The sequence below is a fragment of the Trachinotus anak genome, unplaced genomic scaffold, assembly GCF_046630095.1.
Source record: "Trachinotus anak isolate AG129_WGS33_773 ecotype Australia unplaced genomic scaffold, CSIRO_AGI_Tana_v1 ptg000004l, whole genome shotgun sequence".
In the NCBI taxonomy this organism is placed as follows: domain Eukaryota; kingdom Metazoa; phylum Chordata; class Actinopteri; order Carangiformes; family Carangidae; genus Trachinotus; species Trachinotus anak.
The window spans coordinates 13670301-13726481 of NW_027273855.1; the positions used below are offsets into that span (position 1 = coordinate 13670301).

The following is a 56181-nucleotide window of genomic DNA, read 5'->3' on the forward strand; positions in this document are numbered from 1 at the left end:
TTTATAAGTGGTGGAAATTACCTGAAGGATCTTGGATTACACTGAACTAATACTGTGAGTGTGTGTTTGAAATAGTGACAGAGAGAGAAAGAATGAGAAGGAAGGACTCTGGAAATCGTCAGGAGCAAGTTAGAGCAGAATTATGACCAATAAAAAAAGCTGTTTTCATATCAGTGTCATATCTTGGGCTTAGAGCTAAACCTTTCAGATAAGCATTAGTCTTAGAAAAGATGGATGAAAAATATTAAAGGTGGGGTTTCCAAAAGACATGAGTAGGAGACAGGAAAAAAGGAGGCGATGCAGGTGGGGTGAGCAACAGAACAAAAAAATAAATAAATAAATAAAAAAAAACCACCAGTCTGGCATTTGGATGACAAAATATCTGGAGAGATAATAAATACTGTCACAGAATTTCCCTTCAACTTGATCAGTCAAGTGTGTTTGTTGGCTATATTTTACAAATCAGTTATATCTAGTGGTATCTTATCATGCAGAGGGTTTGAGTTCAATATGTCCAGCAAAGGATTGAGGTCTGCGTGTCAGCCTCCACCCCAACACAACTGAGATGAGTGAAATCGAATTTGTGACGCTTGCATTATTAAACAATTACATTATGTTTGACGGCGACATCTCTTTTCAGAGACAGAATCCATATTTACTCTGGATAATCACAGCATGTTGTAAACAGTTTTCATGGGAGCTATTTCTATAGTGGAACATATCTATAATGAAAACTGATAACAGACAGGTCTGTGGATTACTTAGTATATAATATCAGACAAATTGGATTACTGGAATGACAAGCACGTGATGAATTTTCCAAATGTAGTTTTTCACTGCCGAGAGAACCTCAAACATAACTCACCTACTTTGTACTGGGGATGGCAGCACAAATCTCAGAGATGAAGAGCCCTAAAACTGGACACATGAAGCCCGAACTATCTGCACAGTGAGAAATTTTTTTTTTTTTTTGTAATTTGGGTGAACAGATCCTTTAAAGGCAGCAATTGCAGTAAAAATTGCAAAGCAGGCTGGGCCCCTTCACAGGTTTATACAGGGAGTGAATGGTGGCCTATAAAGGTCAAGTGGTTTGTTGCAACATCGCCCTCTCTCTCCACAAACGTCTGACCATCTGCCTCATGGCATAGCTCCAGCAGAGGCTCAGGGGGAACAGAGCAGCTCAGGAGGGAGAGAACGGGCGAGAGGTGAGGGAGTGTTTTTTTTTTGGGGGGGGGGGGGGGGGGGGGTTATAGCTCCATCTACAGTGACGTGAGGTAAACAGCCCAAATGGAGTTAGATGATGAGAAAAAGCTGGCCCGGGGTGAGGAACCTCTTACAGAAAGTATAACAAAAAAGACTGATTCTAAATGAAATGGAGAGAAGACATTCACGAGCCAGCTCTCTGTCTCTGCAGCGTGAAATACTGACATGAATGGAGAGGGGGGTAGAACGGTTCAAAACAGCCAATTGGCAGAGGCCAAGATACACATGTAGTAATTCCCTGCACATTTCACACACTGAAGACTGTATGATTGTTGATTTCCTAGGACAACTAAATCTAAAAAAGGAAGAAGTCTGTTTACAGAGGATTTCTCTGCTCAATATGCAAATATTCAAACAGATGGAACAGTCTGTAACTTTCCCACAGAACTGGACACATGATAAATTGGCCAGTGCCATGACAATTTCCCTATCGGTCCCTACCGCAGACCCTATTGGAGAAAGAAGCAGCCTGGGATTGTTTGTACAATATATGTGAACAAGAGGTTACTGCGGAATGATTTGCCATTATAGCATCTATCTGCTGCTCCTCCTCCTGCATCTGCACTTTTTGTCAATATGGCCGTATTGTCAGAGTATCCTGAAACAAATAGAACACCAAATGGTTTGGTTTGATGCTAAATGGGGATAATTTCAACAGAGTGCAGAGCCAGAATCCTTCACAGTTGTCTTAGAAACACACACCGAGGCCAAGAGCCTGATTCCTAGAAATCGCATGAAAAGAACAGGAATTTTCTTAATGTTCCCAGTAATGAGGAACAATATAGCTGCCACAGATTCTAACATCCCCAATTTATCTGCAGCGTTTTCACAGTGCAGTCAGCGCAGTATGAACATGCACACACAGTGATATATGTAACCACTCTGGTTACATACATTCTGCATTTTGTCCTTGTCAGACTGTGTATGTAAAGGAGCACACATGCAAGCAGCTGTGCACTTTTTGCTCTAAGTTAGCTGTCCGGAGCTCTAGAAAGTGGTGTTGCCACCTAGTGATGAAATGTGAAACAGCAACTTATCATCCAACCTTGTAAGATGTTGATGAGGCGTGAAATTGTAAAACAAACAGAAGGATCAGTGAGCTTTTTCTTATTTGGAGCAAAAATAATCCTTATCCCAAGCAGGGGGCCAGAGAAAAGCTTCTTTTTTTTTTTTTTGTAAGAAGCAGAGGCAAAGAATCAAGATATATTTAAAATGATCTTAGCAATAAGAAGTTCCCGTTCTACAAAGGACATAGACAGTCAGTTGGCACTTTATTAGGTACATCTAGCTAAAGCAAATTAAGTCTGTAGAGTCCCATAGTAAATAAATACCTAACGCTAGTTTTTGTTGAGACCGTTTTAAAAAGATGTTGATTCAACTTCATGATCATTTTGTAAGATGTAGTGGAGTGGACAAAATAATAGAGCAAAAATAATAGAACACCTGTCAGTGTAACACAGTACAATTCAACAACATCACAAACTGCAGCTTCCAAAATAACCATACAGTTGATTCAACACCTCTCTGAAACTGTTTCAATAAAAAACTGAACACAAGAATTTATTGCAGGACTCTTGGATTAGACTGCATTAGTTTTAGATAGGTACACTCGGGAATTTATAGGGAGAAAACGTATTGACTTTAGCTTTAAATCTCATTTGAGAAATGTTTCAAATCTAAACCTCTGTCCAAAAAGATCAACTTCAGATTATTTCTTTATTGATAATATTTAAGTTATACAGTATATAGTGACCACCTCCAGACATGATAAACCAGTCTTTTCATATCATTAAGAGCTCTTGCCTGGTTAGCATTTAACACAACAGGGATAGACCCTGTGACATGATCCACACATAGGTATTATGGCACGAGCATAAAAGTTCAACTTTGACAGTAATTACTTGATGTACACCTCCTCTGATGATACAGTATAAATGAAAAAGCTACATCACCATTTTTAAAGTACAGTTAATATGATGTGAATATACAGGACAGTACACTATGTAATATGCAATTTGACAAAATGACAAAAACAATGTTAAGGCATGAAATGAAGACATTTTGGTTGACTGAGAGATGCTGTAACATTATCTTAGGTTTTTAAATAAATAATGGTCCACATTGAAGGGAATTTCAAAAGATGTGTGTAGACAATGTGTGCTCATCTTAAGATATTTCTGACCCCATCACGTGTTTGGTGATTTATACTTCATGTTTCATTACAATTTGTTAGAATACAGATTTTCAACTGAATGAACCTGATGAACTCAGGAAATATAATCTATCCTTACTGTAGGATTTATCATCTAATAGGAGTGATAATTACATTTTATCCAAGGTAAACCATTTTAACAACAGTCCAATGAAGGTCATTATTATACGTGAAACACACAGGTGTTGATAAAAGGTCGTTTGTACAGTGAACTGGTCAGTAAGTTGGGTGAACCATTGGAACCAATGTGATGTCAGTGATAAAGATCTGCAGCTATGGAAACAAACATGCATGGACATCCTTCTCTCATACTGTACACCTGTTCCACATACAGACACCTGTTCAAACTCGCACCTCTGATGAGTGTGTGTGTGTACGAGGCGGCCTCAGCGGTGGTTTAGAGCTCTGATGTGAGCTGCCCTTTACTCTGGATGATTCTCATTATGGACTGGACCACCTCTAATGTGGTGCCCTGGCCACCAATGTCAGCCGTATGCAACTGCAAGAAAGAAACAAGTAGATTAACACATTACAATATGCCATTAAAATGTAGCACGGTGGAGTCTCCTGACACAGATGAGGGACAGGACCAACCAGTGATGAAAAACTTACCCTGGTTTCATTCATAGTGGTGAGGACTGCATTCCGGATCGAACTTGCATAATCATAAAGCCTGGAGACATACAGGAGCATTACTTACATTGCTGGTGTAGCACAGTCGAAACATTACGTCTCAGATGAAACCAGAGGAAGGTATGTACTGAAAGTATTTTATCTGGAAAAGCTTACTTGAGGTGATCCAGCATCATGCAGCTGGCTAGCAGCATGGCAGTGGGATTTGCAATGTTCCTGTCCGCAATACTCTTCCCTGTGTTCCTTGTGGCCTAAGAGAAGCAGAAAAATAGGGCAAGAAAGAGCTGAAACGCTGATTTACAATATATCAGAAAGGCAAGATTCATACATTTTTCATCCTTCAAAAACAGAGGAGACAGTGGCCTTCTAACTGAGAACTGCCAAACACTCACCGTTTCAAAGACAGCATAGTCACGACCATAATTGGCTCCAGGCACAAGGCCGGGCCCTCCCACCAGGCCCGCACACACATTGCTCACCACGTTCCCATACAGATTGGGCATCACCATCACATCAAACTGCTGGGGCTTGGACACCAGCTAAAAACACAAACAAACACAGCGGCAGATAAATAATTTAGATTTAGCCACACTGACAAACATTCCTTGAATGCATTAAAAATCGTATCAACTATCACCTGCATAGTGGTGTTGTCCACAATCATGCTGTCAAATGTGATGTCTGGGTAACCAGAGGCCACCTCTCTGCAGCACTGCAGGAACAAGCCATCACCGAGCTTCCTGTTGGGAGCAGAAAGGCCACACTCAACATCCCTGAGACTCAGGAGGCCAGACAGCTCTGGTAGGATGCATTTGCCACAGAGTTACTCACATGATGTTGGCCTTGTGTACGGCAGTGACCCTACGACGACCTTTCTCCCTGGCCAGTCGGAAGGCATAGTCAGCGATCCTGAGGGAATTGTTCCTGGTGATGATCTTAAGACTTTCTACTACCCCTGATACGCTCTAAAAGAAGACATTGAGGAGAATAACCAATGAATGATAGAAAGACTAGAAAGACCAGATTGAAGGCCATAGACTTTAGTTCTAAACACTACACATCGCTTCTTACCTATATACCAAGTGAATGTGTACACATTAGGACTGGTTTTAAAATCATTTAAAACGTGTATCTGCAGTAAATGTTATGTGTATGCAGTGTTAACTTTTAAGTGGTCCAGTTAGGGCTGCATGATGCGTAAAATGTCTACTTTTATTACAAAGTGCAAAATATGGTTATTTTAAGTTAAAAAGTAAAGTAGATGATTGCTGACAATATGAGCCGTCTTCAGTCATGACAGTTCTGTAAACTGTGCCATCGTCTATGCAGATCCTGCAGTTTCCACGACTGCCGTGACTCAGGATTGTGAGGTGAGCTTGGCTATCCCCGAGCAAATCTAGAGGTCACATCTATGAGGGGGATAGGCTGAAAAAAAGAGTCTGCATACTGATCTGAGCTCTGTTTGTGTTTGTTGAAGAAATATTACCTCCACTACTAGATTTGTGAAGCCGTGGAAGAAGAGTGAACAGTGTGTGGATTCTACTCTGCCCCTGTGCCTGAGTTAACACCGGCTAAAAGCTGTCTGCAGATATCAGGCTGACGTCTTGTGAACACAAACGGTACAGATGAATTCATGAGCAGACTTTCAGTAGCACTCAAAGTGATCATTAAAAGTGGACGTGCTGTACTTAGCTGAATCATCTGCTACTGACAGTCCATGCATAGCTATATGGGTCAGCATTTATATTTTAAAATATGCATTATGATGGCGCCCTTGTAAGTGATGCAGGTGTTTCATTATTCCTGCTCATCTTTGCACACCTACAGCTAACAAAAATGTACACAGCATGTTTTAATTCATGTTTATTTATCAGGGAAAATAAATCCTCTGCTGATAATGTGGGCTTTACACACAGTTTTATATTCAAGGAAACAACATTGTTGCTCACCATTTGAATGCAGTAGAAAGTATGGATAAATTATCAGAAGCACTTTACTCAACGGTCATATTTATCTGAAGTTACTGATTCATCAAAATTCAAATTGAATCAAATTGATTCTGGACTTGAAATTGAATCGGAACGAGAGACAGCGAGATCAGTGATATCCAGCCCTAGTCCACACAGCAACATTCAATTTAGGCTTGTTTTGTATTGTTCTAAAAGTTAATAAAATGTAGTCCTTGTTTCATGTTGCTGATAAGGTAAGCCTATCAGATCAGCACATTACTTTATTCTGCCCACTTTTTTTCGCTCGGTAAATAAATGCTGCATTTTTAATAGTGTGTGGATGCCATCTAACTCCTATTTCAAGAGGGAACTAGAAGCAGGACAAAAGAGGTCTTTAAAGAGGGAGTACAAGTGTGTGTGTGTGTGGCGGCAGACAGTAGAATTGATTGTGTTTCTGTTCTGACTGACCTCGTGTTCCAGACTGCTGTATTCTCCCTCTGTGTTCTCCCTGATGATCATGATGTCAATGTTCTTGTGGCGAGTCTGGACTCCGGGGAGGGACTGGCAGTGCATCACATTAGCATACAGGTCTAAGCTTGTGCTGTTGACACACATAGAACAAGCGAGGGGGAGAAAGAGGAAAAACTATGGGTCAACTAACACAACCAAAATATGGAAGAAACTTATCAAGGGAACTAAATGTTTCATTGTAACTCTTACCGCAGGAGATTATTTCTGGATTTCACAGATGGCGGCATGGTATGTTTGGTTTCTATGTTACCTATCAGGAGAGTTAAGCAATGTCACAATTAAATTATAGTGTCATGGTCATATTGTGAACAACATGCTTCTCACAGCTCTTGTCAGCTCACAGCTCCGTCTTTCGTGATTTCATGCTCCTACCTTTGAGGGCAACTCCATTACGGCGGATGGCAGTGATGGCATTATTGATATCATCCTCAGTTTCCACAGCAGAGTTGACATGCACCACCTCAAAGTCCACTGGCACACAGCTGAACCTACAGCATGGTTACAAACCACATGTTGAGGCAGTCCTCGCCTCTCTGTGGTCAACACTTTTGAACAAGATTTAGTTTTAGTCTAACCAACCTGAAAACTTCTCTGACATGATTGAGCAGCTCTGGACCGATTCCGTCTCCAGGTATGAGGGTCACAGTGTGTCTGCCTCCATACTTTGCAGGAGGGGGCTGTAACATTGGCATGTTACACATTATTAACCGTATTAATTGCAATGAACTTCAACAAAAGCACGGGTACTTTTGCAACTTTTAGCTCATAAACTGCAAATCACCTGTATACATATTGCTGATATATTACCATGTGTTTTCGGTCTCACCCACCTCTTCTAAATTAATGCCACAATATGAAAACCACCTTATGGAGACTTGTCACCGTCTTAAGATGGGTCATCCATCACAGTTAGAATTTTGTTGCTTTTCTTATCTATTTTTTTTGTCAGATCCATTTTTGTTGTATGATAAAGCAGCTGCCAGCAGGAATCTTGGTTTGTGGTGCTTTAACAGATACTCAGACATTTGAATTTTGATTGTTTTGCCAAAAAAAGTATTTTGTATTACAAAATAGCTGAAGGAGAAGATATCAAAATTGCCTCTGAATGTCACCACATTACAACTCAATAACAATGGAATTTGTAAAAAAAAAAAAAAAAAAAAAAAAAGATAAATAATCTGGAATAACTGGATGAATGACCATTTCAAGCGATTTTCAAATATGTGAAAGTCAGCTTTTATACTGTAGTTGCATAAAAAGAAAACACTGGCTGCCTGAAAAGTAGGGAATCATGATAGCAATAGTATTAGTTTTATTTAGGGCTGGACACGACATCATTATTGTCTATATTGCCATCATATTTTAGTTTTTTTTTGTATATATTTGAATCAATAAACATTTTACAACTAAAATTACAATGGAATAGGTCATTATTCCTAAATATACTCATTATTTGTGAAACAGTTGTGATGCACAGTACAGACAGTACAAAGGTTTTAAGCACTTTAAATGTTTAGATTCTTATCCATCATTCAATAGCATCAGTGAGGTTAGTCTGGTTAGACCCAAATTTATTCTGCAGCATGACCATGACCCTGAACATATCCTCTTGTCACCAAGAACTATCATCAGCGACAAGAAGGACAAAAAGTTCTGCAACATGGTACGGCTGCCACAGAGCCCTGATCTCAACATCATGGTGTCAGTCTGGGATTACATGAAGAGACAGAGCGCACTACATCCACAGAGCCCACAAACCCACTTCTATCAATGTTTTAAAGAAATTCCTCTGGTTATTGTGATATTATCACCCAGCCCTAGTATAATCAAGGTGAAGGTATGTGGTTCATTGGATGGCAGTGATCTAGTCTACAGTCGGTTACTTACAATGTGTTCTCCCTGTTGTTGAAGATGGACAGCAAGGAAAGCAGAAGAACAAGTGTCAGTTTGACAACTGCGTAAAGAAACATGTTAAATTCAAATAGTAGTACATACAAAGGAATTACAACCACTTCTCCCAAAAGAGGGTGGAAAAACATATATAAAACTCCCACGTTACAATAAAACAGATACAAGAAGCACCCAACCACTTCCAAAGTTTAACCACAAAACCATACAGCTTGGAAATAAATAAATAAATAAATAAATGAGTAGGAGTGATTTTTTTAATGGCCTCACATCCATTATTTAATCATTCAGTGCTGAGGTGTGACAACTTGACAAAAATCACATCTACTCATTCTAACAAGACAGAAACCCGCAAAGACAATCTGATTCACTCACAGCGAGCAGAGTCTTATTCCTGTGACTTGTCAGAGCTGTCCCGAATACCTGAAACACAAATTAAAGAGATGGATTAGGTTAATATTAGATTCGAGGGCTCAGAAGCAGGCAGAGATGACAGGACAGAGCTAGGGTGCATTTTGGGTCAAGCTAAGGGAAGGGAAAACACAGATGTAAAAGAAGTATGACAGCTTGCTAATTCAACTGTATGATAATAACCCTATGACCTTGTGTTCGGATACGATTAACGACTTTCATTTGGAGCCACACAACAGTGCGAACAGCCCACATGACAAGAGCATCAGATCTTGTCTTACTTTAGCTGTATTTCCGAGGCGTCCACCCCAAAACGGAGAAATGATTTTGGACATCGAGAGCATCGCACTGTGAGAAGCCATCTTGATTTTCAAGCAGCGGTCGCGTGCACAAGGAGGAAGTGCTGTGATCTCGCGATAGTTAGATTTTTAAAAAAGTTTATTTATTTATTTATCTATTTATTTATTCATATATGTATTTATTCATTTATGGTGTGGTGACGTTCGTGACGATTTAAAGAAGGAAAGTTGGGCTTTATAAAATATCCGTTCAACAATTTAATGGTTGGCGCATTCAAGTCCTGTCGTTTAAAGCGTAATTGTGAGCAACCGAATAGGAAAAGGCGTTCAGCTCAGCCTCTAACTTGTAATTCCAAGTCGGAGACATCGGAAATTTATGTCAGCGATGATGTTTCCCACTAGCTTGAAATGAACTACAGACATGTCAACAAACTGTTGACATAATGGCTGAAAAATGCCACGCAGCTATCACTTCCCTAAAAATGTAATACATTCAACTCCTTTAATAGTAGCTATACAATGATTGCTTATGGTTTTACTTGAAAACGAACTGCTACAAATGCGCAACACAACAGACGTAGCTATGTTAAACTGGGGTTAACACAAGAGGCAGCTTCTTAGAATAATGCGGGGATACTCAAAACTAAGAATAACTGGTGTTTATTTATTCTACCGACAGCTCCTGAACATAGCATAAAATTACATTTTGGTCACATGAGCCTCCCTGCGCAGACTCTGTTATCACGGGCTGGGGTTTGGCAATACATCCGGAAGACAAATGTTATACACCAAACATACATTTTCCACTACGCTTGTCGAAAGTGCGGTAATAACACGTGTGTAATGGTAGCGTGAGCATATGGAAAGCTGAAGTAGTCCATGAACGTCTCAATGAGGAAACAGCGCAAGAAATAATCAAAGTCCTGAGTGGCAAGAGCAACAGCTCTTTTTGTACCCTTCATTACAGGTAAAAAGAAAGGCGATACTCGGCTGAAGCGTGGACACAGCAGGTAAGATCTGCCGCTTCTCATTTTTTACTACATGAGTAAGTGAATAATACTTTTGTCAAAAGGATTATTACTTGTTGTCTTTTTCTTTCTGAGAGTTTGAGTTCATGTCATTCCCTCAAACGTCATCTCTTCAGAGCCATCTTGCTTGGTCACTGTGCAAAACCTGAACGCGTGCTGTTGTGGATGTAAAAATCCTAAACTAAACTTTGAATGAAGTGACCATTAGATAGTTTTATTGCAAAGGTTATGGTTTTAATTGTTACATTTTATTATTCACAAAAGTCGGTCTTAAAGAATACCTGCTCTTTTCCTTCAAGACTTTAATGAACTTGGAGAAGTTCAAGTTAGAAGTTGGGGGAAAACAGTAATATATCATAGTAGCAGCGTATATTTACTCAACCATTGCAAACTTTAAGTATTTGTACTTCACTTTTTTTTCTTTATCTCTGTCCAGGTCTATGACAAAGTGAATCATGAGATTAACAGGTGGGTTGACATTTCCATCACATTCTGGTGGGAACTTGTTGGTCCGGTTGTAATCCCTTGTGTCTTTTGCCTGAACTGGTGTGTCCTATTTCCCTTGACAGGCCCCCTGAGAGTTGTAGCTGTGCTGCTGTTGGTGGGGCTCACCTGGCTGCTAGCTAACACTTTATTTGGAGGAGAGGGTGGTTCATCAGTGCGGCATTTCTTCAGTGGTAAGAGAAGTAGTTCTGAAACGATGAATTGATGAGTTGAATGACACAAACTTTATTGAAAACTTTATCAAACTTACATAGCTAACAGTCACTGGTTCTAGCTGTTAAAGCTGAAGATTTAGGCAATTTTTTTTTGGTTTTGTTTGATTTGAATATTGAATATCTATGGGTCTTACAACATTGGTCAAACAAAACCAGATCTTGAGAGGCCATCTCCATGGCCTCTGCAGAACAGCAATGGGCATTTTTCACTATTTTATGATGTTTTAGGCAATAGAGATGACGATGATAATGATAATGATAATGATACTTTTGATAATGATAAACTTTATTTGTATAGCATCTGTCATACAAGAAATTTAATTCAAAGTGCTTTACAACAAAGAAAGTACCTGCGTCAAGTGCTTCACATGAAAAGACTTAAAATGAACATATCAAGGTGTTCAAAACATTAATCTAAAGTGAGATGGAATAACAATAAAAAAAAACAAACCAATAAATAAAAGCTAAAAATGAATAAACAATTAATAATAAGTTAAAAAATAGAATACAGAGAAAGCACAAAATCAAGTAAGAAATATTTTCTTTCTTCTCTGGGGCAAACCTCTTTTCCCGACGGACACAACTGCATCACGGGTTTTGATTATACCATCAAATAAATGACATTAACTGTCAGTAGAAACCCGCAGGTCAAGTTATGAATGTTGGTTTAACCTTGATGAATGTTTGACAGCATCTGTGTATAAAACAATCAAACAAAGCTTTTCTGATATGAGATTATCAGTTTGAGTCTAAAATTTTTTATTTATTCTTCAGGTGCAAGTGAGGAACCAACACCTGGTAAATAGAGGATACAGTACAAATGACTCTCCAGTCACATATCACGTTGATAATGTTGCATTATTATCTTCCTCCTTATCACCACCAACTAATGTTTCATATATTTTAGCTGAACCCCGTCCTCGAAGGTATAAATGTGGACTTTCAGCCCCGTGTCCCCCAAAACATTTGGCTTTCCGCCTGGTGTCTGGTGCTGCCAACGTCATCGGCCCCAAAATCTGCCTTGAGGACAAGATGTGAGATTCAGTCCTTATCAATACCTCTCTGTTCATCTATGTTCTTGCCTCCCGTGCTGTTTCCTATGTTCATTTGTCTGTTTTTTGTTTTGGTTTTTTTTTTTTTGCTTTTGTTTCACTGTCTGTTCCTTTTTTCCTCTGTGCTGTCATAACCAGGTCTACATGTCTGTCTGGGGAGCTGAATGCAAGTATTCTTTCAGTCTGTCTGTTCGTCATTTCTCTGGTTTTGTCTGTAGTCTTTTTGTATTTCTTATTGCTTCTTAAGTGCCAGGCGGCGTTTCAGTGTGTAGATTAACGCGTGTTTGCGCATTGCAGGGAAGTGTTCTCCTAAAGCGTTTCAGCTAGTGTTTCAAGCTCTTGTGGATGTGTCTCACAGGTTGGTGAGCAGTGTAAAGAACAACGTTGGCAGAGGACTAAACATAGCTTTGGTGAATGGTAGGAGTGACAGTCCTAACCATTTTAACAGACTGCATGTGACTGATATATTTTAAGATCTTGTTAATTTTGTTCCTGTAACATCTGACTGATGATTTTCGGCTTCAGGAGTAACAGGAGAGCTACTGGACACAAAGACGTTTGATATGTGGGCAGGAGGTAATTAAAACCAAATGCATAGTATGTGTCTCACATCTGGTACATACTGTCTGTCTACAGTAACTGTCCATAAACCGCAGTTCATGGCTTATCTGATGTTCGTTCTCAGATGTTTCTGAGCTGCTGAAGTTTCTGCGGCCGCTCCATGAAGGAACGCTCGTTTTCGTGGCTTCCTTTGATGATCCAGCCACAAAGTAAGAATCCATGACGTGATGTCTGTTCCAGTTCAACACCCCACGGTTTTCCTCTGAGAAACACCTCAAAGCAATTTTCATAGAGAAATTGTCAGTCATGGATATTTCATGTCATAAAATCTTTTGTAGAATAAAATAATTATGTGGCATTGCTATAGAAAATAGTTTTTTATTAAATAGCAGTGCCCATGTCAAGCCAGCTTCAAATCCAAAAGTTGGTGCCTATCACTTCATCTGCTGTCATCTTTCAAGCCAAATTCAACATTATAGTCTCCACAGTTTTTAATATTAAATACATACTGTGAACTAATTTACTGAAAAATAAATCTTATGCATAATAAGAACTGTTGTCTGTGCATTAAAGCACAGACAACAGTTTTCCACAAGTTAGAGTTGGTATCCCTGACACCAGTTAACTTGAGGAGTCACTTGCTCAACAAAATGTTACAAAAATATTAATGTGCAATTTGCACAGCTGTCTCTGACATTTAGTACTCAAAAAGAGCAAAAGCTCCAATTATCACTGAAGGAGTTTAGCAGTGCAGTCAAGAATGAGAATTTGAAGACAAAATGCCCTGTGGATGACAGTGTGCCCTTGTGGTGTCAGGAGTCAAGATTTTATTTTTAATATTACATTTATGTGACTAGTGGTGGCTGGCACATTAGTTAATGAACACTTGATGCCGTTAGGTGTAACAAAATGAGCATAATCATAAAATCGTCACTGATGTCCTCAAAGGTGTTATGGTTTAAAAACCTATCAGGGTTGTAAAGTTGTTAAACCTCAGCTAAACCACAAAGTGCCACTGAGACTTTGATAAAGCCCAGGAGCAGCCAGCTGAGAGATGGTAATAGCCTGCATTTAATATCAACATAAACTTTAACAGAGGTGAAGATCTTATGGTTGACCTGAAAGCCTTTTGCTTAGAAGAAGAGACAACCCACTTAATAAACATTAACCTGTCACCTTATCCTCATTTCTGCTGGCAGGCTGAACGACGAGTCTCGACGGCTGTTTGAGGAACTTGGGAGCACGGCAGTGAAGGAGCTGGCCTTCAGAGACAGCTGGGTGTTCGTTGGGGCCAAAGGCATTGAGAATAAGAGTCCTTTTGAGCAGGTATGTTACAATTACTACTTATGCTGAACAAAGTCTGAGGGTAGAGTTAATCAGCTGCTTTTATGTGATGCTGATCTGCTTATTGAGGTAAAAAAATATATATATATCCTCCCTGTGTCGTTCTGTAAAGTACAATTTAAAAACAACTCACCAGACAGTATTATCAAGATGTGCTGCTTACAGTTAAAATGGTATCATACTGATTTAATGATATGCAGTAGAATAAGAAAAGGATATACCTGTTTGCCAGTATCACAAGAGAAAGTCTTGTAATATTGGTAATACTGTACTGTACAGTAGTACTGCACACCAGCTGACGTGTTGTTGGCTTAGCTTGCAGAATTGCAGAAAGTCTGTCTAAGAAAAAGCCTAAATGTCCTTAAAAAGTCTGATGTTTAGATTCACTTTGAGATGACCATCTTCCAAACAAAACCAAAACCATTATTATGATTATTGCATATTATGCCAGCAGTTTTGAAAACTTCTGTGGTTAGTACATTAAAGTGCCTAGAAGAAATTATGAGTCTAATAACTTAAAAGTATTCACAATTAATATTAATAGTTAAATTGCCATATGAGGCTGCTAAAAATATATATGAATTTGAAAACTCAGTCAGGTTTAGTATGGTAGAAAAATGTAATTATTGTTCATTATTGAAATCAGCTTTGTGTGCCTGTGGTTGCTCCCATTAGCGTATGAAAAACAGTAAGAGCAGCAACAAGTATGAAGGTTGGCCCGAGTCTCTGGAAATGGATGGCTGTATTCCCCTTCGGCCTCCCCTGGAAGGATAACTCTGCACAGTGCTCCCTCACATACAGCACAGTAACACCTGGAGTAGCAGCAGCAGTGGATCCAAATGACTCTTAGAAAACCAAGGACCTGCTGAATGACTGTTACCATCCAGGGTTTGGGCCACATAACCTTTCGTTTTCATTCTCATGGCGGAGGCATGAGCTGACTTCAAAGATTGTCTTCTGACTTGATCTATTTAAAATTGCTGGATTCCTGATGTTGAAGAATTGTTCGTTGAGCTTTGTGGGCCACATTTGAGCTGAAGTAATGTTGTAGAAAATTGGAAAATGTTTTTGTCAGGTTAAGGGGAAATTGAGAGGCCAAATGTTTGATGACCAAAGTGTAACAGTGACTGAATGAATACAGCTGGAGTAGGTCTTCCAAAGCCATTGTTGGAAAGGGATATATATCCTGTTTTCAAGGTTGCCTGCATGGTGTCAATATTGTGCATTTGAGCAACAGGAATTTTGATGTCCAGCAACAAAAGACACACCTAACTAGTTTGACACTAAGTCAATGGGAAACCTAATCCAGATCAGCACAAGGAAAACATTTGACTTACTCTAGTAGTTTAAAAGAATTTCTTAGATGCAGATCTGTGTGCAGATTTATATTTAAATAAGTTAATATATTTTCATCCTTGATGTATGTTATTTCGTGATATTGATATGCATAGTATTAGCTGTGATTATTTCCTTAGAACTTGATGCACAGCACATATTGCTTGCCATGTGTTTACAGATTTCTTTAGACAAATTTCCTGTCAGCCATTTCCTTTTGATAAACATATTTATTTTAATACTTTATTTTTTAAAAAACACAGCTAGCCAGACGGATTAATTACATCATCTGTTTATCATAACACTGTCCATGGTTTTAATGTTGCCTCAGGCCTGCAAGCATCTCTCCACTGAGTGCTTTGGTTAAAAGATTCAACCAAAATGTGTGGTTGTGTATGCTTCTTTTTTTTTTTTAAATGTTGAATGTATCCACCTGGCGTCTTGCAAGCCTGACATGACGGAAACATTTGATTCATGAAAATAAAAAGATAATTTTATATATATGGTCAGAAGTCTGTCTGGATCATGCTAAATTACCTCTAAGTGTCGAGAGTTTTCTACAAAGCATCCACAGTGCGTGTTTATATTGTGACAATGCTGATAAATAAAAAATGTACGAATATTATTTTGTGTTTTTATTGCCTTGGATCCTGACTTATCTTGAATCCACTGCCATACTTGAAAAAATTCACCAGAGGGCGACAAAAGTCAAAGTTTCACAAGGGGTTACTCAGTTCATTCTGCTCAAGACGTGCTTCACTAAGCATATGCCCTGGTGGGGATAAGCACTGCGGACTGAATGTAGATTTCAGGTCTGACAGTGAATTAAGGTACATCACATAACACTGTTGCCCGTTGAATCGGTGGACTGTAACGTGATGGTGACAAACACGATGAATTTCATTGTTCAATTGAAATGTGTTATGTGGCCTTCAGGTGTTGTGAGAAAAATTAAAAATTGTGATTTCGAGTTGTATTTTAAACAAGTGTTCTCAAGACAGTACCAGTCAGACGTTTGGACACACTTTCCCATTCAAGTGAAAAAAATATATGTATTTGTATGTATGTATGTATGTATGAATGTATTTAGCAGTCTTTGTGTCGCAATTAAGGTTAACAATAAGATGCATGTTGTTCCCCTGGTGGCAATTAGAGTGTCACAACAGCAAAACTTTAATTCTACATACATTATAAGAATTGGACAAAAAAAGGTAAGTAAATATAAATAGTCTCTATTGAACCAGGATGTAAATTCTGTTTCCACAGAATCCATTTCTGACCAGTGGTGGTCAGTAAACAAGTGAGCCTATATTTACTCAATTACTGTACTTCAGTAAAATTTTGAGTGACATGTGACCTACTTTACATTTCAGTGGGTAATATTGTATCTTTTATTCACTCCCAATTATTGGATATCTATAGTCACTTGTTACATTTTTAAATACAAAGCATGATTTGCATAGACAATGTCATATAAGGTTACCATGTAATGTTAAATTTAGCTCCATCTTGACCAACTACAACAGTAAAATGCCACATTCACATTAATATCAGCAGTAGCAATCCAATGTAATACACTGTTTAACAGTATACATCTTACTTATATTTAGCACTTGTACTTCTGATACTTCAGGTACATTTTTCTGATAGTAAGTCTATACTTTTACTAATGTAAGATTTGAAATGCAGGTCTTTGGAATGGATTATTTTAATATTTAACCACTGACACTCACACACACACACACACACACACACCTCTGCATATTATTCAGATATTTTATTTACTACACCATACATTAATAGTATCTAAATTAACAGTATCTAAACCTTTAAAATAAAAACCACCACATACCGTAAGAAGGGTTACGGTATAATTTACCACACCATTTAGTTATTGTCATTTATGGCAAAACAGGTGAATGACAACGGCTGCTGTTCTGAACCTGAAAGTTACGAGCAGCCTTGAATGCAACATGAAAGTCACATAACAAGCATTGATGTAAACACGTCGCGCCGCTGCCCTCTTGTGGCGGAGGAAGCGAACTGTCGGTTTTGTTGAGGATGAGGATGAGGATGAGGATGATGATGATGATGATGATGATGATGAGCCCTGTGGCAAGTGAGAACGGGCAGGCAGAGCGCCTCAGTACACACGAGAAGCTGCTGAAGGCCGTCGGAGTCGTGCGTTGTAAATTATGTACATAAGTTACTGATATTATCCGGGCACACATGAATGGCCGGTCGCGCAACTTGCCGACACACCGAGCAGCGAGCGGGGAAATCTGCGGACCAGCGGCCAGCATCGCCTGAGCTGGAGCACACGTACACCAAGTGCTCCCTGCCCGTCTCCCACACAGACCGAGGCTCGACGGCTCCGGTGGGGATTTTCAAGCCGACGGCACCGCGGCAAGCGGACGAAATGTAAAGAGAAACAGAAACACGACCCGCGAATTTTTTTTTTTTTCTAAAGCTTTTGTAAATGTATTTTTTCAGTGGGTGTAAAATAATTTTGTAGGCAGAAAGCCCATTGTAAATCTCGTGTAATAACGTTTGTAAATATCTATAGGAGTAATAATATTGATAATAATAATAAAAATAAAAAATAAAAAAATCCAGTTAACGGTGAGTTAGCTAGCTGTCTGGGCTGAGCGGCTTGTTTTTTTTGTTTTTTTTAAATAAGTATATCGCTGGACCGACGAGCTACGATGTTGCATTTGGGTGAGTGATGTTTTGTTGTTATTTTTCTATTACATTGCCAATAGTAATTTTCGTCACGTTATGTTGTCAGACTGTGATCCCTGGCGAGACATATTATTATTATTACTATTATTTTGTCCACTCTCTTAAAGCACCACTGGATTTCTTATTAAGGTATTGGTCCTCTCCCACTGCAGCTTATTATTCCGAAATAAATGATGCTGTGTAAAAACACTCAAGTCGAGTGCAGACCTGCGGGCAGGCAGGCTCGCTGACAGGCCCTCGGACGCCAACAGTTCAGCGCATCATTTGAATGATTTGCCTGTGCCCGGGACACCGACGGCCAGGAGGTTTGGGGATTTTGATTTGTGGTTGTGTCATTTCTTTCGGTCACCACGCTCTGCCCTGTATGGTGATTGTACTTTGTGTCTTTCACCGCTTGCCTGACGCTCACAAAGTCAGCTGAGCTACCGGCTGGCCAATAGCTGTATTTCATGGTGCTTGCATGTCCAGGCATCACTGTGTTGTATATGCTCTAGCCTATAAATAACGTACATTAATTGCGTTTTGCCTCAGAGCCAGTGAACACTGCATGGCCAGTCACGTCGTGGTGTTTATTTAATTACCAGGATGTGTACCTTAGACAATTTCATTTTCACCCATGTCTCCTAAAGGTAGCAAAAGTACATTCGTCGTTGGCTTTTTTTGGGGATTGCATATGTTTTCCATAAATTATGTATTATGCAAATCATACCCTCCCCAACTCTTGTACTGATATTCTACATATATATCAAAACAGTGCGTCTGATATCCCCACTGAGAGCAATAGTGGAGTACTCAAAACATTAGGGAGGATGCTTTCTTTCCTCAAAAAGGCTGACACTTGCTAAACGACTGAAATCAACGCTTTGCTGATCTCTGAGTACTCCATCATCCATAAAGGTTTAGACACCATTTGCAGTAATAACAGGGGCTCAGTTGTTGATATGAGCTCCAGGAGTAGTAAGCCACTTTAGTAACATGTAATCCTGATTCATCATTGGCTGATTAAGGAGCCTCTCTCTCACCTGGATTAGGGGAATCCTGTGGTATGGGATGGTTTTGCTCGCCGAGGGGGAATGAAAAAGAGAAAAAGGGGGGTTAGATAACACATATTCTCTCTGTCTCCCTCTCTTTCTCTGTCAGTGAACAGTACTCTGTGTGTGCTACCTACACTCCACTCTCCCATGCTTGACCTGGATTGGACAATAGTCCTTGTTGTGTTTTCAGCCTTGAGTTTCCCTAATGGGAAGAGAACAATCATTGTGTGTTTGATTCTAGTGGCCAGGATTTGATATTTTTCATCAGATTTGCAAAACGCCAGCCAGACCGATGACAGACAGGGAAGCAGCATGTGTTGAACCATGTGTCGTGCGATCAGTTCTAATCAGTTTAGGAGCCGTTTTAATTTCATTGTCTTTTCTTGTTCGACGGGACACACACACTGTTCTTAAATGTCTGTGCTGGATCTAGATGAATGGTGCTTTTCAGGGTGCTCTTCAAAATATATTCATGAAGACATTCACTTTCTATTTGTAGCATTCTCTCTTCCCTAGCGGTGCATGTTGAGCAGTGCTTGTCCTGAACATTGTAATTAATTGTAATTGTGCCACACAATCATAGTCTGAGTCTGACAGCCTCCTGTTTTTCAATGTGACAGCAGCACAGGCAAAGTCAGCCCTTTGAAGGTTTACACCTGCCACTTACAGTAATGTACCCCGGTGTGACTGCATGGCCTGTTAGACATGGCCTCACTGAACAAATATGGTCTTTGTTTTTACCTGCCAGTGTGGTCAATAGCTGAGCGATAGAGTTCAGATGCAGACCTGTGGTTCTTCAGAAAAGTTGCTGCTTGACATCGGGCCTGTTTGAGTTTTGGCCAGCAGCCCTCAGAAGTTGCTCTACCTCTGCCCTGACTCCCCACATCACTCAGCCTCCGTCTCCTCTTTGAATCTCTGTGGCATGAATGCTGAATTACAGGACTGGATAGGTTCAAGTGTTGCATGAAGCATATTTTAGAAAGGTTGCTGTCACAGGCAGGCATTGGGTTGAATTTTGTTTGGGTTTGATCTACACAACACTGAGTCAGCTAAATTCAACCTGATTTTCATGCCTCTGCGCCGGCGACAGCCAGGGCCAGAGGCACTATGTACTCAGGTTGTCCGTCCCATTCTCGTGAACGCGATATCTCAGTAATGCCTTAAGGGAATTTCTTCAAATTTGGCACAAACATTCACTTGGACTTTTTTGGTCGCCAAAAGTCAAAGGTCAAGGTCATTGTGACCTCAAAAAACAAATTTTTGGCCAAACAAACCATTTAACATCAATATGTAATAGAATAAAATAATAAAGTGATGATATTTTATATCCAAAAGCTCAATGGTGAACTTCACTGTGACATCATAATGTTCTGAAAAAACACTTCTGGTCATTATTCAATGCTGTTACTCAGGAGGGGGAGATTGTGACTATATTCCCTGCGTCTTTGTTGGTTGGCAGAGACATACAACCACGAGGCGGTAATTCTAGTTCATATTGACTCCAGCTAAGTGTCACTGCTGAACCTTTGCACTCATTTTTGACTCCTTGGTTTAACAAAGCTCACTCAGTCCAGTGATCATCAGAGGGATAATATGCAAACTACTGTAGCTGGCAGTTGAAGAAGAGACCTTGTTAAAAGACTTCAGCACAAGCGTATTTGCTTGTGCTGAAGTTGGAAGATTGCAAGTTAATAGTATTAGTATAAGGCATTGTTTTTAGAGCAAGCCAGTACCTTTCCCTTGGCCTTCTGCTCCTAGTCTGTGACAGTGGACATACCAACGGAAACTATTCCTATGCTAATGTAATCACCTCATGTTTTCAGCCTTGTCCAACCATTAATAGTATTCATCCTCCTCTCCTCTCCTCTCCTCTCCTCTCCTCTCCTCTCGATGCACAACTGTAGCTGCTTTTGTTCAGGCAGAAATTTAGCTATAGTCGCTGCTTTCATTCACACAAACATTGGCACATATTTTATCAGGCGAAATCCCCCCAGCCCACTTTTTGTCTGTGCCCCCCCCCCCCTCTCTCTTTATCTCTCTCTTGTTCTCTTTCACACACACATTTTTCCCACCCCTTCTACTAGCCGGCCCCCCTCGCGCCATCTCTCCTTCCCTCTCTCTCTGTTTGAAACTCTGCTGTCCGCTTGCTCCCACCAACTACAATCCCTTCCTGTCCCCCTCGCCATTTTTTATTCACTCTTTTCATCTGCATGTGCCCCTCAAAAACTGCTGCTGTCTGTGTGCGCGCACTCACACAGAGTCCCCTGGCTCGTCCTTTGTCTGTGTGCCTAATTTTCTAGCGGCAGTTTGGTTCCAGGGGATTAATGTGTATCCCCATGAAGTGAGGGATGAAAAAAAGTGCAACAGGATTGCAACGAATTTGACTTTGATTTGTGCACTTTTGAGAAATGGTAAGAGTATGTAGCGCTTCTTTCTCCCTGTCTTTAAACTTTGGTTGCGGATGATGAAAAATTCAAGCAAAAACAAACATGGCCCTCATTGGGTTTTCAGAATAGACTAGAAATCACATCCTTGGCAGTCGCGAAGCAAAGGTGTCATACTGATTTTCGCTGCACATTTCAGAAATGATTAGGCAGCTGCAGGTGTTCTCCCCATGTAGGAGCCTCACAGAAGCCTGGAGGGCAGGCAGAGCACAGCATGTCAGATGTTCAGTTCTCATGTACTCCAGCGCCGATAGAAAAATTAACAGACAATGTTTCTGACATGTGAATTTGATGCACGCGACATGCTGGGGTCATTTTGCTGCCGAAGCGAGATGTCACAGTTTCGGCTGTGGCGTAGGTTTTGTTATCTTCAACTTTGGTTTACCACGTTTGCCCACATGGGCAGTTGCTTGGTCATTTGGCTGGTGTCAGGAAATTCCTCTCAGCATTCTTTCATTGAAAGGGGACATGCAGTTTGGGTGCGAGTGAGGGTTTGCTTTTGATGTGTGTGTGTGTGTGTGTGTGTCTGTGTGTGTGTTTTTGTCCGTGAATAAAAGATAGAACGAGTATGAGATGAACAGAGAGAGAGAAAAAAGAGTGAAACACAAAGTTTGTTCTAGCCCGCTGGTGTGTATCTGACATCTGTATCTGTGTGTGTGTGTGTGTGTGTGTTTGTCTATGTTTGTGTGTTTGGAAGGGAGACTGGGCGGGTGTGAGAGACAGTGATGGGGCTGAACGTGTTTGATGTGCTGTGATAACTCTGTCCGGTATGTGGCTTTCATGGGAACTCCTTGCCCTGGGGACATAGGCGAATAAGCTCCTGTTTAAAGGGCAACTTCCCTCTCTTTATCGCCTGTTGTTTTTCCACCTTTATGCTTCCTACATCCTGTTAGCCTTTACCTTTTTAGTCTCACTGTACATTATTGTCTCACTGTACACTCTGGGTCACCCAAACGCAAATAATTTTCCTTTTAATTATCATCGTTGTATATGAAGTCTTAGATCAGCAGTTTGTTCTGTTATTTAGGTTTATTGTGTGCAAAAATGAGTAGGTGATAGACAATGAAGACAATTTTGATAATTTAATTTATTGTTTAATCATTTACTGACCCATATTCTTTGGCTCAATCTTCTCTAGTATAAGGATTTGTTGGTTTTGTTGATTTTCTTGAGTTTTCAATTGTTGTTGAAAAAGCAGTTTGAATACATCACCATGAAGTTAGGGAAACTGTGATGGGTATTTTTTCACTGTCTCCTGATTTGAATATGATTGACGGAACAGCAACAGCTGCAGCCCTTTTATTGCAGTAGCGTTGAGCAGTATGATGATAACTGGAGACTTTGCCATGCAGTTTCTATCCAAGCAGCTACCACTGTAATGTTTGAGCAGGACAGCTTTGTGGCAATATTGAATTTGCAAGATTTTATGTGATAACAATGGAGGACATTGATTTGTCATTGATGAACTGGATTACCTAAAGATCCACCCATTTGGTTATGTAATGTGTTAATGGTTTCTCGTTTCAATTTTCCCAGAAAAGGACCTGTATATCAGTATACTCTGTAACTTTTTATATCACAATTTAAAATTACAAACGCTGTAATGTACTTGATGATTTTAGCCATATTGACCACCCATATGTGTTAATCATAGTTGCATTAGTTGTGGAGTGTGTTGAGGGAGGCTACTAGCTTAATGCTAATTACAGGTTGTTTCTTGTGTCTGTGTCTGTGTCTTGAGAATGTTGCAGAACTGGAAATCTTTCTTGTTCCCCAGAGGCCTCTTAGCAGTTGGTCTATATCAACCTATTGTGCCTTTAATTTGACTGACAGCTACTAGCATTGCACATCAGACTCCTTTGCTTCAAGCCCGGAGAGACAACAGGCTTGATGTGAGTGTTAATGACCGCGTTATAAAAGAGATAATAGCTGCTGTGGGCCTCTGGAAGAGCCCCCGGTGGTCACGGTGGGCCTTGTTAATTAAAACTGAAGAAAAAGTCTAGACTTAATGCTGTGAATTTGACTGAGCCCTTCTGACAGTGAGGAACACATTTCAGGGACCAAGACTGACTGTCCATATGTGGTTCTTGTGGATGCCTTCATAGCTAAGAGTGCTGTAACCCTAGACAGGGGCGCCTAATGGCAGTGGCCCTTGACAGTCCCACGTGTTCATTTGTAAAGTAATATGTGTTGTAAACTAATATGCAAAGTGAGCCAATACCCTGACCCCGACTGCACTTTTTACTTTCCATTTACTGCACCATTACACTCTCAGGACAGCCACATTCTTTCAGTACAGCTTTTGTTGTTGGTATGCATTAGCACGTCCTCTTCCTGTAAGTTCAGATCCTAAATCACAAACGGTGACTTTGGGTTTTGCTGCATTCATAATTGGTGGCCCAACCTTTTCTCTTAGATGCTGGCTTCAGAGTAACTTCAGGTTGGCTGGTGAGAGATCACTGGCTGCCGGAAGCCAGAGGAGATATAATACCGAGGAAAAGATGGAGATTGATAGAGGGGAATTGAAGATAAAGATGTCAAAACTCTTCCAGTTGCATAGACGCTCTCACACACAAACACAACCCCAAACTGTGAATGAGTTACGGTGTTGCAGGGGGATTGCCATGTCAGAGGAAACCTGCTGTGTTCAGTTTCACCTTCTGCTGGCAGTGGATAGTGCGGAGGGCCAATTTGAAACTGTGTCTTATCACCATGCCTGAGTGGTTGACTTGAATCATAATCATAGTTGTGTATATTTATGAGCCCTTTGTTGCAGATGTGTGGTAGTCACTCCAGTACAGTTCCAGGACAGTCCCTCTGCGTATGAATTATTCACACCCAACCGGCCCATAGTTCATCATCCATATTTAATGGTTGGGATCGCCTGCTAACTGCAGCTTGCTGTTGACTAATGGAGCCGTTCAACACAACTTAAATCACAAGATGCTGATTAATGTGCATTTGATGGCTGATGAAGGCATGTGTAATTGTTGACCAGGCCAGCTGGGTATTCTTTGAAGACTCTGGTTTAAATGTCAGATTTGTGACCATAACAAAGATGAAGTTTTTGTTTGGCAAGCATTTTTATTTTTTGAAAAAATTAGCAGTGGATGGTCTTACAAGAGAGAGCTGTTAAATCAGTTACGACTCTTCTTAGTGGAGCGCTTCAGCATTTTATATCCACTCTTGTCTAATTTACACATATATTCACACCAGGGGTCTTGAACCTTTTTCACTCTGAGAGCTACTTTGGCAAAATAGAAGGGGCTGAGAGCCACTCATGTCTTACATTACTGGTTACATTTATTCACATATTGTTTCAAAACACTCAAAGTGATCTCCAAAACAAATCAGACGAATAAGATAATTTAACAAGTTATCAAATATCAATATCCAAAACTCACATTTTGTACCAAAAACATCTGAAAATCACATCACACCAGTGAGTCATGATTCAGTCAAATCTGAACACACAGACCTGATAACACCATTGCAAATGGATATCCATAAATCTGCTTAGAAATCAGAGAAAAAAGAAGCTCATTAGTAAGTAATAGTTGTCAGTATATCCAATGGTACATAACAGGAACATAAAATAGTTCAGTATATACTTAATTTGACAAAAGTTGAAGCCCACAGCTTAACTCACTTAATCCATGGCAACATATTTCCAGTTTCTTGGAAAAGTTTAGTTTGTATCTGTTCTGTTACCCAGAAGAGTTATTATCAGTGCATGGTGCCAAGGGCATATCTGATGTAAACAACCTTGACAGGGTAACTCATTTGACTGACAACTGACAAAATAATTATTTGGTGATGAAGAGCGGTGGAGATGTCTGTGTATTTGATTTAGTTGCATTTGGAGTAGATTAACTGAGGTGAGGTTGTGTTGCTTAAGGTTTGTACTATGCAGCCATGGTTTGTAGATACTATATTCTCAGAACCTTTGGGTGAGTTACTCTTAAACAGGGGGTGAGCTACTCGTCCCTGAGACCCCTGATTTACTCAGACTGACTGGGCTACTCTGACGGTCCTCTTCCTTACAGAGGTGCTGTGAGGAGTTTTCTGTCAGTTTACATGTTTTGATGTTGGTTCATTTTGTCCGTGTGAAGTATTGGGCACCCTCTGAACTATTCAAATGTATCTCATCAAATATAAACACTTGCATTCTTATTAGAGAGCTAAAAATTTCAACAACATGACAGCAGTTCTCTCCTCTGACTGTCTGAATATTAATGAAATGTTTTGTTTATGTCTTGCAGGGTTTACTTGAAGATATTCACACAACAATTTGAAAGAAAAACACTGCATCTTTCCCAACAGACTCCATAAAACTGGTTTAGTTTGTTAGTAAGAGCTGGGAGACGTGTGCTTTTTTTTTTTTTTTTTTTTTGTTTTAACCGTAAGTGGGATATGAAGAAAATGTAGGAAATGTTGAGGAGGAAAGTGAGGACAGAAACTATCCTTCAACAGCTGTGGTCTCACATTCCTGTGCTGCCATAAAAATCAGAGAAAAGGAGACAGAGAGGACGAGAACAGAGCAAAAGTGGGAGAGGGTCACCAGTTTAACCAAGGAAGAACTGGAAGAACAGCCTGACAGACTAGAAGGAGTGAGTGGGTGACCACAGAAAGAGAGAGAGACGGGGACTGACGGAGGAGCAAAGGTTTGGAGGAGGGGGAGGAGGTCCAGGAGGGGTGGGAAAGGCCATTCCCCATGGCTACTGACCCAGGAGAGCCCACAGGCACCGAGGACTCCTCGGAGAAACCTGATGGACAGAGGGAGGAGGACACAGAGCGGGAGGGCAGGGCCAACCAACAGAGGGAGAGGGCACACAGCACCCATTCAGACCTCTCCTCCTCCCAGACTCAGGAGAGGACAGCGACAGGAGACAAGGATGGAGGAATCCGAGGAGGAGGAGGAGGAGAAGGGGAAGCCAGCCAGGTGGGCGAGGAGTCCGCAGTCAAACCAATTTCATTCTCCACGCCCTCCTTACCAGTTGACACTGGTCAGAAACGACTGAGGAGGGAGAAGCGCTTCTTCAGGAAGAGTGTTGAGATTTGTGAGCAGGACGATGATGTGGAGGTGCCCCCTGAGGCGCCTCACAGTGCACCCCACCTGGAGCTGCGTTCCTCAGACTCAGTCTTCACCAGCAGTGCCCAGCAGCAAGGGGCTGCTTCATCCTGTGCTGCCCTGGGTCATGACCCATCTTGTCCCAGTTCCAGCCAGGAGCCTGGCAAGGATGCTCCTTCCTCCACACCCACCCACAGGGGGAAGGAGCGGGAACGTGAGCAGGAGGAGGAGGCAGAGATGAAGGCTGTAGCTACTTCTCCTGGAGGCAGGTTCCTCAAGTTCGATATTGAACTGGGCAGAGGAGCCTTCAAAACTGTGTATAAAGGCCTGGACACTGAGACTTGGGTAGAGGTGGCTTGGTGTGAACTTCAGGTAAGACAAACTGCTTCCTTTTCTTTCACCAATCACTATACATAATTATAAATTCTACATTAAATTACTTGAATGATGAAACAATCCCAAAATAATCTTAGAGAATTTAAAGAATCCAGATTGTGTACCCAAGGTGAGAAGTAAATGGAAATACTTTATATCAACAAACAACATTTCCAATTAGTGTGCTGCGAAGAAATTGGTGTGCTGCGAAATTAAAGCCCAATGCTGTGCTTCTGAAGTGAATTGCATTAGATGTCTCCCAGGAGCCCTTCCTCCTGAAATCTGGAAATCTCAGCACGTTGTCTGTTTGCTTTTCATACTGTGAGACTGCAGTTCAGTGGAGACCGGGGTGAAAGGGAGGAGCATCGCTTGTAGCTGACTGACAGCACAAAGTGAAAGTGTAAGGCTTTGCCTTTTCTAGGGCTGTTATGAATAATAGAATCATAGGCTGTCAGAGCGTCTTCTTGTTGTGATACGGTATCCTATTAGAAAGAGTATTTCTGCATTGGCTTGAATTATAAGAATTCATTTGTGAAACATAAGGGAACTATTCATTTAGGGATTGTATTAATGGCGCTTTGTTCTAGGTGTAGTGTTTGAAATCAGGCAAGGGCCCCTAATAGCTCTTGAGAACAAACATCTTGAAGGGTGTAGCAGGTGTATGTTTTCTATGATTTGTTACTTTACTAATCAGGCAGTCAACATGTATTACAAATGTTACAATTAGAAGTTATTGTTCTTATTATCAATTATATGGCAAGGCTTCTTTTAACATGCGTCTGGGTATAGCAGAGGCCACAGTACAGCACAGTACACGCCACAGCCCGCTCTTGCCCATCATGTAATGTAATGAGTTATGAAATAGAAATAGTCATATGAAAGGGAATCTCTGAATGGGATGCATTTTGTGGGCACAGAGGACATAGGAACACTGCAGCAAATGTAGGTGTAACAACAGCAAACATTACTGTAACAACAAATCTTTGTCATGCATTGCGGTGGGAGGAAAATAATGAAATATGATGATTTTTTTATACCAGAGCACTACATGCTGTAGCCAGTCAGATTCATTATGCTCAGAAGTAATGAGAAACATTGTTAGATGGTGTGAATTCAACATGTGGTGGGAGACAGACTTGTGGAGGAGAGAAGAAATGCGTCCCTCTGACTCTTGGCCTCACAATAGAGAGCAGTGTTATGGTAAGCCATCTGATTTGACTGCTGGCTTTGTGTAAGAAAAGTCAGTCATGTGTTTGGTTTGGAGCTAATTCCAAAACAAGAGCCTTGACTAATCCTTAAGATCAGGGCCTGTCTGTTGGGCTAACAAGCAGCAGGCATGCCCCTATCACCTGTCCTGGTGTTTCTCCAACACCTAGAGAATCAGCTTCACATCAGCAGTGGGGCTCTGCTGCTTGGTATATCATACTGCCACAGCTCCTGTACAGTCCTGTTTAAATGCTTAAATGCTGCCCTTTTTCCATGTGATCTGCTCGGCTTCCAAAGGTAGCCCCTTTCACCGTCAGTAATAATGTTATTACTAATATGTTTTGCCACCAGACAGCATTCTTTTATGACACCATCAAAGGGACCGCACTGTATTTTGCCATGGCTCAGGAGTGTGAGCAAATCCGTGCTGGTAAAGCATTTTTTTTTTGAAAATGAAAAGACAGTAGGCTTAAGCTGATTTGCGCACCCATATTGAATCTGTGATATCCAATTTTGTCTCCACAAATGCACTGGGTCAAATGAAATCCCATGGAGAATAACTAGTTTTTGCTGGTTATTTGTTTATTTTAAGGACATTAATGGCTACATCAATCAGAAACTACAATTACAAGCACTCTATGTATATTTTATTGTCTAATTAGATTTTATATTATAAACAGATAGGAAAACAGCCTCTGAGAAAATAAACTGACTGAGATTCTGACGCACAGAACAAGAGCAAGGAGAAGGGAGAAAAGGCAGTGTGAGAAAGAAAAGAGAAAGACACAGGAGGACATGGTGAGAGAGAGAGAGAGGGGGAGAGAGAGGGAGAGAAAGGGAGGTATGGAGAGGGTGAGCCAAACACAGGATTACGATGGCATCCCTCCCAGAGAGCAGTTGTGTAGCTAATGCTGATGCTAAGTTACCACATGCAGGGAGACACATGAACACACACACATGCACGTACACACAGACAGTACACAGTGGTCTGGTCACGCGCCTATCGATGGATCCAGTGCCACATTCAGTGCAACATTCTAGTCACTCAGGTCACATGGTCTCTACTTTTTTCTCCACCTTACCAAATCTTGTGCACAGTTCCAATGCAAAGTGGCATGCGAATGGGCAGTAGTAATCAGAGTAATAATGATAAGAAATGATTAGCTTACTGTGTTAATAATGACAGACTTGATGCATGTACTAATTTGTACAATCTTTAATAACACATTACAGTGTGGATGTATCTCAGGTAATGATGATTATAAGCAATAATATTTTTGTCTAATTCTTTTAAACAGTGGTAAAAGACATAAAACTGTATCATATTTAAGAATTCTGAGTTGACTCAATTCTTCACACTAATGTAATTTTTATAAAATTGTTATAAGTGCAGGTCCCATTAATCAAACAGCAGACACAGAAGACATTCTGCCCATGTATCTTGATGCCATAAGACCATGGAGAGTCTGTATAACGTTTCCAATTTGAAGGTACTGGATGGGACAGAATGATAAACGGCCTGTACATGACTAGCCAACGCACTACTTGATGCTATTGATGCTATCTACCACTATCCTGTGAGACTGTAACCTTGGAGCACCTAGCTCCTCTCCTTCTGTGTCCACAAAGAGAGGGAAGCCAGGGGATTAGCTGTCCAAATGCAGCTTGAAAGAGCGGGTAATTAAAGTTCACATTGCAGACACCATCTCTCTTCTTTCCTCTCCCTTTCCCTGGGAATTCCACATCTGAAAGGGCAGGGCTATATATCTCCGTCGCTAGTGCTTTGCCATCCGTCACCCTAAGTGGATGTGTTTTGTATGTCTCTTGTACATGTATTACATTTCTGTGTGTGAACTGTAGCTCTCTGTCAACATATGCCAGTGTATGCGTCTGTCACCCTCTCTCTCTCTCTCTCTCTCTCTCTCTCTCTCTCTCTCTCTCTCTCTCCCTTCCTCTTACTCTCCCTCCATCTCTCCCCCCATCACTTTTTGTCTGTGTGAGTGAGCATGCAGAGTGATCCAGGGAGTTAATTACAGTGGGTGCCTGTCAGGCTGGAACAAAAACCCTGCACAGACAGCATAACTCGGGCGGCAGAAACCAGACTGGTTCAACCCAGTCATCCCAGACTGGCCCAGCTCAGCTCACCTTACCCCAGCCACTCTCACAGGACTACAAACACTAGAGCATGAATAACTACAGTGCCGAAGGTTGCCATGATGATTACCACCTTAAATATTTGGTGATTTAACATGTATGGTTAAAGAGCCTTTTGGGTTTATGTCTGCTGGTAAATGTCAGTTTAGGATGCTGCCTGCTACAAACACCATGCCATGCTGTGTTTCTAAGTGAAAAGACTCATAATTACTAAGGGCAACTTGGACTTTGACAGGGTTGAGAGTTATGTTAACATCAGATTTCAGTTTTTAGTGTAGACCCCTTGTTCACCTATATACAGTCAAGACCCCCTGTTTGGTAGCTACCATGATAATTTACCATTAACAATGTTAAGAGATAATCTCTCCCACTGTCAACTGACTGTCTCATGTTCGAGGTAATAGCTGTTTAGAGAACAGTATTATATACTAAAATACTATTTTTCTATATTTACCTATGAGTACTCAGTTGTCAATACTACATTATTAAATGAGTCTTCAGTAGTCATTGCTACATTATTATATGAGTACTCTTCGCTAATGGGTTGGACAACACTCTGCCTTCATTTTCATCCTAACTTCATACCTGTAAGGTTTCGTGACTGTATCTTGCATGGTTGTGCAAGATACTATCGCAGTGATAATATCTATGCACAGACAGACAGACAGACAGACACCCGCCCAAACTTTATTATTATCTATTATTTTTATTATTTTTTATCTTTTTTAATTATTTTATGTTGACATCTTGTAGGTTGTCTTTCTTTGTACTGTCCACTTCACTGCTGTGACTTTCCCCACTGTGAGTTTCATCACTGTGGGACTGATAAAGTTCCTGTGACAGTAGATGAATCCAGGACCACATTTCACCATGATGACACACACACAGATTCACATGGTGAAAACTATATCAGCAATACTGTCACAGCTGGTAACAACAGTAAAGGGAGGAGTTGGAAATTATCTTGATTGCTTAACATTTTGAAAAACCAGTTGGGTTAGGCCAGGTAAAGAAAAGACAGGCTATTGATGGTTGGCTAAAATTAGTAGAGGCCAAATCAAGTGGATTTGGCCTCTACTAATTTTAGTAGAGGATCGATTCCATCGGGGCCTGAACTGACTAGACCCGGATGGAATTGATCAAACCAAACTGACCAGACATGTGTTCATCTAGGGCACAGACAGTTGGCAAGTGTCCCTCGAGCTGTATCCTCTCACCACAATGTTTGTTACCTAACCGGCAACAGAGATTCAATTTCTATTGAATGTTTGAGACATGAACCACATAACACTGGCATGAACTGTATCGCTTAATCAAAATTCAATACGTTTAAAGCACTTATGATCAAACTGTTATGACATGTGATTACCATCCAAGCCAGTCCAAGCAGAAAATCGGAAGCCCTCTTTTAGCTGATGCCCTCTAATATACCTTTGAAAGCCCTTTTTGAACACTTTTATTGACATATGGTTTCTTGGACCTACCATAACTCAGATGTTGTATGTCTTCAGGTTGGCCAGCTACGTTAAAGCAGTGAATTTGCCTCTGCCTTTGTACAACACAGGCACCATAGCTCTAAAACATCCAACAACATGTGGCCTTCTGCTGACAAGTGGTCACCTAAAAAGAAATGGCTAGTGTGTTGTATTGGCTATAGGGATCTATAGAGGTTAGTGAACTTGGCCCACTGGCCTGTGGTTCTAATCTGACATGCAAGCTAGCTCTTTTCCAGCAATCTATCTTGTTAGTCTGAGCTGTTGTAGCTTACAGTAATCTAATCCTAGCCACCCGCCACCTCGGATTTTCAAGCACTGACTTGCTTACTCACACTGCAGGGCAACGCATAAAGCATACACCCTCATGTACAAATATCCACCTACAGCAAGAATAGCACTCCCCTAATTGCTGATAGTGCCCTATATCAACCCTGTTTATGCCCCTGTAGCTGAGGCAAGCTCCTCCCTCAGACAAGAATGTAACCATGGAAGCAGTTCATCTTGTTTAGTTTGTGTGATATCTCACACTCATATAATGTTTGCCAGAATAAATGTTTTAGGGCTCACATGCTTTAGCATTTATAACCCCAGTGTCGTACCTCTTACCTCTACCAAATGTGCCTCGTGAGCCATATACTGTTCATTTCCCCCGGTGTTTTATGAGGCTGCTTAACCTGCAGCTTGACCTTCTGCTCTACCAGATGTCTGATCCAAAAAAATCTCATAGTGAACAACATGGTCTTAGGTGTTACTCTGTTTACCAGGCCATAGTACTTAAGGACCTTCCATGGAGGCACCATGTAACAGGAGACAAAACAACAAGAACAATCTTAAATATAATGTAATTAATTACAATTCCCCTGCATTAAGTACATTATTTGTGAAACTTGTAATTTTATGTACTTGTTCCTGTATTTTAAGAGTTCCCTGATTTTTCCTGGTAGTTTGTCTGCCATCTGTAGCCAAAATAAGAATAAAATCAATCAGCATAATGCCATCTGATCCAACAACACCAAACACTACAGCTTTAAATGTTGCCAGTTAAATCAGCACCTCTGTGACGCAACAATTACACATCATTATCTTCTTGGATTGCATCATATTTTCTAGTGCTGTTGTTAATTTCAGAAAAAGAAAAGCCACTTCAAAGACACATTTCCATTGTCTTGTGATGTACAAGACAATGGAAATTTGTCTTTGAAGTGGCTCACATGGCAGTGAAAATATACACAGTAGTTAAAAACAATGTGGCCGAACAGGAAGTGACTAAGTGCAAATCTGTGCATGTTAGTACTAAGCCCCTTACTGGTTGTTTATAATTTCGATGGCAGTCATCCAGCTGCTCTGCTATACACAGTAAGAGCCAGGTGCGTTTCGAGCTGCCATGTGTACAGTCAAGGTATTTGTAGATTGACTGTGCCCTTAAAGGAAGATGATTCAGCCAACTAACTCATCAACAGCTTTTTCGCATCTACATTTGCATAGGCATGAAGTTATCATCATCTAGAGCATTTACTTGGTTATATTGCAGAAATGGAGAACATTCTGACTGATTTAGTGGAAGAAAGAACAGGCCAGTCACAACAGGGCTTTGTCATGGGTTCACTTTCTATTTATTTGTCTATGTTGTTTTGTAATTTCCCCTTTTCTCTTGTGATGGCTATGTCCCATTTTGTTTTGTCAGATTCATCTTTGTTTTCGCTGTTGTACCAAAGTTGGACTGATGTACTGAAGCATACAACTCCAGGTTATTACCATTATTTTCAATAGTTTATTGAGTAATATCTACTTGTATTCATCACATTGGTCAGTATGAGTGGGGCCTCTTAACTGCAGTAATGGTTTTGAATTGGGTGTGTTTAGCAGTCTTGGCAATGGAAAAAGGGCTGTAGCTTATTAATGACACACTTGTATCGCTTTTATCTAGATATGTTTTTGTTGCTGCGCCTCTGTTTGTGTGACTATGGGTGTGTATGTGCATCGGTGTGAGTGGATATGCAGTGGGGAGCAGGTTTGTGTGAGTCTGTCTAGACACAATCTCACTCACTGAACTCTTTGTGACCTTTTTGCTGACCCTAAGGCTGTCTGATACCACACTCTGAGGGAGACACAATAGACGCTGAGGAGGCAGCAGACAGGGACACACAGGCAGCACTCTGTCTCACACCAAGCCAGACAGTGATGCAGAGTGATGCCCTGACTGTGGGGAGAGGAAGAGGACGGGGGCATCCAAACACAGGCAGTACTCCCTGACAAAATAAAGCACACCAGAAAGAAGACACATGTAGTTTGACAGACAGCATTAACACTTGAGCATGGATAGGCACACATGGTCAGGTACACACATACCATCGCCTAAGACATACCTAATACATACATCGTGTTAGAATAGTACATTATATGCCACTAGTAGCATAAAGTAGTTGGTGTTACGAAAGTATGAGGGCAGTCTTTGGCTGAGCAACTTATTCTTAGCCATAATAGTGCATCGAGGAGCAGCTTTTTTGTTGATGCTACTTCCCTGTTGGGGGGGCCGGTGGTGGAGAGATTGCCTCCACCAGTACTTCCAGAAAAGGACACTGAACCAGTATAGACACAGAGAGCAAAGGATCTCTGAAAAGATGAAACACAGAGACGGGGAGGAAGAGTTGCAGAGGCACTAAAAGAAGAGCACAGGGTAGGAAAAAAAAACATATGATAAATATAGATACATGCAGTTACAGTGAAAGTGCATTACATTAATATCTGTTTATTTGCATACAAACATCTGCAGTACGCTGCCTCCCTTGGGGGAGCTTCATGTAAAGCAAAAAGCTCAACATCAATGGAATCGATCAATGGAAAGCCAGTGTATTTATAGTGGGGTCTGTTTGTGACACGTCTATGGCTGCCATCCGACTCCCCTGCAGATATGAAGTCAGACACACTGTTTTGTTTTTTTCTTTCCTTATATTATACTTTAACATTAATGGTTGAAGTTTACTTGTTATTAAATACAAACCCATGGCAATGAACTCTTTATGTTTTGTTTTAAAACTTTTCAGTACCATCAGATAATGCCCTAAAATAGCAGGTCACAAGGTCAACAAAGGTCAAAAGACCACAAACCTGAAAAGCTTTGTTCCTTGTACACATTGAAATAGCAGACATGAACAGTTGCTTGTGACAAGTCTAAAAATATACACCGACTTAGTGGCGCCAGTCAGGATTTTCTCTGTTGTAAAATCCTTTGATTATCAGCATTTTGTTTGATTATTTAATAACATATCACCATCACATCACTTGCATGTTCATAAATGCTGTTTCCACTTGGCTTTATATTCAGGTAATTTAAAGATATGTGTATTTTTTGTCTGAGTATAGTATAAGTAATTGATGAGAGCACCATCGGAAAAAGAAATTTGAAGAAACTGAATACATCAGAAATACAAGACATTGAAAACAAACAAACACACAAAAACAGAACCAAACACCTTCCCTGTACAACATTCATGAGTCTTAGGTCTTATAAATAACCTATGCACCAGTGTTTAACAGAGGGATTATTGAATGGCTGTCTCTGTTCCTGTGGGATGCTGCTCGTGCCAGTGAATTGGATTTCTCCCATGTCCGGCGGTATTCTGTCCGCCATACTGGGGATGTGTGGCAGATGCAGCAGAAATGTGTTTTATAAAGCTAAGGCTTGGGTGTTGTCTCAGCACTGCTGCAACTTTTATGTTGCTAGTACCATCTAGTGGCAGCCGGTGTTAGTGCGCAGTCATGTATGTGCAGTGTCAGGGAACCTCATGATGTTTTGGGGCTCTGAACAGACTCTTGTGGCAGAATTCTTGTATGGCTATAGCAAATGTTGACATTCATGCAATGTAATTTGGTATGTACCTCTCACCTCAGGACCGCAAGCTGACCAAGGCGGAGCAGCAGCGCTTCAAGGAGGAGGCTGAGATGCTGAAGGGGCTTCAGCACCCCAACATCGTCCGCTTCTATGATTCCTGGGAGTCTGTGCTCCGTGGCAAAAAGTGCATTGTCCTGGTCACTGAACTCATGACTTCAGGAACACTCAAAACGTTAGCACATCCTCCAAATTTCTATAATTCTTCATTCAATGACAGATCACTATTATTGTATCGTTTCATTTTATTGTTATGTAATTTGTTTAAGAAGAATCTTTTAGCCTTAGTGTCTGATTGTCATAACCTTTCTGTATTTCTTTGCCATGTCATGGCACCCAGTAAATGTCACCCACAGGTGGCAGCTCTGTACTGCAAATAGTTACACAGTAATGAGGCTTTAAAATAACAAAAAAAAAAGTTGATATATGGTGTACATCATTATTTACATGTCATGTATATGATAAGTCTAGAAAATTTGATGAGTTTCCCTGACTGATGTCGTCTGTAGCAGTGTTGGTTTTTATAGTAGTGCAAACCAGTAGCTGTAAACCTGCACTTATAGTTTGTTCAGTAAATACTTTGTAGTGCTTCTCAATTTTCTCCCAAATAAACAACAAAAAGATAACATGACTCAAAGCTTCAGCAAGGAGTACTGGTGGCAAACCTTGTCATTTTAGTAAATTATACCAAACATATTTTGTAGAAAAGAACCTTGATTTATAGAGAGCAGCAAAACAGAACAGCAAAACACGTATCACTTATTTTGATGGGGAAGGAAATTAATCTAAATTCATTAACTACAATATAATGTTATCCAAGTGAAGAGTCATTATCAATTATCATGATGGGTATTTATAATATCGTTTTGTCTCATGGTGATCATCTAGCTGTCCATTGTCCATTGACTTTGACTGCATTTGCTCTCTTTGCACAGTTACCTTAAGCGCTTTAAGGTGATGAAACCCAAGGTCCTGAGGAGTTGGTGTAGGCAAATTCTGAAGGGCCTTCACTTCCTTCACACCAGGACTCCTCCAATTGTCCACCGGGACCTCAAGTGTGACAACATCTTCATCACAGGCCCCACAGGATCAGTCAAGATAGGCGACCTTGGGCTTGCCACTCTGATGAGGACCTCCTTTGCCAAGAGTGTCATAGGTAGGCTACATAAGTAGAGCAACTACTTTTTGAGAACAGTGCCAGACATGTAGTAGCTCCATCAGCAAACTGAGTCAGGGCCTATAAATATACTTTTCTGTGCAATCAGCACTGTTAAGATTTTTACAGAGGGCCACAGCTGCCTAAGGGTATTGATTATTATTGACAAAGTGACTATAAAATGCATGTGGGTAGCACTTATTGTAAACAGAGGCCACTGATGAGATGTTGGCTGTGTGAGCCAACTTAACCAGTGCACTGTGAGTACCATTTAGCTCAATAAAGTTTAACTCAGGAAGCGAGAGCAGTTGCCAGGAAGAATCTTAAGAGAGTTTCAATTGAATTTCAATAGTTCCATTCACTTTGGGGCATTTCTGCTCTGTGTGGACAGTGTTATGTGACAGTAAATACAGATATAAACATCGAAGCTGGGGAAGTAGTGTGTAGCTGTCTGCTCGTTATTGACTGTGAACCACCATTTGGTCTTACCAGGAACGCCGGAGTTCATGGCTCCAGAGATGTATGAGGAGCACTATGACGAGTCTGTGGATGTTTATGCCTTTGGGATGTGCATGCTGGAGATGGCTACTTCAGAATACCCCTACTCTGAGTGCCAAAACGCAGCTCAGATCTATCGCAAAGTCACAAGTGTGAGTGCCTTCGACTGCCTTACTCTCATTTAAACTCAGTACATTTGTGGAGATGTCATGTGTGGAACTAATTCTTCTGTATTTGTCTTTCTTTAGTTTATTTAGATGTCAGCCTTGCTATCTGGGTCCATGGTGAAACTGTTAAATACAGTTATTTTCCCATTTCTTTTTCTGTAGGGTATAAAGCCAGCCAGCTTTGATAAGGTGAATGACCCTGAGATAAAGGAGATCATCGAAGGCTGCATTCGTCAGAACAAGAGCCAGAGGTAAATCGGTTTTACTTTCAATCCATGACATGCTGCACTGTCACATGCACAGTTCCTAATCAGGCAATCATAAAGCATTCTGGTAACTGTTTCACCATTCACTGCACCTTTTGTTGTCTTTCCCTTGGCAGACTCTCCATCAGAGACCTCCTAAACCACGCATTCTTTGGGGAAGACACAGGGGTCCGGGTGGAGCTTGCAGAGGAGGACACAGGCACCCAAGACTGTCTGGCTCTCCGGATTTGGGTGGAAGAGCCTAAGAAGCTGAAGGGGAAGCACAAAGACAATGAGGCCATTGAGTTCAGCTATGACCTGGAAAATGATAGCGCTGAGGAGGTGGCTCTAGAGATGGTGAGACACAAGGGCAAGTCATGCCTGACAAGTAGATGGGGGTTCACGGGTGTCATTTATAGTATGGCGTAGAGTGGAAAAAGATTTTGATGCTTTAAAGCTTGAAGGAAGGTCATGTGAGGGGAATCCTTCAGCTCATTTATCAGCCATTTCAACGCAGCTCTTTCTGACCTAAATTCCCTCAGCCTAATCCTACCCATCAGTTAATTAAATCCCCCTCTTTTGCCACAGGTAAAGTCAGGTTTCTTCCACGAGAGTGATGCCAAGGTGGTGGGAAAATCCATCCGTGACCGAGTAAATCTGATCAAAAAGTCACGGGAGCGTCGACAGCAGCAACTCATCCAACAGCACCAGGGCTTTGAGGAAAGAAGAGACTCCAATCTCACTTCCTACACATTTTCTCATCCATCATGCACGTCCTCATTGGGGCCAGGGGCAGCTGGACAGACAGGAGGAGGAGGAGGAGGAGGAGGAGGGCAGGAGTCTGAGGAGCTGCCTGAAGTGGACCAGCACGTCAGACAGCAGCATATTTTCAGTGGGACAACCCTTGCTCTGCCAGGTGGAGTATGCACCTTCATGACATGTTCCAGCTTATGAGAAAGTTGCACTGTGAATTAAACTGACATTATGATGAAACAAATGACATGGTGGAAGTTCACATGAAGAGATCCTATAAAATATGTGTATAAATATAATGATATAATAAAATAAATATGTGTAGCATTTTAACACTGCATCTTAAATTGTGTTTCACCCAGAAGGTGAGAGCATTGGGTCTGCCAGCTGTGAATCTTATGCAAGTGGACAGAGCCAAGCATACTCTCAGCAAGGGGAGTCATACACCCACTCCCAGACGACTCTCCCCCCTACGGCGTCTGTACGTGTCTATGCTGCTTTCACCTCCTTCATAAATGAAACTGAACCGATACTTTCATTATTGTTTGAAATCACTGTATTGATAAATCACACGTTCTTGCACTACAGGGCGCTGGCGCAATGGCTCATCCTCAATTGCTCCCCGCTGGTGAGAGTGGAAGCATTTCAAACATGCCTCTTGGTCAGAGTGTTAGTATGTCCAGCATGTCCATAGGCCAAAGTGGAGGGGGACCTGTTGGTCAGACGTTTCTTCAGCCCAGTTCCATGCCGGTTCCACAGGTATCACCAAGTGTACCTCAACAATATTTTCAGGTGAAAAGGGTGATAATACCAATGTGTATTAAAATGAAAGCCATATTTGCTTTGGGGCCACAACATTTAACATAATTGTTACTGAAACAAAAGCTATGGTCCCACTATTCTGTCACATTTTGGGTTCTTTTCCTTCAAATAACTATTTACCCAACCACAAATCATCCTCATAATCCTCTGAGATTGACCATCTGATTGTGCAGGGTTTCTCCCAGGGAATTGCTTAGCAGAGGTTTAGAGATGTGACGGATTAATATCCTTTGTCATCAAATATATAGTCTTGCCGTGTAAATAGCGCTTCTGCTCATTTTACCTTAAGGTTAATACTTCACTTAAAAGATTATTCACCTTTTCTAACTTGTGCCTGTCTGTATTTCAGGCGAGGTACCCTACTTCTGCTATAAAACACTGTGGGAAACCCTGTTGTATAAAATTGATTGTGCTGTTAATATGTGCCCCTTGCTGAAGCTTATTCTTACCTGTTTTTTCTACCATTTTCTTTTCCCTCTTCTTTCAACACCATTCATCCGTCTGTCATTATCACTGAGTAGTCACAAACATTTCCATCAGATGCATTTCAAACAGCCACTCCCCATGGGTCAATGCCCCCCTCACAGTCATACATACCCCCTGTTTCCCCACAAGCACCCATTAATGTTCTCACTACATCCATGTCAGTCAGTGATCCTGCTGGACTAGCGGGGACCATTGTGCCCCTCGCTCAGCAGACCCAACCTCCTGCCACTCCCATGCAGCTCGCTGACATCATTCCCCAGGCAGCACCCCAGCAAACACAGCCTGTCATGATCCCTCAGCAGACTATTGTCCAACAACAACAGATAGGGATGGATCCCCAGACCTCTACCCTTCAGCAGCAGCCACAACAGCAAATGGAGGCCCAGGCCACTGTGCTCGAACAACAACAAGTTAGCGCCACTCAGCCACCAACAGAACAGCAGCAGCAGAGCTTTTCAGCCACAGCTGTCCAGAAACATCAACACGAGCCTCAGCAGCAGATCTATGTACAGCAGCCTGCTTCACTTGTCCATCCAGCTCCTCAGCAGCAAGTGTTACCGAGACAAACAGGTATGGAGCAGCGAGCTATGTCATTGCCACAGCCAGGGGAGCAACCCCAGACTTACAATCAGCAACCAACAGGGGATCCTCATGAGCAGACCGCAATACAATCTCAACAACTGCAGCAACAGCTTCAGCAACAGCAAACCCTGTTACAGCAGCAGCAGCAACAACAAGCTTTACTGCTCGAGCAACATCAGATGTATGTCCAGCAACAGCTTGATCAGCAGCAACAAAAAGCGTTGCTCCAGCAGCAGCAGCAGCAACAGGCCCAACTACAACAGCATCAAAAGGAGCAGCAGCAAGCTCTTATACACAAGCAATTGCTGGATCAACAGCAGCAGGCTCTAATTCAGCAGCAACAAGAGCAGCAGCAGCAACCACAAGGTCTTGTAAAACAACAACAACAACCACAACAAGCACTTTTACAACAGCAGTTAGAGCAACAACAACAACAACTTTCTTCACAGCAACATCCACAGAGCCAGTTATATCAACAAATTGGACAACACCAAGCTGGGACACAAAAGGAACCAGAGAAGCAACAGATTGTATTGCAACAGCAACCGCAGCAGACTCAACAGCAAAAGGAACATCAATTGCAGCAGCAAGCCTTACTCCGACAAATGGAACAACAGCAGCAACAAGCACTAATACAGCAGCATTTGCAACAGCAGGCTATTCTACAACAGCAGCAGCTACAACAGAAAGCTCAGCTACAGCTACAGCAACAAGAGCAACAACAAATGCAACTCAAGCAGCAGATGGAGCAGCAGCAGCAAGCTCTGCTGCAACAACAGTTAGAACAACAGCGTCAGCAACAAGTCCTGCTACAACAACAACAAGCAGAGAGATTACAGCAACAGGCTCTGATACAGCAACAGATTCAAGAGCAGCAGCAGCAGCAGCAAGCAGCCATCATCCAGCTTCAGCAAACCGAAAAACAAGAGGCTGGCCCTATTCCACAAAGTAACAGTGAGCAGCAGATTCAGCAGCAGCCAACTGATATACAACACGTGTGTATCCCACAGCTAAACACCACTCAGTTTACACCTCATACCACTCTCACACAGCAGCAGGTGATAGAGCAACAACAGCAAGTAGCATTGATCCAGCAGCAGAAGGCATTTGTTGCTCAGCCGCAGCACCATACCTCTGTAATGGATATCCCAGTTGGGGCTCCTGCTGCCACTGAGGTGATTCAGCACCAAACTCAAACTGTCCCACAGGCCCATGTCCCCATGGCCATGCAGACTACACAGATCCCTCTCCAGACATCGGCTGTTGGTCCAGCTCAAGTCTTTACCCAGCAAGGACAAAATGAGCCTCATCCCCAGAACCAGAGCCAGGTCCCAGTCCAATTTATAGCCCAGTCCACGGCCCAAGCAGCTCAAGCTATGATTGATGCCCATGTAACACCTCCAGCTGCAATGATCCAGGGACAGACTCAAGTCATCCAGACCCAGCAAATTCCTTTGCAGACTAGTTACCCAGGACCCGTTACTCCCATTCAGACCCGTGTAGCTGCTCAGACATTAATCCAGACTCAGCCTCTGCACCCCTCAATTACTCAGTCCCAGCAACATGGCCAGGGCCCAACTGGTGACATTCAGATGATGGGCCAACAAAGCCAAACTGCTGTCCAGCCTCCAGCTGCGATTGCCTCAGTTTCCAGTCAAATCCAACACGAGTCTTGTGTTCAGCAAAATGCTCAAATGTCTGGACTTATGCAGCCTCAGCTACAGCAACAAACTCAAGGCCAGCCATCTAGCCAGGTGCATGCTCAGGCTGCTGCTGGCCTTTTAAGCCCTCAGTATGTTGCCCAGATTACCCACCAAGCTATGCCATCTGTACAACAGGATATAACTCATATTACACAACAGCAGCAACAGCAGCCAGTTCTGCACTATCAGCAGATGATTCTGTCTCCGGGGTCAGCTGGCGTTGGAACTAAACCAGATAGCCTCAGTTCTGTAGTTGACCCTGCAAACTTCGTTGCCACTCCTCATCCTGTGCAGCAAGCCTATGCTCCAGGCCAAGTTGTTCAGGCCCAGCAGCAGCAGCCCCAAGGAGGCACTACTGACCCTTCAGTCATTCAGCCCATCTCCCAGCCTGTTATGCCTCAGTCTGCTGAGCAATACCAGCAACAGCTGCAGAAGCTTTCTCAAGTGCATCAACCGCTAGCTCCACCTCCTCCGCAAGCTCAGTTACTGGCACAGCCCATCGCAACCCCCATCCAGCAACCACTTCCTGTAAAGCAGGCTTTGATACCCCATGATGAGAGTCAACTGACCCCACAGTGTCCACCTGCTTCACATCTGGTGACCCATCCTCCTCCACAGATGGTCTCAAGTAATGTGGCTGAGCCTCAGTCCCAGAACAGGACCCTTCCTCTCTATAGTCATCTAGTGGCAGGCCCCACTCCATCTCCACAGCACCAGCCCAAGCAGATGCTGCCAGCTCACACACACACACAAACCAGCATCCAGGCCCAAACACATTCCCAAACACAGACACACATTCAGACACAGGCTCATTCTCACACTCAGACAAACACTGAGACGCCTATTTCTGAACCGCCTGTTATGCCCAATGCTGTCTTTCCTGCACAACAAATTCCCCTAAGCCCCTCTCATACTTCATGTCCCCCAACAACTCTACCATTTCTCCTATCCCACCACCCTACTGCTGCCCCTGCTCCAGAGCTGCCTACATCACCGCCAGCGGCCCAGGTAACCTTACCAGGGCAGGCTGACTTTATCCCCACCTCCCCTCCGCCTGTAACTACTCTACAATCGCTTGATTCTAATGCCCCCAAACTGCCCCAAGCCTCGCTGCAAGACTGTGACCTTTCCCTGCTGGGTATTGCTCAGGTACAGGAAGAATGGAAGTTTGCTTTATTGATTAAGAAAATTTACTTTGCTGACATACTGGCAGAATGAATGAGAATACTGCTATCTAATTATTTGAAAAATCTTTGATTGTGCCTTTTTGATTCATGTAATGTAATATTATCCATAATTATATTATAGCTTTATTTGTATCAGATTTTGCTAATGTTTTTTCTGTGTTTTTTCTGTGTACCTTTGTACTCTTTTATGTATGTATTCATGTTGCTCTGCAGGATGGTCCATACCTGTCAAGTACAGAACATCATTCTTCCTCAGGGTATGTCTGATACTATTACTTTCTGATCACACTCAGCTCCATTAGCCATAATAGCTGGTGCATTGAATTCAAGTCGTATGTCCATCAGCCAAGACAAAAACTATAGGAGCCTTGATAGTGGAAGATAAGGTAAGAAAGGTAAAAAAATCTAGATGTTAAGCATAATTAGATTTCTGGAAGCCTAAACACTCGATATTGCCCATAACTACATTGTGGTTATCAGCCTCTTCGAATATATAATATATCTAGATTTTATGTACGGCATGGTGTTAATAAATATATGCATTACTTATACATGTTTTGCTTTAACATGCGTTTTGGGCGATCCGCTCACAAATGGACAGTTCTAAGTATTTCAGTTCACACATGGCCGAGTGACCACTTTCGGGTCTCAGATCAGATCTCACTTTCCCACTCGATATGCAAATAAACATGTACATCATTTCCATTTGCAAAGACCAAATGTGTTTTTGTTTTGTCAGTCCACCTATAACAGACTGACCAATGTCAATGTATTTGAGAGAGAAAGAGAGACAAGGAGGGGCTGAGTGAATCAACGCGCTGTGCTCGCTTCTACAATAACATTGTGGCGGGCTGCCACAAATAAATCAATGTATGGGAGAAGTGAGAAGTGTAAAACTACTTTGGGGTTGTTATGACACTGTGATGGGACAAATTAGACTATGGCAGAGGAAGTCAACTGAGTAGGTGGCCCATCAGTGTGGCCAAGCTAGGGTGCATTTGCATTCACACTGATAAAAGAATGTGGTCATATGTGGCCCTGACCACCTCTGAATGTGGCCTGTGTGATCAGATCTCAAATGCATTTAATATACATCTTAGGTGTGTTCACACCTGTACTTAGAGCTGTCCACGTGTGATCAGATCACATGAGACCTATGTTACTGCCATGTCTGAACAGGGCCTTAGTTCTTGTCTTGTTCTGGGACCTGTCATTTATATGATGATATGTCCCTACTACTGTACCACCCACAGGTCTGTTCCACCTAATGGAGAAGAAACTCTACAGCTCTTGGCCAATGGGAAATTAGAGAAATTAAAAACTCAAAGAAGAACTTCCTGCCAGAGACCTGAAAAAGTTTCACATCAATTTCAACTGAGCATGCTCCAGGTGAAAACAGCAAAGAAAAAGCTAATTATATTGCTATATTCATGTATTCCAATAGATTTGAAAAGAAGAATGGCATAATGTTAGTTTGTCCTGTCCTTCACAGGTGTCCGGCAGTGGGGACAATATGGTGGAGTGCCAGTTGGAGACACATAGCAACAAGATGGTGACATTTAAATTTGACATTGAAGGGGATGCACCTGAGGACATAGCAGATTACATGGTGAACTGCTCGTGTACTGCCAAAGTCTGCACTGGCTGCTGAAAAGTATCATTTCATGTCTTAACAATTGTTGTTTGGTTGCATTTTGTTTGTAGGTGGAGGAGGACTTTGTCCTTGATGTGGAGAAAGAGAAATTTGTTGAGGAGCTAAGAGCAATAGTTAAGCAAGCCCACGAAATTCTTCAAACACATTCACAGGTATGTTGATTCCCATATTTACATCTGTCACTTTCTTTCCTCTATTATTTTTCTGTTTTGAGTGAGCAATAATCATAATAATAGTTTGTTTGATTGATGAATTTGAATTTTTTTGTCTTTGACAGACTGGATCAACTGACCAGCTACATGTGAGCACTCCCACTAGCTCAACAGGTGAGTTTTTGAGTTTTTATATTTTATCTTGCACAAAAAGTGACAGTATAAGGAAAGTCTCTACATACTTGTTATAACTAGTGAAGTGTCTTTGTGACTTCTCAGCGGACTCAGTGCCTCATTCCTCCCCAGTGGGACGTTGGCGCTTTTTTATCAACCAGACCATTCGCCATAGAGACTCTCTTTCCAACCAGGGAGCAGGCACACCACCACCAACTACAGAAACAAGGATACCCCAGTCTCCTAAAAGAGAGAAAGGTGAGCTCTACCCAAGTCCATTTTAATGCTATGGCTTATTAACATGACTGAGTTGGCAGCATAACAGAAACTAACCATGTGTTACTCTCTGTGGCTGTAGAAAGTGAAGGATCCCAGAGTCTGGAGTCCTTGACTGGAATGGCCTCTCCCCCCTGCCCCACCCTTTCTGCCACCTCCCCTCCAGTCTCCACTGTCTCAGCCCCTGCCTCCATGTCGCCCCCAGCCACTGCTACCCATGCTTCTCACACCACTGCCTCTGAAAGCATCTCTGCACCAGCCTCATCTCTTGAAGCCTCTGTCCCTGTCACTGCTTCTGCTGATCTTGAACTGCCAGTCCTCACCTCAGCTTCTGCTGACCAGATTTCAAGTGTTCCCTCATCCCTAGCAATACCTGCTGCTGCTAACCTGCCCAACTTGTCCGTTGCTCCTGCTGTTGTGTCTCCCACACCCACCACTGTTCTTCCTGACATCCTCACTCCTCCTGGAACCAGTGGTTGCTCCACTTTAGGTCAAAGTATTGGGGATACAGTGATAACTGCCCCAAGGTCATGTGTGTCTGCGGTGGACCAGCCCTCAACCTCTTTTCATTCCCCTCATCTGGCTGCTGCAGTGGCCTCTTCAGCGGTAAGCCAACTTGGCATGGAGCAGCAGCAGACACTTACCCAGGTGGCCAAACCAGCCCCACAACAAGCACAACCGCAGCCACAGCTACAGCCACAGCCTGCATTACAACAGCAGCTACCAACAGCTCAACAGCAGCTACCAACAGCTCAACAGCAACTGCAGGCATTGCAGCTAGAGCAGCAGGCACAACAGATACAGCAAGCAACACCACAACAACAACAGCGATCACAACATCAAGTGTACCAGGAACAAATCCAGCTGCAGCAGGGGAAAGCTCTGCAACAGTCTCTCCAGCAGTTACAACAACAGCAACTCATGCAGAAACAAATACCACTTCAACAACAGCTGACTGAGGTGCAGGTGCTGCCGCAGCCAGGTCATACAGAGGTGTTACAACAGTCTGTGCCTCAGCAGCAGTTTCTGCCACCAATCCCCCTACAGCAAACCCAACAGCCCCTTCTTCAACAGCAGACAGCACAGTACACTCCACAGTTGCTGCAAAAGCCTCAGTTACCACAATTACCACAGCAGCTCATGGCACCACTAGCTGCTGTAGTGCAACAACAGCAGGCTCACATCGATCACCAGCAGCAGCAACAGTTAAACCTGCAGCAGACAATACAATTACAGCAACAGCAAATGGTGCAACAGCAGATACAGCAGCAGCAGCAGCAGCTATTTATGGGTGCTGTGGCTTTAAAACCAGACCAAAGCCAAATGTTGCCCCTGTCAATCAGTCAACAGTTTCTTCAACAACAAGCACAGCTAAGTGCTAGCCCTGTACTGCAGCAGCAGATTCCGCAACAAACCCAAATCCCTGCTGAGCTGGCACAACAACATATACAGTCGCAGAAACAACTGCAACACGTTGAGCAGCAACAGGAGGTTGTTAAAGCCGTGGATACGCCCCAGAAGCAACAGCAGTTTTCACTGCAGAAGCAGTCCTCTTTACAGATGTCAGAGTCAGAGGTGTCAACAGGAGAGACAAGTGTCACAGAGGACACAGGCAGCTACTCTGCCCCTTTTCACCCTTCCTCTGACTCTTCTCTGCCTCCCCTCCATCTGGGCACTGCTGAATCCTCCTTACCCACTCTCTCCCTCACAATGACACCATCCCCTGCTCAACCTTCCTCTGTGGCCGAGTCAGACAGTGAAGGCCCCCCCAAAATTGAATTTGTAGACAACCGCATAAAGACTCTGGATGAAAAACTGAGGAACCTGTTGTATCAGGAGTACAGCAGTGGGGCTGCATTGGCCGGAGGAACTGTCTCTGGCCTTACATCAGCTGCCTCCACATCAGCAGGAGGAGACGAGTCGTCTGAGCCACAGTTGCTCCACCATTTGTCTTTCCCCCCACCTGCGTCCTCTTCAGATACGTCCCCCCACTCCTCATCATCCACTACCTCTTCCACCACCTCCCGTTCCTCCTCCACCTCCCCTGACCCAGAGAGGGATGGAGGGCGAGAGGATGCTTCCTCAGAAGTGCCAAACTCTGTGGAGCTGGGTCCAGTAGAGCAGCAGCCTGGCCCATCTCTCCCCTCCACCTCTGCCTCATCGACCCCGCCTACCTCTCTCCTACCTCCCAGTCAGGATGACTCTGCCCTGCCCCAGCGCCCACCTGTACCAGGAGAACCAACCATTCTTGTGAGTGAATACCACAGATTCGAATTTGAGTAAATTTGCTATCATTTTCGTCTTTCACTGTACTGAATTGACATTATTTTACTGTTTATATTTCGGTGTGTAAATGTGACTCCACTTGGTTCTTTTTCAGCTGTCAGCTGTGATATATGTTATGTTTGAGTGTCTCTCCGTTTTGAATGTCTCAACTCCATGCAGCCACTCTTAATTGTCTTGACTGTTCTAGGCTGTACCCCCACACTCTGATACCAGTACCACTGGAGACGCATCGTGGCCCCCCAATCAGCACCCGATCCCCCTCCGGCATGGACAGCAGCAGCACAATGCAGGAGGTGGATATTTTGGCCTAAACCTGACATGTCCTAGTATCAGAAATCCTGTTAGCAAGAAATCCTGGACTCGCAAATTCAAAAACTGGGCGTGCAAACTGCGCCACTCCGCCAGCTTGTTCAAGAAATCCAGAGTCCAGCAAGGTAGCGTCCTCTTAGGGAGCGAGCAAGCGAGAGAGAGAGAGAGAGAGAGAGAGAGAGAGAGAGAGAGAGCGCGAGAGAGAGAGAGAGAGAATGGGATGTTGGGGCATTGACCTAAATCTAATATCTAGTACTAGTTTTAACATAGTTTAATAACTTTTTTAACCATCAGGAATTAATAACTGTTAATGTTAATGGATGTTAATGTTTACAGCTAAATAATTCTGTTTTTGCATTTTGCTATGTGACTCTAATCCCCATGTAATGTCAGCGTTGACATCTCTACATACATTATTGTTTTTAATTTTATTTTATTTGTTTCTGAATTCCTTTTTACTAAATTTCATTTTCTTGGCAGTCTTTCTTTTTGCATGGGTTACTCACCCAGGGGCGAGAACAGTGGAGAGTAGAGGAGGGTGGGAGAGTGGCACATTGTAGGAAGAGGTTGGCATCAGAAATCTGATGCCCATCACAATGCAGATGAGCTCTGGTGCAAAGCCCAGCCCTGACTGTGCCCAGGACATATCCCTTCATATGACACCCCCCCTTCCCTGCCCTAATTCCACAGGCACTGCCAGCAGCAACCATCTCACCTCCTCACATCCACCTGCTGGCTCAATGTAGCAAGAACCATGCAACTCACGTCATAATGCAGATAAGATAGATGCTAAGTTGCTAAGCCATTATGTAATCACTTGTCATTCAGAATATGTGTATGCTCTCTGTGTCACCTCTAGCTTTGGTCCTATATGCTGCAGTTGTAGCAAATGAATTTATGAAGATTACTTTCATTTGTGTTATCTGTATGAAATATGCAGATTATGATGAAAGTTTCTAGTACGGCTTGTGAACACTACCCAGGGCTTACAAGTTAGTCAGGTTCTGTTGTACACGGGTAGGATTTTTATATAGCTAAACCTTATCACTCTGTTTAAGTATTCCAGTCATCTTGCATGTATTTGTGTTTATATGTGTAATATGTGTAGCAGTAGTTTAGATCCTTTGCTACAAGTGCACATGCATGAGCGAATATGTTATGTTCCACACGAGTGACTAATAATGGATCGTTATCTGTAAGTAACACCTATTTCAGGCTGCATATTTTTATGTTGGTCTTAAATTATGCAGTAAATATCCATATACACACTTTGCTAATGTAGTAATCCCAAATATCAAACACACTGAACAATATCACTGTGGATCTGAACATAGATCAAATTTGATATTGGGCTTTGTTGTCTGGTATATGAGTGGGACAATGGTGAGTCAATGAGAATGAGAGAGTGGATGTGTGGGTGGGTGGGGGTACTCTATTCTAAACATTCAACCAACCGCCATTTCACAATGTTTTTTTATTTATTTAATGACTTATTATAATTTTGTTTTTAATGAAACTAAGCATTTACCACTCCTTCCCACACGCCCATTACACATTTCTCTTAAGCATGTGTTTTTACATCCCAAAAACCTTCATTTATTTTTCAGTTCATTGTTTATAATTTAGACAAATGTCTGCCACTGAACTCATCATATGCTTACATATTTCATAGACCTGAATGCAAGCCACGTAAGTCACAAAGTTGATGATGTGTGACATTAGTGGGTGATTTTTAACACTGTGCCTTTGTATTTGTGCCCCGTGTCTGTCCGTGTGCATCTGTATGTGTCTCTGTCATGTACATTTTTCTGTGTCTTTTGCTTTTGTGTATGTCTACCTTGTCATCTATTTGCTCCTTATACCTGTGTGTCTCTGTTCTTGTCTCTGTTGTCTCCCCTTTTTGTTTTTCATCCCTATCTCGGTATTAGATGGACGTTCCAGCAGTCAGGCACTCAGGGAGGAAAAGGAGGCGGCACCTCTAAATCCACCTCAGTCACACAAAGGACGTTTTCAGGTAGGAGGAATAGTACAGATTTTATCTGTACTCATTAGTATGAGCCTTCAGAGCAGTGTGGACAAGCAGCTAATGTCTACCACATCCTCTGCCATCAGGTGACTCCAGTGCCCCAAACCTCTCCCCCAAAGGATGCCTCATCAGGCCATGGCAGCACTCACAGGAAAGTGGGGCGCTTCTGCGTCACTCAAGCTGAAATGAAAAAAGAGGATGGGCAGACTGGCAGCTCCCCAGTATCTCCTCATTTGGAGAGGGAGAGGAGGAGATCTCGGGCAAAGGAAGGGGAGAAAGATGAAAGTAAGAGGACCCCAGCAATGGCCCATCTGTCTCGAGGTCATGGACACAGCCACTCACCTCCAGGCAGCAGCGATGATGATGATGAAAGCGAGTTGGAGGATGAAGACCTGAGAAGAGAACTACACAAGCTCCGAGAGAAGTAAGTCAGTGGGGGGTGACTTTTAACTCAGTTCACAAGATATTTGTCTCCTCATTTATTGTATTTTCTTTTTTATGTCTCCATTCACTGTTGTTTCTTGCCTACAGAGTATAACAAATAATTTCACTGTTTTGTATCTCTTCTTCTATAGGCACATCAGAGAAGTGGTATCCCTTCAGGCCCAGCAGAACAGAGAGTTGCAGGAACTGTACAGACAGCTTCGTTCCCTCAAAGACCAAAGGCAGAGTCTGCCTGTCTGTCTTTCCCGAACCCCTCCTCTTCCCACGGCACCTCCTGCCCTCTCTCCTCGCAGACCCAGGCCAGCCAAAATCAAACTGCGGCCCCGACCTCATTCTCATATGGATAACAACGGAGTTACACATACTGGTAAGGTTTTTTTTTTTTTTGTTTATTCGGTCTCTCTCATTTCATTCCTATGCTAGCTGTCCGTGTAAATATTTCTGGCATCTCTTGTCTAGGGATTCAGCAGTCAAGTAGTTTCTCAGGGGGTGAACAGAGTAGATTAACCCTGTATTGCAACCCAGAACATCGCCCATCACTGCCTGCCAAAAGAGGTACTGCTTGCAATAGTAGTGATAAATTAAGACAAATAATTTCAGACCATTAAGTGACAATCAGTGGAATGATGTGTGTCCCCTTGTTTTTCCACAGATCACAGTCCTCTAAGAAAAAGCACATTCACAGATGAATTGCACAAACTTGTTGATAATTGGACAAAGGAGACGGTGGGCCCAGCCCCACCCAAACCTTCATTGAATCAGATCAAGCAGATTCAGCAGGTGCAGGAGTTGGGAGGTTGGAGCCCGGCAACTGAGGTACAACTACACACTATAATATATATCCAATTTTTACATAACCTTTAAGGTTTTTTTGTCCAGAATTACGTGAGAACTTTGATACCATTCTCATGTCTTTACATGTAATATAAGGCTACAGCCACTAAATGGTTATCTTACACTAGCATAAAGACTAGAAACAAGAGCGGCTAACCTGGCTCTATCCAAAGGAAACAAAATCTACCCGTTATACAAGAAATAATCTGACATATAACCCTTGTGAAACTACAACTTGTTGTTTCTGTACTAGTGTCCCTCTGTTTCCGGTCTTTATTCTTACCTATTCTCAACAAGAAAGCAAATAAGCCTATTTGATATATGGTCAGACAAGTTGTTCTTCTATTATCATGAATTTCATAGATAAGGTTTTGCATTTATGTTATTAGTCACTGGGTCTTTCTCATAAACGATGTAAAAAAACAATTAAAAGAATCATTTGATTTTGAGTTGTGATTTTTGGGCAGACATATTCTGGATATTTTTTTACACATTTGTGTCAAAACCAAACAGTTCCAACGTATTATTTTTGTGCTCTGATATTCCTTCTGTACTTATTACTATATTCTATGCAGGGGCCCCCACCAGGTTGGTTTCCAGTGGCACCACTCAACTCCCAGGCATCCCCGACCTCTGCCAGCTTGCCTGTGGCAGCCACTTCCCATTTAACAGGTGGAGGAAGCCTGTCCCCCCTGCCCTCTCCAGGACCTCCACCACAAACGCACATGGCTCAGGTGCCACAGATGCAGCAAAGTTTACATCTCCATCAGTCTCTCCCCCTCCAGCAGATGACCTTTCAGCAATCTCCACTCCGCCAGCAGATACCACAGCCCCGGATACAAACTCCCATACAATCCCAGTCGCTACCACAGACACAGCCCATTGCCCAGCTGCCCCATTCACCACCTCAAAGCCAACCACTGATGCCTTCCCAAATGCCCACATCTCCAGTGTCCACGGCCGCATCTCTGCTGCCCGGCAGTGACACTACTGCACCCACAGATAGTACTGCTGCTACTGGGGGGACATTTTGCTCCTGTTCCTCATCCTGTTCCACCAGTTCCTCCTCTTGCTCTACTGCTGCTTTACCTTCCAGTGCCAAAATTCACCCAACACCCCCAACCTCGACTCTTCCTCTGGGACAGAAATGAAACCAAGGTGAAGTGTGAGGTCAAAATGAAGGTGCAAGAGATGGAAATACCAAGTTGATCAGGACGTAAAGCGGATCCATTGGGAGTGTTAGTTCCATGTATGCATGAGAGAGTTATGACTGCAATGAATATATGGATTTCAGTGTACATGTGGATGAGATGGAGAATGAATGTGAAAGATGATAGATTCTAGTATGTACAAGACAGAAGGTAATATGGAAGCTGGGGTTTATGAATCATGGTATGTTTGGGTGTTGAGATGTAAAAATTCTTTAATGTATGAGTGTGTGCAATTATGAGTGTGAGTGAGTGTTTATGGATTATCCAAGTACATATCCCTTATGTCCTTTGACACAAATTAACGTTCATGTTTTTGTTTTCAAACCAACTCAGTTGGACCTGAACACTCCCTAACCAGAGATAAGAAGGACAAAATGTTTGACAGTGTGTTGACAGTTTTTGTTTTATTTGTCAATGCTTACAGTGAAAGGACTATCAATTTTAAAAGTGCAATTAGTAATGGTCATCTAAATTGATCAGCATGTATTGTATTGATCTGTCTGCAAGGCATAAAATATTTTTGTAGAAGCACATTGATGAAAACCAGAAGCATAGAACATTTTGTCATGATCTTTACATGATCTTTTAAAACTGTAAGCCTCCAGCACAAGGCGTTTCAATGGGCAATGAAAAAAATTAAACAACAGCATGTTACACAGTAGAGCACGGTAAAGTTATCTGGCTACGATCATTACCACGATACTACCAAATACATAGTTGCAGTGTCGTGCACCGTACAGCATGTGCTTAATTTGTATTATCTTATTTTTGTAATATAGAAGCAGTCTGAATTACCATGAGTGATATGATATGAATTCAGATTCATTTTTAATATGATGGCAAATTAAAATAGGCCATCTATGTTCAGTGGGTACCTGGGTACACTCAGCCCAAGACTGCATGACCTCATGACTAACTTGACTTGCCTGAGTGCAAACTGTTTGCAGCTTACTGAGATAATTAATCATCACAGCAACATCAACATTTGCTTTCAGTATGACATGCTTTCACATTTGACATTTGTGCTTTCAGTTTGAACTCCGCATATCAAAGTATTATCACAGTGTCATGCTGAGGAGGAGAACAAAAAAGAAATTAAACTGCCAAGTTATTATAGAATGGGGAGACCATATGGGTTATTCCCATATTGCCTTTTAAAATTACTGCATTTTTTGTGAGTGTGTGAGTGTAATTTTTTTCTGTGTGAGAAAACTTTGTGATAGTCCCATGATAAATGGCATTTTAAACTGCACACTGCAAAGCGGCCTCTCAAATGTCACTGTACCCAACTGAAAATGTTTACTTTGCCTATGTCTTGGCTTTGTTTCCTCAAGAAACAAAGTGAGAGCTTAGACCATATACCAGTTGTAAGTTTGATGTCCAACACTGTTGTGGGATCCTCACTTGCCTATTTGTCAACTTTGTTTGGCTTTTTACAATTTCCTTATTTCAATTGTGAACTATTTAGTCTTCAACCATAGGCTGTCAGTGTGAATACATCTGTCAGAAGTTGAACTGTGGGCCATAATTGTGCTCTATGCACACTACAAAAAGGTTTACTGAAGTCAGAAATGTTCCATTCCTCTATTTCTAAACTTACTTAATTTGTAGTTGCAGAGATATACAGAGTAATATATCAGCAGCAGATATATTACTGTACATTTTATTGGGTTATCAGTGCACTTAGCCATACACACATTTGACGTTTGATGGTCAGGCATTAATCATTTTTTGGCATAATAAATAGCCTGTAGTCAAAGCAGCATTTCTGTTTTATTGATGATAGAGAGATTGTGTGCCACAGAAAACATTGTACAGGTTGTTAAAGACTGCTAAATGTAAGTCAAATACATTGAAAACATGAATGGGTATGGAGGGCTAGTTTGTGCTAAAGGATATGGTTGTTCAGAAACTGCAATTGCATAATCTAGAGTATAATATTGGTTTTCTGTATTTGTTGCTTTTCAAGACAACCCACATTTTCACAGAGATGTAGTTCATTATTAGTGAAGGTGAGATACTGTGCTGTCATGTCTGATACTAACATGTTGACCGCAAGCTACAGCTAAACGATCATGACTCATGATGTGGAGCTGGCTTTGTCCTTGAAGTGTTACCAAAATGTTATCTAAAAGATAAAGATTATTTTTGTATTTTAAAATGGGGTTGTACAAATTGTAAAATTGTGTTCTCATCATTATAAATCAGAGGTTATTTGAAACTAGAAAACACTGGTTTTCATCCCTGTTTACATGGGACTCCCCTACCTTGATATACCTCTCTGCGTCCTGACAGGCCAGGGTCATTTAAGATTATATTCAGAGAATTTTTGGTCATTTTTGACATCTTATTTCAGTTTTGAACCATGAAAACCTGAATGACACGTGACATAAGCTGCTGGGCTGCAGGTCAAATATAATAAACTTCCAAATTTAAGCAACAAAAACCTGGGGAGTCCCAAATGGCATGACTGAGAACCAATAACAAAAGGACATTGGGCAAAGAAACCTAGAAAAAAAACAAGGTATGTTGCTGGTGATTTAGCCTCTGTAAATTGTAACTAATTCAACTGTTGATTTTATTTATGTTTTGTAACTAATCAAAATAAATGATGTTAAACATCGAATTATGACATTGTGTGTGTGTGTGTGTGTGTGTGTGTGTGTGTGTGTTTTGTTATTTGTTTTTGGGTTTTTTTGTGTTATGCAATAATTTGCACTCCTGCAAACCACAGTGGCCTAATGTGGAGGTTTGAGGTGTCAGATTTTGACAGAAGACTTACATGATGGCCAAAAAAAGCCATTTGGTTCTTGCATTTATGAACCACTTGTATGTGTAACTTAAGTCACAATTAACATTGTTTTGCTTTTGTTAAAGGTGAGTTGTTGCCTCGTTATTGTCCAGAGATGCAACTAAAACAAAATGGCTGTAACAAATGCAGTAAAAAAGATGAATTGAATTTCAAAGTCTGCACTGCATTACCCCTAAGAGTATGAAATCATAATTTAAAAAGAGATATTCAAATTAGTTGATTTTTAAAATTAGATCCATTAAAAATATGGGTCTGTGCAAGCTGATTATCACGTATTAATGTACCACCAATCATTTCAAAATCTAAAAATTGTGGTATGCATTGAAGGCAAGTGTGATTTGTAGTAAAGGAATTACATATTCAAAAACACTTGAGCACAAACCTCACTTACATAGAAATGTGCATTTAAAGGGAAAACATTATTTTAAATGTATTGTTTTTATTTTATTTTTAATTTCATTTATTTTTTTAACTGACGAATAAATTAAAAGGTAAAATGTGCAATCTGAGATGACTACATTACATTATTTTATTATTTATCTTGTGATTTGTTGTCTCTCAGATGGATTAATTTTTAAATTAATTTTGAGGTGTACTCTAATCTGCTTTATTTCCAGTTAAAAATAAATGTATATCTTAATCAGTCTTGTCCTTTGTAAACTGCATATATTTTTTGCAGCACATCATAAATCTTGTTGACATAACATATATACAACAACAAAAAGGAGACATGGTGCCAGGAGGAGTA

General features: G+C 41.7%; 3 protein-coding genes across 12 annotated transcripts; 2 read left to right on the forward strand and 1 right to left on the reverse strand.

Moving 5' to 3' along the window:
* Nucleotides 1-2960: 2960 nt before the first annotated feature.
* Nucleotides 2961-9307, reverse strand: idh3g (isocitrate dehydrogenase (NAD(+)) 3 non-catalytic subunit gamma). 2 transcript variants are annotated; one of them, XM_071476133.1, is made up of 13 exons: nucleotides 9189-9307; nucleotides 8872-8919; nucleotides 8476-8487; nucleotides 7168-7265; nucleotides 6961-7076; nucleotides 6778-6838; nucleotides 6526-6658; nucleotides 4940-5073; nucleotides 4746-4848; nucleotides 4501-4647; nucleotides 4265-4359; nucleotides 4088-4148; nucleotides 2961-3974 (listed from the first exon to the last, which is right to left on the reverse strand). In XM_071476133.1, the coding sequence occupies exons 1-13, from the start codon at nucleotides 9267-9269 to the stop codon at nucleotides 3873-3875; spliced, it is 1191 nt and encodes a 396-aa protein (XP_071332234.1). In that variant the 5' UTR covers nucleotides 9270-9307; the 3' UTR covers nucleotides 2961-3872. The 2 variants fall into 2 exon arrangements, with proteins under 2 accessions (XP_071332234.1, XP_071332235.1); XM_071476134.1 differs by lacking the exon at nucleotides 8476-8487.
* Nucleotides 9308-9934: 627 nt separating this feature from the next.
* fam3a (FAM3 metabolism regulating signaling molecule A) lies at nucleotides 9935-15870 on the forward strand. Its single transcript, XM_071476135.1, has 10 exons — nucleotides 9935-10216; nucleotides 10671-10702; nucleotides 10804-10911; nucleotides 11728-11751; nucleotides 11861-11987; nucleotides 12364-12422; nucleotides 12531-12581; nucleotides 12691-12775; nucleotides 13766-13892; nucleotides 14586-15870. The coding sequence occupies exons 2-10, from the start codon at nucleotides 10690-10692 to the stop codon at nucleotides 14682-14684; spliced, it is 693 nt and encodes a 230-aa protein (XP_071332236.1). The 5' UTR covers nucleotides 9935-10216; nucleotides 10671-10689; the 3' UTR covers nucleotides 14685-15870.
* Nucleotides 15871-17313: 1443 nt separating this feature from the next.
* wnk3 (WNK lysine deficient protein kinase 3) lies at nucleotides 17314-55253 on the forward strand. Of its 9 annotated transcripts, none has more exons than XM_071476136.1 (25): nucleotides 17314-17963; nucleotides 25728-26908; nucleotides 35659-35831; nucleotides 36592-36812; nucleotides 37305-37462; nucleotides 37640-37728; nucleotides 37860-38079; nucleotides 38311-38638; nucleotides 38838-38956; nucleotides 39064-39267; nucleotides 39819-43217; nucleotides 43469-43512; nucleotides 44509-44644; nucleotides 44748-44864; nucleotides 44960-45061; nucleotides 45187-45235; nucleotides 45341-45493; nucleotides 45594-47761; nucleotides 47985-48231; nucleotides 50035-50120; nucleotides 50219-50556; nucleotides 50708-50943; nucleotides 51036-51131; nucleotides 51229-51392; nucleotides 51986-55253. In XM_071476136.1, the coding sequence occupies exons 2-25, from the start codon at nucleotides 26180-26182 to the stop codon at nucleotides 52559-52561; spliced, it is 10152 nt and encodes a 3383-aa protein (XP_071332237.1). In that variant the 5' UTR covers nucleotides 17314-17963; nucleotides 25728-26179; the 3' UTR covers nucleotides 52562-55253. The 9 variants fall into 9 exon arrangements, 8 of the variants coding, with proteins under 8 accessions (XP_071332237.1, XP_071332241.1, XP_071332243.1 ...); XM_071476140.1 differs by having other exon boundaries at nucleotides 47985-48090; XM_071476142.1 differs by having other exon boundaries at nucleotides 46104-47761.
* Nucleotides 55254-56181: the final 928 nt, after the last annotated feature.

Coding starts and splice junctions, on each gene's coding strand:
- fam3a (XM_071476135.1), top strand. Junction 11,752..11,860: donor AAGTGAGGAACCAACACCTG/GTAAATAGAGGA, acceptor CATATATTTTAG/CTGAACCCCGTCCTCGAAGG. Junction 11,988..12,363: donor ATCTGCCTTGAGGACAAGAT/GTGAGATTCAGT, acceptor TGTGTCTCACAG/GTTGGTGAGCAGTGTAAAGA.
- wnk3 (XM_071476136.1), top strand. CDS start 26,180: ATGGCTACTGACCCAGGAGAGCCCACAGGCACCGAGGACTCCTCGGAG. Junction 43,218..43,468: donor CCCTGCTGGGTATTGCTCAG/GTACAGGAAGAA, acceptor GTTGCTCTGCAG/GATGGTCCATACCTGTCAAG. Junction 44,865..44,959: donor AGGACATAGCAGATTACATG/GTGAACTGCTCG, acceptor TTTTGTTTGTAG/GTGGAGGAGGACTTTGTCCT.
- idh3g (XM_071476133.1), bottom strand. CDS start 9,269: ATGGCTTCTCACAGTGCGATGCTCTCGATGTCCAAAATCATTTCTCCG. Junction 6,659..6,777: donor TCCAGAAATAATCTCCTGCG/GTAAGAGTTACA, acceptor GTGTGTCAACAG/CACAAGCTTAGACCTGTATG. Junction 4,849..4,939: donor GTACACAAGGCCAACATCAT/GTGAGTAACTCT, acceptor TGCTCCCAACAG/GAAGCTCGGTGATGGCTTGT.